A 72,089-nucleotide genomic window follows, 5' to 3' on the forward strand; every position below is an offset into this window, starting at 1 on the left:
GATCTATGGAATGACGTTTTTAGGTTGGACTGCAGTACCAAATGTTACACTGAAAACAAACCCAGCCCTTTCCTGTTGTGTTATTCTGCTGTGTGTTTGTGTACTCTTGTATATTTGTGTTTTTCCTGTCTTTATGTGTTTAGTTGATTTGAGTTATGTTGTGGAATTTTTCTAATAATATGTTATTTTCTTTGTAAAGATGTTTAGACATGATTTATTCTGTTTTGTTTTAATGCTCATGTGTGAAGTTGATCTTTTAAAAGTTATTCTGATATTTTATGTATTTACTTATGTCTTAATTCCTGTAACACTAATGTATATGTTTATTTCTATTCTTTTGTAAAGTCTGTGTTACTACAAATGTTATCTGTATTGTTATTTTCTTTAATGATGTATTTTGTACCATTGTTATTGTATTCTTATGTTATAAAATTGCAATTAACACCAGTTCATCAAATTAAGTAACTTGTAAGTTACATTTCACTGCACACGTTTCTGTTGGTCATAGTATATGGCAAAATGTGAGAAGTAGGGGACTGATAGTGTTTGCACGAGTGTTAATAATTCAGCAAGGGACTGGATAACAGCATTGCTGGTTCTAAGGACATTTCAAACAAATTTTTTTTGTGAGTGGACATGTGGTGGTTTATGGACTTGCTATATTCTTCGCAAGACTCTTCGATGGTGATTGTGCACCTGCACAGTCGCAACAGATGGCTGCTGGCCGTCTCTACAAGGACTACAGTGGGTCTGCATCTTTGATGGCCCACCAGTACCATTATCTCTACAAGGACTACAGTGGGTCTGCATCTTTGATGACCCACCGATACCATTATTTCTACAAGGACTGCACTGGGTCTGCACGTTTGATGGCCCACCAATCCCATACTCTCTACCAAGACTATAGTGGGTCTGCTCTGTGATGACCTACCTACCACTATTCTTATAACTTCGACTGACTCTGCGGTGAGTTTGCTCTGTTGTGGCCCATTACCTGTCAGCATGTCAAGAGTCAGCTCTGTCTTTCCGTTGGAGGGACAACACTACTTCTTCAAGACTGCATGGAAATCCACTACTCCCGTGTGCATTGTCTTTTACTGCTCAGACTTTGAGAAAAGAAACGGCAGTTTTACTGTGATGAATGATCAGAACTGTCTTTATGGACTGTGAGAAAATTTTAGCTTTTGACCAACATTGTATTAATAAGTGTGTGCATTTGATTTCTTTGTTATTGTAATTGTGAAAAATTTTATCAAATTATTATTGGCCAGTGCCCAAAACAATTTGTAAAATTTTTTGTGGGCAGCATGGGGGCTATGTAAGTAGGCTGTTTATGTTTTCTTATTGGTAACGCCACGTAGCGCTCTGTCTGAAAATCACTGGCTGTGCTGTGTGCAGTCTGTGGCTGGTTTGCATTGTTGTAATATTCGCCATTGTAGTGTTGGGCAGTTGGCCGTGAACAGCGCGTAGCGTTGCGCAGTTGGAGGTGAGCCGCCAGCAGTGGTGGATGTGGGGAGAGAGATGGCGGAGTTTTGAAATTTGTAAGACTGGATGTCATGAACTGCTATACATATTATGACTATTAAGGTAAATACATTGTTTGTTCTCTATTAAAATCTTTCATTTGCTAACTATGCCTATCAGTAGTTAGTGCCTTCCGTAGTTTGAATCTTTTATTTAGCTGGCAGCAGTGGCGCTCGCTGTATTGCAGTAGTTCGAGTAACCAAGATTTTTGTGAGGTAAGCGATTTGTGAAACGTATAGGTTAATGTTAGTCAGGGCCATTTTTTGTAGGGATTTTTGAAAGTCAGATTGCGTTGCGCTAAAAATATTGTGTGTCAGTTTAAGCACAGTCATGTATAATTTTTCTAAGGGGAAGTTTCAACGCCTTGCTGGCTTGGCGTGGGAAGTGTCTCGGACAGTCCGGCTCTACAGTTCTGACCGTTCCAGTAGACAGACATGTTGTCTGTTATAGCAGTATTTGTTTCATGCAGTTTTATTTACTTCAGTTCCGACCGTCGCTTGGTACAGACATGTTGTCAGTAATAGTAGTATGTGATTCATGTAATTTTATTCTCCAGTTCTGATGGTTCCAGTAGACAGACATGTTGTTTGCGGTAGGATGTATTTCATGTTATTTTAGTCAGATATAATGCCTGTGGAACGATATGTTCAATACGTTGTGATCACGAATAGTTTCCCGTGTCTATATCAATAAAAACGCGAGTGGCATCCCAAATGAGTTATAGTATATTCGTAGCAGCAGTTCCTTGCGAAGTTAATTTCAGCCTCAAGAAAAAGAATCCACGACCTGCGTGCTGTTTTCTGCGCTGGGGACATCATCATCATGAAGACAGCAGGTTAGTGAAGTGTACAAGAAATTATGTATTCCACACAGGACAGTGGAAACAACTAGGCACCTCACGTGTACTGCATGCACAGTACAAATGTGCTCAGTGACACGTCATCTGCAGTAATGCACAGGAAGTAAAGAAGGATGAAAGTTAACACTATCTTACTTTTATTCCTTTTTTCTTGCCGTACAGTATCGTTCTTGGTCCAACACTACAACACTTTTCGTAAAATATTTGTATTTCCACATATTAAACAACAAAAGACAACTGCCACAGGCGCTTAATTTTTCTTCACCAGCTATAGTTGCTATTTGTTTGTAAATCTTTGTGATTAAGAAATGATAATTATAATTGCTCAGATTGTGTTATGACCGGGTCGGTAGAGCGTAGACGTTCACGTTGCAGTTGGGATGTGTTACACCTTAGTTAGTACTGGGAAATGGAATTCGTCTCTGGTTAATTTGGGTTTCCTTAAACGATTCTGACAAATATGGCAGACCTCTGATGAATGAAACACTAATTCTTCTTCGGGGTTTATTTCCATCTTCTACTTTGTAGTGAAAAGTTATTCGCACTGACAGCAATTGCATATAACTGTTCAGAGAAGCATTCCGTGCAATCATTGCCCCTTTACTCTTCCTCAGAACATCCCTCGTCATAGCCGAAGTGTAAGTGTGGTTGATGCAGAGGTAGCTGTACCTGCTATGATGAGCATGCATTCCGCATCAACATAAATTACGAGGGCTATTCCGAAAGTAAGGTCCGATAGGTCGCGAAATGGAAACCACGGTAAAAATCAAAAATGTTTTATTTGCAACAGTTAGATACACCTTGCAGCTACTTATCTCCATAGTCGCCGACCCGACTTAGACGTGTATCGTAGCGTTGTACCAACTTTCCCATACCCTCGCTATAGAAGGCAGCCGCCAGTGCTCTCCGCCAATTCTCTACGCTGGCCTACGGCTCGTTGTCTTGTGCCGAAATGTTGTCTTCATAACCAGCGGTTCATGTGACCTGAGCTGAAACTCAGAGGGAGACAATTACGGGCTGTATTGTGGGTAATCTCACATTTCCATTTGAAAACGATGCAGGAGCATCTTCATTGCCCCTGCAGAATGCGGCTGAGAATTGTCTTGAAGACGAAACAGCACGACAGTTATGTAATGTTAGCTGCATAGCTTCAGGGGAAATTTCTCACCAGGCCCCCGTACTTGGCGGCAGACACTATTTTCTAGACATCTTTACGCACTCACTGCGAGCTCAGAAATGAGAAGAGCGACGTGATGCTAACTGGGGTTATACTAGAGACACTACCCAACACATCTGTGCATAGCTTTATCGGATTTTCATAGTCGTTTCCATTTCGTGACCGATCGGACCTTACTTTCGGAATAGCCCTCGTACAAAAAAATTACAGATACTATGCGAAATAAAAGCAGCTGTCAAAAGGTCAATGAGAGATTCTTTTAAAACAATATTTTATCTGCAGGTTCCAAAAATAACCCCAAAAAATTTTGGTCGTACGTAAAACCTATGAACGCTACAAATAATTCAATACCTTCTCTTGTTGACAGTACAGATAATGTAACGGATAATGATAAACAGAACGCCGAAATTCTCAATCTAGCTTTCAAAAACTCGTTTTTGGTAGAGGACTACAGCACCATTCCCCCTTTCAATTATCGAGCAAACGCAAGGATGGCTGACATAGCGTTCAGTGTAACTGGGATTGTAAAACCGTTAAGATCCTTAGACGCCAGGGAGGCATCTGGCCTAGACAGTATCCCCGTAAGATTTTATGTTGACTTTGTTACAAATACAGCACCATTATTTTCCATCATCTATCAGAGATCATTGGAACAGCGAAAAGTTCCACGGAACTGGAGGAAGTTACAGGTCATTGCAATCTATAAAAAGGGTAGAAAATCGGATGCACATAATTACCGGCCAATTTCACTGACATCCATTTGTTGTAGAATCATGGAACATATTTTGCGTTCAGACGTAATGACCTTTCTAGACTCTGAGAAGCTCATCTGCAGAAACCAGCACGGTTTTAGGACACAGCGGTCATGCGAGACACGGGTGGCCCTCTTTGTGCATGATATACAACAGTCTCTAGATACCGGCTCCCAGGCTGATGCCATATTTCTCGACGTTCGGAAGGCGTTCAACTCAGTTCCGCACTGTCGCATGTTCCAAAGAGTGCGTGCTTACGGTCTATTCGCTGACATATGCGACTGGATAGAAAGTTTTCTAACAGACAGGGAGCAGTATGTCGTCCTGAATGGGGAGATTTCAACAAAAACAGGTGTAGCGTCAGGTGGTCGCCAGGGCAGCGTAATAGGTCCGCTGCTTCTTACGATTTATATAAACGATCTGATTGATGGTGTTGACAGTGGCATTAGACTGTTTACCGATGATGCTGTAGTCTACAGGAAGGTAGTATCACACGAAACTTGTGAACAAATCAATGAGGATATGCAGGAAATAAATGCGTGGTGTAATGACTGACCGTTATCTCTCAATATTAGTAAGTGTTACCTACTGCTTAAAACAAAGCGAAAATTCCAATTAATGTACGAGTACAAAATAAATGGCCAGTCTTGGGATGCGGTAACATCCGTCAAGTATCTGGGTGTGACTATTCAAAATGATCTCAAATGGAACGATCAGATTACACAAGTAACGGGTAAGGCGAACTGTAGATTGCAGTTTATTGGTAGAATCCTGAAGTGATGCAGTCCTTCAACAAAGGAAATTGCTTACAATACTTTAGTTCGTCCAATCTTATAGAATTGTTCGTCTGTATGGGACCCTTACTAGTTGGGTCTAAGTCAAGAGATTGAAAAGGTCCAAAGAAGAGCGGCAATATTCGTGACTGGTACATCCAGCCATCGCGAGAGTGTTAGAAATCTCATAGACAGTTTGAAGTGGTACACACTTGCAGATACACGACGCGATAAACGGAAGGGGCTGCTCACTGCTCACTAAATTCCAAAATCCGATCTTCGCTGAGGATGTAGAGCATATATTATTACCACCAAGTTTCATATCTCTCAATGATCACGATTCAAAGATAAGGGTAATTAGAGTTCTTACTGAGGCGTTCAGGCAGTCGTTTTTCCCTCGTGTGATCCGCCAGTGGAACAGAAAGGGGGGGGGGGGGGGGGAATATGACTTCGGCGCGAATAGTACCCTGCGCCACACTCCTTTAAGTCGCTAGCGGTGTATATATGTAGATATAGATGTAGGCAGCTTCGGTTTGTTGCTGAACTTTTAAATTTTACACTCACTCTGGCTACTAAGCATTGAACAGTGTAAGCAGTAATACCATTATTTACTATCTTCGAATGGTTTTACTGTACAATACAAATAACATATATCTTACTAACAAACTGCAATATCAATTGAGTTACATGCTTCCCGTGACGGTGATTTGTGATATATGTCCATAGAACTCGAAATTCTTTATTATCTCTCTTGTATTCCACACTCGTCCATTCATAATTTGAATAGTAGATATTTACAGAGATACTTTCGTTCTGTCTTTTGAATATGTGAATAGATTCCAGTTCACTAAGTTAGAGTATATTGGCAAAATTTTTTTCGTTTGCTTGTGGTATATATTAGGACAGACGTTCAGCGTGCGTATTTACAGGATATAGCTTTGACAGAACTTACAATCTGAAGCAGGCATTGTCCTTTTACTGGAGTTTACTGGCACATGTTTATCTGCTAAAACTTTCGGCAGTTTTGTGTGTAGTTCTGCATACACCCTCTGTTTTCATTGAAAATAACATGAAATTGAACTCCAGAATGAGATTTTCACCCTGCAGCGGAGTGTGCGCTGATAAGAAACTGCCTGGCAGATTAAAACTTTGTACCTGACCGAGACTCGAACTCGGGACCTTTGCCTTTCGCAGGCAAGTGATCTACCATCTGATCTACCCAAGCACGACTCACGCCCCGCGCTCAAATATTTACTTCTGCCAGTATCTCGTCTCGTACCTTCCAAATAACACAGAAGCTCTGCTGTGGGCCTTGTAGAACTAACACTCCTGGAAGAAAGGATATTGCGGAGACACGGCTTAGCCACAGCCTGGGAGATGTTTCCAGAATGAGATTTTCATCCTGCAGCCGAGTGTGCGCTGATATGAGACTTCCAAGGAGATAAAAACTTTGCGCTTGACCGAGACTCGAACTCGGGACCTTTGCTTTTTTGTGAGCTAGTGCTCTATGATCTGAGCTACCCAAGCACGACTCACGACCCGCACTCACAGATTTACTTCTGCCAGTATCTCGTCTCCTACCTTCCAAACTTCACAGAAGCTCTCCTCCGGACCTTGCAGAACTAGCACTCCTGGAAGAAAGGATATTGCGGAGACACTGCTTAGCCACAGGCTGGGGGATGTTTCCAGAATGAGATTTTCACTCTGCAGAGTGGGTAGTTCAGATGTTAGAGCATTTGGCCGCGAAAGGCAAAGGTCCCGAGTTCGATTCTCGCTCCGGCACAAAGTTTTAACCTGCCAGGAAGTTTCATATCAACGCACACTCCTCTGCAGAGTGAAAATCTCAGTCTGGAAACATCCCCCAGGCTGTGGCTAAGGCGTGTCTCCGCAATATCCTTTCTTCCAGGAGTGCTAGTTCTGCAAGATCCGGAGCAGAGCTTCTATGAAGTTTGGAAGGTAGGAGACGAGATACTGGCAGGAGTAAATCTGTGAGTGCACGGCGTGAGTCGTGCTTGGGTAGCTCAGATGGTAGAGCACTTGATCACTAAAGGCAAAGCTCCTGCGTTCGAGTCTGTGTCTGGCACACAGTTTTAATCTGCCAGGAAGTTTCATGAAATTGAACTATTTCTTTCACTGTCCAGCCAGAATCACTCTCTTTAAAAGTGTTAAGTTTCCTTCAAAATTATCAGAGGCGCTAGTAATTTTGGACGGCGATTAGTTCTAATTCGTTGTATTGGGACATGACCTGACTTCAGCAAGAAAAATCTTGCAGACCGTGAAAACTTGATGTTCTGATGGTTGTTAACTAGACAGATTATGTTCTCACAAACATGGCAATAGGTATCCGAGAAATGTTTCAGCTTATTAAGCCCAATGCTACTGTGTGTTATACCCGTATGGACTCCACTTCTAAGTGTAGAGTCAAGAGCAGCCCACTGAAGGTAATTGGTTGCATCTCACTTTTTTGGTGCCCATTCGTCCATTATTGCTGATATATTAATGTTATTAAGGTAGTCTCAAAGTCAAAGACAACGATAAAGATCAGCCAACCGAAACACTTTGGCTTTCTTCTTCCATCATTCTTCGACTACTGTTCTTCTATCACTGCAGATTCTCCATTGCTCGAACAGAGTGCATTATATCACAACTGCACTGCTAAAGAGAGTACTGCACTACCGACAGATTTTGTAGAATTTAATGAATTACATCTTAGCTATAGCAACTAAGCGATGAATTTTGCATTTATAGATATGACAAGAAATACGAGTAAGGAACACGTTTAAGTAATGCCTCAACGATAGACTGCATAAACGCAAACGTTTGAGGAAGGAAAAGAAAACTTTTACTTTTCGTAGAGAAATGACGCATGTGTCGAACTTTATCGTGATTCGATGTGTTTTTCTAGGAGACAACCGACAGGCACAGGTCTCACCAGTTACTTGTAGAGTCCGCAGCACTGAATGGGGGAAAAGCAAGCATGTGCTACAGCAAGTAATCAACATGTGAAAGATTTAAGATGGTTAATAATAAAATATATATTTGTCAAAACTTAATTTTTTTGCTACACACGTACTTGAGGGGAGAGGATTTCCAGAATTTCTTATCTCATGTGAAACGACTACTCATCAAGTTTCCACCAGTTTCCAGCCATGTTCCTGACAGGCAAACAAGCTATAAGTTCTCTTGTCAATATACACATCATTTTTCTCTTCCTCGTGATCTTGAAAGCATGTGTGCCCACAAGCTGTCTCTGCTCAAGCAATCTCTCAGAGGAGACGTCTCGTTTTAACTTTCTTCAAAAATGGTTCAAATGGCTCTGAGCACTATGGGACTCAACTGCTGTGGTCATAAGTCCCCTAGGACTTAGAACTACTTAAACCTAACTAACCTAAGGACAGCACACAACACCCAGCCATCACGAGGCAGAGAAAATCCCTGACCCCGCCGGGAATCGAACCCGGGAACCCGGGCGTGGGAAGCGAGAACGCTACCGCACGACCACGAGATGCGGGCTTAACTTTCTTACAAGAAAAATATTGCAGAGGAAATAGTAGCGAACCAGATCAAACTAGTTTCAAAACAGGAACCATTTGTGAGTTCCAAAGTACTACCAGCAGTCTAAACTGCATGATGACTGCGCATAGGTAGTTAGAAGGAATGTGGTGACAAAGTTGGGCAGCTCCAAACATTGCTGTTGTCAATGTCTAGCGATGCTGCAGGTGGTGTAAGGAATAATGTCACTGGGCAGTAGATGACTTCGTACTAGTGATTTGGATTGGTGAACGTTACCTGTCATCAGTGAAGTTTGAGAATGGTGGTGTTACAGCATTGCGGAGCTTTTGTGGTTCTGGCAGTGTCCCCTTATTGTGCTTAAGAAAACGCTAAACTCCGAAGGTTATGAACACAACATTTTGTATTATGTACAGCAGTTCTGAGAAGATGTTTGTGTCAGCATAACAGTCACCCTTTCGTAAAGCAGCATCTTTAAGGCAGTGGTTGTGGGCTATAACATCAATGAAATGTACTGGCCTGCCTGGAGTTAGAACGTTGACTTTGCTCCAGACGTCAGTATCCAACTTCACTACCACATTGCGTTTTCGCTCTTGCGGAAGAATGGGTTGCCATTCTTCAGACTTTCAGATGCATCACTGAAAGTCTTGCTAGCAGACTTCCAGCCGTCCTGAAGGGGAATAGTGGACTCACTGCACATTAATTTTACAATAATGCATTTTTTGCTGAGACAGTTTGTTGCTGTTTCTGCTGTAACCTGACGAAAATGGCAACATATGGGGCAATGCTCGTCTGTAACCCTTAGGGAGATAGAGAACAAAAATGCAGTTAATTTCATTGGAATATTCTAGGCTATAATTTACATGATGATGAATTAATATCCATTGAAGAGGAGCTTGAACTATTACTTGAAGTTGACGATGATTACTGAATTGCAGTTTCATATGGAAATATCCCATCAGTTGAAATAGATGAATGCAAAATGTGTGTGTTTTGGAAACAGTTCACCTAACTGCAGCGCCTGGGTGTACAACAGGGCGTAGCGTGCAAGATGCAGTCCAGCTGCGCGTTATCATCTCGCAGAGGAGTCTGATGTCTGTTGACAATTGTTGTGACATCCGAGTTGCACCCAGCTTGAATGATTTCACAAGCCTTGAAGAGAAGTAATTCAATAGTTTTGTACTGCAAAATCGCGCTTTTCCATAGTAAAGACATGCAGAATTCCTAGAATACACATGTCTGTCCCCTGTTGCAAGGATACAACACGAACATCCACGATTGAATTTCCTTCATTATGTTTCTATGGAAGGTCGCATTAGTTCAAGAACATGTTCCTTGTGATGAAAGGATAGGGTTCGTTGACTAATGCTTACTAAACACATCTTTTGTGCACTGGAACTTGCTGACTCGACGTGGTCGTATGTTGCAGAATTTCGAAGACCCATTTCGACTAGCCTGTCATTGTTGCAGCATCGTCATAGAAGCCATCGTCATTGAAGTCACCATCAAGATTCAACGTTTTCTTCTAAAGAGAAGAACGTAAGTATGACTTGTTCTACATACTGCTACTGGAACCTATTCGTATGTATTTTGCTTGTCGGTTACATGTTGTAATACAAGAAAGCATGCTCACTACTATGTTTCTTTTATTTTAGAACTATATACAAAGTCTTCTTTGATCATCAAGGATTTCACACCACAGGCAGTAGACTTTTTCCGAAGTAACTTACATTTTCAGTGTTGGGTCATGCCTGATTTAGTGTGTTTACATTCTACAGTGGACAACGCCCTACTATGAGTTGGATATAACTTCTCCAAAATGGTTAATGAATTATCGACACCAACACAGTATTGGCACGACTGAAGTACCATTGGAGACAGCACTGAATTGTGTACCCATAGTTATTCCACTTGAATCACATGTGCTCATGGAAAGTTTGGAGAATGTGAAGATTAAAGATTTGTCTTCACAATATGCTGTGCATAATATTGAGGACAAGCGCTACCACTCACCTCCCGTGCTGTAGTCGCAAAAGGGTGTTGACAAATACGGAGTTAAGACTCAAGAGTTAAATGTGCAGTTGTTGTAACTGCTATGATTGTCACTTGCAAGATTTCCCATATGATACCAGTGAGTGGAGTGGAGTTTGTTGTTGAACAATGAAAAAAAGAGATGCCACCACTATCATTACAGTACCGATATATTATTCATATTTTTTACAGTCTGCCTGCAAGATGCAATTCACTGTCATTTCAAAACTTGGCTGTCTAATGGAGATATATCAAACATTTAATCTAATTGTGACAACCTATTGATTGAAATATATTCTAAAAAGTGTGGACGATGAATATTAATTTCGTATGCTTCCTGCGTATAGGACAGCAAGTCAGACTCATTGTGATTTACTGATTTAATGTATGGAAATTTATTTATAATAAAAATTACATTTATAGTAAATTCGCCAGTAGTGGGCCAGCAACCAACATGTCTGCTTGTTAGACACACCTGGAGTTACTGTCTGAGGTGCGATTTTGCACGACAGCGGGACCATTCTCTTAGTTAACCCACACATCCTGACTACAGCTTTGGACGTCAATCGGTGATTCGATCTGCTGTGCTGCCATTCATGAACAGCATTGCAAGCGGCGTTTTCTGACGAGATAACGCTCGTCTACGTACCGCTGTTGTTACCCAACATAGTCTACAGAGTGTCGACATGTTGCCTTGTCCTCCTCGATCACCGGATCTGTCTCCAACTGAGCAATTAAGTGGCATCATCAGAAGACAACCCCAGCGTCGTCCACAAGCAGCATTAACCAGCCCCGTATTGACCGAACAAGTGCAACAGCCATGAACTCCAGCCACGAACTGACATCCGGCACGTGAACAACACAATGCGTGCACATTTGCACGCTTGCATTCAACGTTCTGGCGGTTACACTGGTTATCAATGTATCACATTACGCTTACATTATTCTTGCAATGTTAATCACATAAATATGTTACTTAGACAAATGTATTGCCGAAATTTCATTACTCTACATTAATTATTTCTTGGTGTTGTGAATTCTTTCCGTTAGTGTATTTTTATTTTGTGCTTTTTCCCCTTTCATTCCCTCGGTTGTATAAGCGGTGATGAAAAAGTTTCTGTTCGAAGGCCGCATAGACCAGAATCGATACGCCACCAGACAGAATTACCGTGAGTACTGAGTCAATCATTCCACCGCTGCACCTGGTTAAGATAAGCGTTTGACAAACCACCGACGCCTGCTGCGTGGAGAAGTCCGAAATTGCCTACTGCATATTCTCAACAGACGGGAATAATCGACTCTTCAAGGCTGAGACGCCCTGCTAAACGCGCAGTACAGGACAGATAGTTTAAATTGTGGAAAGGGGACAGAATAAGCGGCTGTCAGTTACACTCGAACATAAAACTTTATTTATTTGACCAAGCATTACAAGAGCCAAGAAAATTAAAAAAAAAACACACACAGCATTAATTTTTGGAACTTAAACACTGGCTGAATGTGCCATATAATCTCATGCCTTAAGGGCAACACCACTTTAATTTAAAATCGGCTGAAAGCAAATAACTTAAAACGCAAACCAAAATCTGAGATTTAAAAATCAGAAGGCATTATCTTTAATCAGTTCTTTCAATTAGGATGAAGGCCCAAACGATCTCACACCTTACGAGCAAAACAACTTTAATTTTTAAAAAATCGGCTGAAGGCCAATCTCTTAAGACTCAAACCAATTAAATTTTTAAACGGCAAAAGGCGTTATTTTAAAACAGCTTTTTAACAGGCTGAAGACCCAAACAATTGGACACCTTAAGAGCAAAACAACTTAAATTTAAAAATCGGCTGAAGGCCCATCACTAAAGACTCAAACCAAAATAAGTTTTTAGATGGCCAAAGGCCTTACCTTAAAACAGTTCTTTAAATTAGGCGGAAGGCTCAAACAATCTTACTCCTTAAGGGAAAAACAACCTTACTTTAAAAATCGGCTAGAAATACAAATACAAACAACAAGAACAAATAAGAAAAGGGAGTACACCCAGCGGCGCTCAGAAGTTTCCGAAGGTTGGCCTGGAATTCAAACACTAACGCTCGCTTACGTGAGACAGACAGTCAGCCCAACCATTCTCTATCCGACGACAACCCAACCTACAGACAACGGACCCACCGACAAGGTAACTTCCGCTCCACCCGACCAGTACACAACAGAGAGTTCAATGGAACAACATAGAACGTATTGGCGCCCACAACCAATTATACATTAAGCTGTCAAACTACGCATCGTGCTGGACAGCGACAACACGATGAGGAAAATACACTGCCTGACTTTACGTCAACGGCCAGGGCAGGTAACTGGAACGTTAACGGCCACTGGGCAGAAGATTCCGCTGGCACACTTCAATTCAGAATAACCAATACAGTTAAACTCCATCGGAGGGTGGCTAAAATTTGCCAACTTGAAAACACACGTTGTTACTCGCGGGAATGTCCCAACAGCCAACAACGAAATCCGAACGACGCAATATGAACAGTCGTCACTTGCTGGTAGATTAAGTGAAAACTCAACTTTAGTGTCCAGGATCGGTGAACCACGGACCTCGTAGCAATGGGAACAGCACCACACGCTCCGACCGCGCATGGACGCCGCCAGAGGCTCGGCCAAACTACGCGCCGCAGAGATTTCCTCGCTGCTCCACGCCAACCGACCAGCTGCCCAGGACCGGAAATGGTGAAAGCACCAAATATACGTCGGCCGATGAGAAGAGCAACCGAACGATCAACCGACGGTCGTCCCGCTCCAATCTTCGTCCATTGGACAGTTCATATGTGTCGCCAGCGGTCGGCGAGCGCTGGATGCCGGCGCCTAATCGGCGCTCCGTCCCCGACTTCACTGCTGCTGCGTCCCGACTGCACTGCTAGTCCTCCAACTGACTGCCAGACACACGACGACCCGGAAATACTATCGTTCGCTCTAGAGATGGTATGATAGTGCACTTATCGGTACGCGCTGCTGCTGCCACTCACGGGTAAGTAAGGCAGGAAGTTAGTGACGCCAGTAAATGGAATAAGAAAACGAGGCGGCAGTACCCTAACAGAAGATGACAAACAATAAATGGCATCAACGCGAGCCGTGCACGGCTAAAAGGCCTTATTTAAGAGACTGAAGGCATGATAACTGCTTGGGCAGATGGGATTAGAGGGCGCGTGCTCGAATGTTTCTCACATGAGTTGGCGTAACTTCTGCGTTACGACATTTGTGACATAGGGACGTTTGTTACCATGAATCAGCAGAACTCCTCATCGTAGTTTTCCCGGATGTTTGGTCTTGATTGCTTCATAAAATTTCTTGATTCTCCGATGGATGTCTACCGATATTCGTCCTTCGGCACCCAGGGAAAGAGTAACAGCACGTTGGTGCTGTTTAGACGCATTTGGTCATAATGTCGACATATCATGTTTCCGCATTTACTGCAGGCAGGTCGGAAATACAAAAGTGCCACCCTAGTCCCTTGCTTACATGTTGGTGCTTATAAAGCCGCATCGGAGTAGCGCTGCGTTGCGTATACCAATGAACCAAAGCATCATGACCACTTGTTTAATAGCATGTTTTTCCACTTTTCAAGCACAGTACAACAGAGATTATACTTGGTAAGGATTTTAAAAGTGCTTGACAAGATTCCGGAAGTATGTGGAACAGATGTCTGCATTGGTCAAGCAGCTCGCGCAAATTATTTGTTTGTGGCTTATGGGCAGGCAGCTGCACCCGACATGTGTTCCAATGGGTACAGATCAGACAAAGACATCAGTGTGAGTTCACTACAATGCCCCTCAGACTACTGCAGCACGCTTATAACTTCGCAACAAGGACATTTATCCTGGTGGAGGATTTCTTCGCTGTAGGGGGAGACTTCTTTCTAGCATGAAGCTATGTGAGTGGTGTGCAATAGTGTTCACGTAGATCACTGCTGTCATGCCTTCGAGTACCATCACAGATCCCATGGAAGCCCAATTCTGTGTGCCCCACAGCACAATTCTGCCCTGACCAACCTGGATCTTAGGCGCGGTGCATGTTTCGTGCAGCCCTTCTGATGGTTGGTAGTGGCCGGCCAGAGTGGCCGAGCGGTTCTAGGCGCTTTAGTGTGGAACCGCGCGACCGTTACGGTCGAAGGTTCGAATCCTGCCTCCGGCATGGATGTGAGTGATGTCCTTAGGTTACTTAGGCTTAAGTAGTTCTAAGTTCTAGGAAACTGATGACCTCAGATGTTAAGTCCCATAGTGCTCAGAGCCATTTTTGGTAGTGGCCTTTTCGTGAGATAGGTGAGAACAAGTAATATGCCCGACCGTTCTTCGATCGTACGCTCTCTGAATGTCAAAAGCAACCCTCGCCATCATATTCAGCGTAATCTGTCAGTAATGGATCTCTTAGCCTTGTTATGCGCAGTATGTTACATTTACGTACCTTCAGGATAACCTGCCAATCTCTGAACCAGTCATCTATCTTCCGCATGTCTTCTGGCATTACCACCTTCCTGGAAATAACAGTATCGCTTGCAAAAAGGGCCACAGAGTCTATGACATTATCCACCACGTCATTCATACACACAGTGTTACAAAACGATACCGACTAACGTCGGATGGTTGTAGAGGGTGTCTTAAGGAGCAAATTTACGATACGAACTCGTGTTGCGAAACGACGTTTGACGACGCTATAGAGAGTCAACTGTCACTAAGCCTCACCTTCGGCAACAAACGTGTCTTGGAACGCTGAAGCACCGTAGGCAGAATGTCTTGCAATATTGTTTGTTATTCAGTGATCGCGACTGATTGCCATGATCGCCAGTAGAGAAGATAGCTATCTCCTGCGTAGACAGACCTTGTCTCCTGTGAAAGCGATGCTCAGTCATCTCTATGGATGAGGGTTTCGATAACGGGTTTCCATGTACAGTTTCTTTTTCTGCTGGAACACCCTTAAAATCTCCAACATTTCTCGTTATACAGGAGGAAAATAAATTGCAGATGGAAACCGTTCTACGAATCCTTCTGGACGATCAGGGCAAGCTGAGTTCGCTTGGTCTCTGTTTATGAGTCCTATGTCGGGTTTTACAGAGGAGATTTTCGTTTACCAGAAACATCATAATGGGTGAGCGTAGAACATGTTCCATGCTTTTACAATAGATTGAGGTCAGCGATATACGCCTATAATTATGTGTATCACTTCGACGACCCTTCTTGAATCCAGGAATTACCTGTACCTCTCGCATAATGCTTGGTACCCCTCATTGTTCCAGCGACCCAAGATGAACTAGTGCTAGAAATGATGCAAGTTCTTTCAGATGATCTCTGTACATTCTTATAGGTATCCTATCCGGTTCTGCTGCCTTTCCTCTATTTTAATGCATTTTCTATCCCGCTTCAAGGCATTGTTAATACTGGCTCAATTACATGTCAGAACATCAAGTCGTTAGCTCCCATACATATCCAATAATCCGTTCCAGATGCGCAAATACTGCGTCATCGGAAAATAGTAATCTAAAGCTGCATCTGCATCAATGTTCTGCAAGCCGCCTTGCTGTGTGTGGCGGAGAATACTTTGTGCAGCATTGCCACCCCCCTTTCCCGTTCCAGTCGCGAATAGTTTGCGGGAAGAACGATTATCGGTAAGCCCACAGTGTGGGCTTCGGTCCCTCTCGTTTTATTCTAACCATCTTTTTGCGAGATGTACGAGGGCAGAAGCAATATATTTGCTGGCTCTGGCAGGAACGTACACTCTCGGAACTTTAACCATAAACCACACCGTGATGCCTCTCCTGCAGCATCTGCCACTGGACTTGGTTGGTCGTCTCTCTGTCGCTTTTGTGCTAACTGAATGAAGTTGTAACGAAACGCGCCGCTGTTCGTTGGATTTCCTCTATTTTCTCTGTCAGTCTTGTCTGGCTTTGATCCCACACTGACGACCAATATTCAAGTATTGGTCGAACGAGTGCTTTGCAAGCTACTTCTTTTGTTGATGAACTAATTTCTAGGGGATTCTTCCAATGATTCTCAGTCTGCCATTTGCCTTACTCGCGATTAGTTTCATGTGGTCGTTCACTTCAAATCGCACTGTGTGCATACTCCAAGGTATTTTTATGCAAGTAATTACTTCCAGTGATTGTTCTGTAGTTGTGTTATCATACAATATAGGGTCGCTCCGCCCTTGTATTCGCAAACGTTACATTTGTTTATTTTGAGGGTCAAAGGGCATTCCCTGTACCAAGCGTCGATCCTCTGCAGGTCTTGCTGCATTTCGCCACAGTTTTCTGGTATCGTAACTTCTCTGCATACAACAGCATCATCCACAGATAGCCTCACTGTAACTAGTAGGTGGCGTATGTATATTTCTCAGAGTAATGGTCCTATAACACTTCCCCGTGGCACGCCCGAAGTTACTTTTACGTCTGAAGACTTTCCCCCTTCATATTAACATACTGTGTTCTGTATGCTAGAAATCCAATCACACAGTTTGTCTGATGTTCCGTACTCTCGTATTTTGTTTATTAGGCGACAATCTGGGACTGTATAGAATATCTTCTGCAAGTCAAGGAACACTGCATCTACCTGGACTCCTGTATCTACTTACTACCTTTTGGGTCTCGTGGACGAAGCTGGGTTTCACACGATCGTTGTTTTTGGAACCCAAGTTGTTCGAAAAAAAAATCTACGTATAGCAGTCACTGAATATTGAAGCTTTTTTTTTTTTTTTTTTTTTTTTTTACTGGAGCGGAGATGGAATCATTCTTGCGCGTGAGTCAGGCGACTGAAGATGGTGTAATGTAGCGCTGAAACTGGTCGCTCAAAAGACTAACAACTAGATATTTAGACGGCTCAAAGTGTTCTGATTCGACATATTATACTGAACAGCCGAGGTCCCACAAGCATCTGTATAGAGATGGAGTTACAAAGAGTCCACGTTGCTTGTGTCGACGAGTACATGTAGACTACTCCTACCGCACAGGGTATGTGGTTTCCCTGTCCATTCCCATGCTTCTCGGGCAATTTCATAGCGAATCTGCCACTAGTATAATACGTCAGATTAACAACAACAGGTCTGTAGCACTGCTCTTCGTTTTCGAACTAACAGTTCTAACATCACTGCCTTTAGCCAGTGGAAACGTTTATTTTGCACATCACAAGTATTTATATGGGTATGTAGATATTTGCAACTAAAACAGTCACGAATGCTAATTGCGGTACCAATTACAGTGAATTTCTCTTAATTAGTCAAGTTAAAATAAAGAAGCAAAGTGTTGGGAAATTCCTATGACCAAACCATCCACTTCCATCTAGTTTATGCTTTATGTCTTACCATCTACGTACATCTAGTTTCAATTTTGTAGCTTATCAAACAGCTGGAATATGGTGAAGAACTTCATAGCGTGAACGAACGCAGCTACGTCAATGAAATACGGCCTGTAGTTATATCTGGAGGATCTTGCAGGTAGTATAGCCACGCTGCCACACTCCACCACCTGCACAGCTGCTGCAAGGACAATGACTTTCAACCACCTCGACAGGCCATACCTCTCACAGGAACTACCCATTTTTTGCGGAGCACCGACATTCCCCCACCGCGCTTGGCAGCGTCCGCTGACAGGGTAATCTGTGGCTTCCCAGAAGAACAAAAGAGTAACGCGACGGTGGAAGAGCGGCGGCAGCGCCCCGCCGGCGGCAGCGCCCCGCCGTTACTTTCCGGGAACTAATTTAGGCAGAAGGGAAGCCACGCACACGTGCACATAGTGCGACGCTAGTTTGTCTCATTTTACGTATTGTCTCGTATGCTAGAACTCCTGTATGGGTTGCAAAGCGGGCTTCTGTAAGATAAAATATCACAGGAAAACATCAGAAAACGACATCATCGATTCAAAAACTATAGATACTGACTTCATCACCGATTAACTGTAGCTGGAGAATCCCATGTGTGGGTGCAGCAGTTACCGGAAACATATTTTGTGGCATAACAAGGCAAAAACAACGTAACGCGATACCAAGAGTTTAATTTGACGACGATTGTGAATGGACCTCGAATAAGTTCCATATATTCTTCAAATTGGAAATTAAGAAGAAAGACCTCACTAAATGTCTTGAGAGGCAGTTTTTTATTCAATGATGCGAGTGATTCGAGGAAACTCTACCTGTGGGAATAGAAAAATGTTCTCTTAGGGAAAAAGACTGGAAGAATCAGGATCAAAACACCGACTGTTGTACTTTGATGAGATACACAGTAGTTAACAGACACAAATTTGCATCAAGAAAATCAATCCCACAGCAACAATCCTGTAAAGCACTGATGCGAAAGAAATTGAACATATCAGTTCGCATTAGTATCAATCTTAAGAGGGCATAAAAAGAACTAAACTTCATCAGAAGAGACATCGGATGAGCGAAAGGCACCGACTGACAGCCACGTCCTCCTCAGCCGACAGGCGTCACTGGATACTGATATGGAGGGGTATGTGGTCAGCACACCATTCTCTCGATCATTTGTCAGTTTCCTCAGTGAAGTAGCTCTCCAGTTGACCTTACAAGGGCTGAATGCACACCGCTTGCAAACAGCGCTTGGCAGACACGGACATTTTAAGAGGGTATATTACTTGAAAAATACGCTAAAATGACTGTCAGGTTTTCTAGAACTATTCGTTGAAGTGACAAAAATGTTCCTGCTAATAGAATTCCCTAAACTGTCTAAAGGTAGTTATTGAATTCGGGAACTTCTGATTTCATGAAAATTCTGTAGAAAATTGGAAATGAAAACTTTTTCTAGTGATGGACCCAGGTTTCACTCTAGACGTTTTACTTTTTTCTTCCATAAGAGGCATATGTGTATGATGCATTTTATAATATTCCATGAAACTCAGTCCCCACGCTAAGACAATGTGCTGTACTAGAGTCGATGATGGTGTATTCAACATTACTCAAACCTCCCGTTGTTAGGTATAAAATTATCTGCAGAAAATTATGTTGTTAGTCAGACAATAGACACTGAGGTGACGAAAGTCATTGACTAGCGGTATCATCGCGAACACAAGGTATAAAAGGGCAATGCATAGGCGGAGCTGTCATTTGTATTCACGTGATTCTAGTGAAAAGGCTTCTGACATGATGACGTTCGCACGACGAGAATTAACAGACTTTGAACGTGGAGTGGTAGTTGGAGCTAAAAGAAAGGGACTTTCTATTTCGGAAGTCGTTGGGGACCACAGTGTCAAGAGTGTGCTTGGCATACAACATCTCACTACGGACAAAGCAGAAAAGCCGACAGACTTCACTTAACGACTGAGCGCAGCGGCGTTTCCGTTTAGTTGTAAGTGCTAACAGACATGCAACATTGCGTGAAATAACAGCATAAATATGTTAGGACAGTGCGACAAAATCTGGTGTTAATGGGCTATGGCAGCAGACGACTGACGTGAGGACCTTTCCTAACAGCACAATATCACCTGCAGCACCTCTCCTGGGCTCGTGACCATATTGGTTGGGCCCTAGACGACTATAAAACGGTGACCTCGTCAGGTGAGTCCAGATTTTTGTTGGTAAGAGCTGATGGTAGCGTTCGAATATGACGCAGACCTCACGAAACCATCGATCCTAGTTGTCAACAAGGCACTGTGCAAGGCAGTGGTGGCTCCATAAGGGTGTTGGCAGTGTTTAGATGAAATGGACTGGGTCCTCTGGTCCAACTGAACGGATCATTGACTGGAAATGGTTATGTTCCGCCACTTGATTTTCAGCCATTCATGGACTTCATGTTTCCAAACAACGGTGGAATTTTTATGGATGACAGTGTGCCATGTCATCGGGCCACAGTTGTTCCAGATTGGTTTGAAGAACATTTTGGACAGCTCGAGCGAATTATTTGGCAACCCAGATCACCCGACGTGAATCCCGTCGAACATGTTGGGACATAATCGAGAGGTCAGGTCGTGCAAATACTGCACCAGCAATACTCTCGCAATTATCGACGGCTATAGATATAGTATGGCTCAATATTTCTGCAGGGGACTTCTGACGGTTTGTTGAATCAATGCGACGTCAAGCTGCTGCACTATGCCGAGCGTAACGACGTCTGACACGATATTAGGAGATAGCCCATCACTTTTGTCGCCTCAGTGTATGATAGCTCTGGGTTCCTCTTAAAAATAATGCTGATAATAACATATTAACGAGGTACGGTTTCGTCAGTCTACAAGAATGTTGATAATTATCAAAAATTAATTATTTAGACTACGCACCACCAGCAGCAGAAACACAGACAGTTTCTTACGATTTACGGAATCCAGTTGTAGCCGTTTGCAGCTGATGTAAAGAGAGCTGATTCTTCATCTAGAGTTGAGCCGACAGCTAATGAAGCTCCGTGATGAATAGACGAGTACTGTACCACAAAACTAATCAGATACTGCCAGCTGAGTCACTATCATTGGCACAAGGAGTCCAAGGCACTTAGTTCATAGGTTGATAGGTAAGAGCAGTTGTAACTTAACAAGTAGAGCGGCTTTACTGAAGAGAACAACTTACCTCACCTTCTTGAAGTCTCTGATGGTGAACATACCGTTGACGTAGAATTCTCTGTCACAAATGGCCCATTTCAAATGACCTCATCCCAACAAAACTTTGAAATCTAAACTTCTTATTTTCGAGGAGAGTACCAGAATTATTGTCTCTCATGAAAAAGGTGCACGCGTTATTTAAGATTCTCAACGAAAGTTGAGAGAGCGATATTGTATACGGGGTGCGAAATTACTTACAGAGAACCGTCGCCTTTGGCGTTAACAACGGCCTTATCCCGTCTGAACATGGAGTTGAACTGTTTTTTGGTGGCCGGCCGAGGTGGCCGAGCGGTTCTAGGCCTACAGTCTGGAACCGCGCTTCTGCTACGGTCGCAGGTTCGAATCCTGCCTCGGGTATGGATGTATGTGATGTCCTTAGGTTAGTTAGGTTTAAGTAGTTGTAAGTTCTAGGGGATTGATGACCTCAGAAGTTAAGTCCCATAGTGCTCAGAGCCATTTGTTTTTGGTGACTGATATAGGTACGTCATTCAGTTTTGCTTCATCTGTGCGCCAGAGTTCGTCTAACCTAGTGACAGGCTAGTGGTCATGCGGCATTTTCTCAGGAACCCATGTTTTCAGTCGTGAGAGATTTTAAGAATGTCATGGCCAGGGCAACAGTAGAACATCTTCTCTAGAGATGGCAGCATGAGGCATCGCGTTATCTTGTTGAAAGATAGGCTCAGTGAGTGGTTTTAACACGTCGAACATATAAACCTATTGTCCATATTACCGGCTATGAGACACAGAAGTGATCGTATTGTTTTCGCAGTGACATCTCAAACCATTACGCCATGTGCTGTTTCATACAACAATAACAAAAGCGCTCTGATGGCTTTCTCATTTGAATCTCCACATGTGGATGCGTCCATCGTGATACTGTGCACAGAGTCACTTACCTAGCTTTAAAGAAGCCAGCTTCCTGACTGAACGGATTTGATGTGCTGTATGGCCCCACACCAACGCATGCATAGTATGTTTCTCCTCTCTGGTGCTAGTTGCTTGGGTGTTGAGCAAACCTTCTGAACCATATTCGCTTCCTGTTGGAAGCACAGGGTACCCACCACATAAGTGATAGATGGTCATGCGGTATAGACCACGAATGTGAGAAAGTGATGCGAGTAGGCTAAGTAGTCCTAGGTAAGTTGGTGCCATGATGCAAACGTCCAGTATTAATATTCAACATTTAACTGATAAATAAAGCAATCTGACAATGCTGAACATTTTACTCCTGCTGATGTTACGTAATTATAATTTCCATTTCTAAAAACTTACCTGCAGATGTTAACAATAGAACTAATCTAATATTACAAACGTAGGCAGTCAATGTCATTTTCTAACGAAAGTTCATCCCATGCAAACAACTGGGAAAGAGTAAAAAAAAATGGCTCTGTGCACTACGGGACATAACATCTAAGGTCATCAGTCCCCTAGAACTTAGAACTACTTAAACCTAAGGACACGACACACATCCATGCCCGAGGCAAGATTCGAACCTGCGATCGTAGCTGTCACGCGGTTCAGGACTGAAGCATCTAGAACAACTCGGCCACCGCGGCCGGCGGGAAAGAGTAAGGCACTGTCTAAAGCAGTCAAGCTATCCAGCCCATGTTGTAAACATGTGTTAATCATGAGTGCTTCTTTTCAGATAAGAAAATGATTTAAAGTTTAATTATGACTAGTGAATTGGTAGTTTAAACAGATGAAATACTGAAACTCATACTGTGCTTTATTTCGTGAATACTGAGGTGCTCATTGTGTTATAATCAGTTCCCAAGAGCGTTACTGTGATGTCACCGCCAGACACCACACTTGCTAGGTGGTAGCCTTTAAATCGGCCGCGGTCCGTTAGTATACGTCGGACCCGCGTGTCGCCAATGTCAGTGATTGCAGACCGAGCGCCACCACACGGCAGGTCTAGTGAGACGTCCTAGCACTCGCCCCAGTTGAACAGCCGACGTTGATAGGAATGGTTCACTGACAAATACGCTCTCATTTGCCGAGACGATAGTTAGCATAGCCTTCAGCTACGTCATTTGCTACGACCTAGCAAGGCGCCATTACCAGTTTATATTGAGATTGTAATTATGTATCATCAAGAGCGATGTTCTCCAATTATGGATTAAAGTTAAGTATTCCAGCAACTAAGTTCTTTTCTTACTAGACTCAACTACTTTACCTTGTTCCAGACCTCACGCCAGTCTGCGTGAGCTTAAACGCGTGCATTTCGGCCTCCTCTAGCAACACGATGTTGGCGCTTCTGCCAACACATCAGTTACTATGGTTAATTAGCTTAGATTGGTCTCACACAGGACTGACTGTGATAAAGAAGATTTTTCCTCATTTTGATTCTGACTGATGAATGAGGCGGCATCCAATGTATTGAGACATTATTAAAGCATCAGAGCAGCAATCCCGGAAGACGCTCTCTAGGGCGCTGCAGTCATGGACTGTGCGGCTGGTCCCGGCGGAGGTTCGAGTCCTCCCTCGGGCATGGGCGTGTGTGTTTGTCCTTAGGATAATTTAGGTTAAGTAGTTTGTAAGCTTAGGGACTGATGACCTTAGCAGTTAAGTCCCATAAGGATTTCACACACACATTTCCGGAAGTCGCTCCAAATTAAAGTGTTTCAAATCGCATGTTGGAAGCCACAGAGTGCGGAGAAGAAATTTACTAGACACATCGAATCAGTGTTAGAAGCAGAGTTGTGAAACTGCTGTAGACTATCATAAGTAAGTATAGACTGCGGTAGTTTTTCAAGTAGCTTTGGTCAGTTAAGGTCGTAGCTGTGTTACCTGTAGGTTAGGTGTGTTGCATACCTGCCGGGCGTTGCCTCATAACGATCGTTTTCCTTAGGTGTGTACTCAGTTCTTACTATGTTCCCCTGAAATCCGGAAGTCTAGGAACTGAGTGAATATATACAAATAGGTGGGAAACCTGTGGAATATTTTTGTTCTACATATATATCCTCCTGCCTGATACTTAAAAGTAACCAATACATACAGCAAAATTGAAACTGTTAATGTTTAATTTACACTACGCAGATGTACAGAAGGATGTAGATTGCAGTAAGTACTGGAAGATGAAGAAGCTTGCACAGGATAGGGTAGCATGGAGAGCTGCATCATACCAGTCTCAGGACTGAAGACCACAACAACAACAACAACAATGTTTAATTCAGGTTTTATTCGAAAATTGTTGATCTGTAAGGTGAAGGATGGGGAAATTATAGAAAAAATAAAGAAAACAACACAGATTCGTCATATACCGCTAGAAAACGCAATTGATTCAATGTAAAGGTGAAACAAAAAAATTGAAAAACAAAAATATATCAAATGTCGCCCCAATACTTTGGCGAACCTGTATAAAACAAGTTTCTGTTACGCATAAACAACTTTCATGCTGATCAATAATATCCCTTTGCTCGTGATGAAGAATGCTCTATTGAGTACAAAATAACAACAATAATTATATATATATCTGCACTAAAAGTAATTACTTTGGTTACATAGAAGTGTAGAAGTTATGCGATCAACTAATTTTTATTAGTTATAAAATGCAATTAATTTTCTGCATAGATATGTAAAGTGAATGACGTGTGATTCTAATTACTGCAAAACAAGCAACCGAACAAACGAAAACTTATGTGTTCAAATGCGATATCGGAATGACCTTTTCTTATGTATTGAATGTAGCTGGCATTATCGCTACCCACTTTTTGATATTTTGCTGAAGCCATAATCGTTTGCATATCGATGCATGTACTCGTACTATGAATCACGCCAATTTGAAGGTTTCTTTCATGTCAGCTTCATGGTATTACAGTATCAAAGGCCACATGCCTAGACAGAGTAGATGAGTGAATAAGGGTATGGAAAATTCTAATCAGAGCAAGGGATATGCTGATATGAGGAGAGTTATGGCATCTTGAAATAAATGTAACTGGATTGGGAAATAGTGAGGAAACGCTGTAGTGGCTAATAAAGTTTAGGAAAAGTCAACTGCTAACGGGTAATGTTCAATTAAATAGATATATGAAAATGATATCAGGAAAGAGAGAGAGAGAGCTGGGGGATTGACTCAATTCAGACGAAAGACGGAGGACCATTTAAAGAAGATAATTGCTGTTTAACGTTCCATTGCCGATGAGAAAGAACAAGATTTATATTTAATTTAATAACGTGGTCATTATTGAGTTACCGCAAGCTGAGACAGGTCACTGCCGGCCGCGGTGGTCTAGCGGTTCTAGGCGCTCAGTCCGGAACCGCGCGACTGCTACGGTCGCAGGTTCGAATCCTGCCTCGGGCATGGATGTGTGTGATGTCCTTAGGTTAGTTAGGTTTAAGTAATTCTAAGTTCTAGGGGACTGATGACCACAGATGTTAAGTCCCATAGTGCTCAGAGCCATTTGAACCATTTTTTGAGACAGACCACTGATATACAAGGGAAGAGCTCTGCTTTCCTCAAAAGAAAAGTCGCAACATTGGCGTTAATTGATTCGTTTGTACCCCACCTTGCTTGCCTGATCACCTTGAACAAAAAGAAAAGTGGATAGTATCATCGGAAGGAAAACTTTAACATTTCACCATTTCCATATGAATGGTTTTACTATCGTGTAGGTTTCCCACGTCTCTATTTCTTGGTAAAAAAAAAACTCATGATATCTACAAGGCGTTCAAAGTTAAGTGTGAGCATCAATGGTTATAGCATTTCAAACATTCCTTCCTTGCTGGTGTAATAAATGAAGAGATGTTGAGCTTGAAAAATACAGCCTTCGCAAACTCCAAAGCAGTTCGCAGAAATATCAGACTGAAAATACCTCGACTAATTAGAAGAAATGTGAAAAAAGCTGCGCCTTTCATCATTTTATTGAAATACTGCCACAACTCCAGCACTCTTAAATTTCCGCTGGCAACCACATGTAATGAACGACGTCATAATTCTGACTCAGCGCGCTGAGTACCCCAAGCACGCGATGAGACAAACATCACGTTCTATTTACTGCCTTATGAAGCCTAAATGCAAGTAACGGATCTGTACTTCTCGTAATACTCGTAATTTCCGTCAGTGACGTGTAGCAGTGGCCCTATTATGAACGACGCACATAAATTACTTATTCTTACCTAACTGTGCCGCAAATCTTCTAAAATCTTTTTCGAAAAGTATTGTTCTCAGTGCAGTAATTTGCTTATAGGTGGACTCGTTGCTGACTTGAGGCTAAAGCAAACGCAACGGAATACGGACAGGTAGATGAGAGTCAGCCGTATCGTTTCAGTGTAGCGTCAGTCGTAAACCACTGCTCTGTGACGTCGCCTAAATTTCCAGTCGTGACCATTTGGAATAATGAAAACCGGCGGCGGGAATATTATATGGGTGAAAGTTAAGCATCAGACTGTGGTTAGTTAGTAACATATACAAACATTAATAAAAACTTTTGTATACGTTTGTTAGCATACTTACTCACAAAGGTTGCCATTAGGTGTTGGAAGTACATTTTGTGTTTATATTACTCACAATAATTAGCTTAGAAGCTGGCGTTTTACCTAAGCACTCTAAATTACACGCTTAACATGTATAATAGTAGCACCATTCCCTTATCCAGGAAGCAGCCCAAATACCACTAGAAATAAAGATGTGGCTGATGTTAAGGGGAAGTAGTTTGCAACCAAAGTTCGAGAACTGGTCACTCACCTGGAAGAAGTTCGACTACTGGTCACTTACCTGGAGGCTAAATGTGTCAAAGGAATGAAACAGTACAGAAATTCCAAGCAGATCTGCACTATCCGAGGCAGACATATTTGACAGAAACGCTGGCGTTTTAGAGCTGGCAGACAAGTAACTGAATTTATTGAAGAAAAGCGTCGTACAGTAAATGAAAGGGTTTTAAAACAGCGACAAATAGTCTTCACCGACAAATTTAAGTATGCGCCAATCTCCTCTGTGTAATCGCATCACAGAAAATGTGATATTAATAAATAGAGTTTAAGATATGTTCAGAAGCTTATGTATGAGTAACTAATCCTCTCGTGCAGCTTACAGAATGGAGTGGGTGAGTCTGTTGTTGTTGTGCTCTCCCGTCGGACTTCCGCTTTCCACAATAGAATCTCTTCACCGTCGCATACCTAACTATTGCGAACTACATCCCCTTGAACCTGCTTACTTAACCAAACGGAAGTGGATAATTATTTGTATAACCTCCACGTAAATCATGCAAAGTCTTTGGAACATGTGGATATTTCTCCAGATTGAAGTTTATGACTGTATCGGAATATGGGCTATTATTTCTTCTTTTAGTTCAACGGACAAAATACGAGCTTCCCGAAAATTATAACAGTTATCGTTGTTCATCTTCGAGGCATTATTTATCTCGGATGAATATTTTACGTTTCCTTCGACTTGCAAGAGAGTTAGCTACCTTCACTAAACGAGACAGCATAAACATACAACGTGACAAGGTTACCACTGCAGTTACACTGTTGGAGGGAACTGACATCACATAACCATCCATCAATGGATTAGGAATTCCCATTCATATTATTTTACGTAAAAAAGTGGCTTCCTATTATACGTTTAGGATATAACAGAGACCACTTTGATCCCGTAATCATTATGAATTTAGACATAAAGAAATTTGAGACACCGACCGCGGGAAGGAACTGGTTTAAATCAATCACTACGTAGGAAGTGTGTGGATAAGATAATAATTTGGGTCTGTCGGGAGGCGTGATGGAGTACTCAGTGCAGTTGAGTTGATCGATGTGTCATAATGGCTCAGTGATCAGAGCATCTGCCTAGTAAGCAGAAGACCCGTGTTCGAATACCAGTCCGGCACAAATTCCTAACTTTCCTCATTGATTTAAATCAGTGTCCGCTCGCAGCCAATGCCTGTAATTTCTTTGTGTCTCAACTTAACAGTGATCCAGTAAACGAATATGCAGTCTGTAATTATTCATCGCATACTGTATTAGTGTGTTATTACTTGATCGGTCTTCCATATGTCGGCTGTTGATATGATTTTATCACGCGTTGTCTGGTGGATTAATCTACAACATATAAAATGGTGGCAAAACCAGGGAACCTCTGAAGTGGTGGAACAGGAGTGCAGCTTCAAGAAGAGAAACGATTTTCGCGTGTTTCAGAGCAGCAAATGGGATACTGAAGAGGAGTTAGGTCGGGATGCAGTGCCAAAGAAGGCTTTAAATAATGTGTAGCAAGTGGGAAGTGGGGACCCTTAGAATTTCTACCCTGATTCCTTAGTTACCCTCACGCAGTTCCGTACTATGCATCACTTACAGTTTGTATGTAGTAGCTGTCGGAGTTCTACAAGTAGTCTACGAAATTTTCGATTCATCGGCCGTCCGCCTAAGGTAGAATCCCTGTGATTGTGGCACTCCCTCTCGGAACAATACTATACCCTACTCATTTCGCTGCAAAACCCTGCTTTTGAGATCAACGTCAGATCGACGTCTTGCTGCATCAATGACCTCCCCATCACCCAAGTACTGCTTCCCGCAGAGTGCATTCAAACAGATGAAGGGTGCGAGATCCGAGCTGTAGGGGGGATGACGAGAAACAGTCTAATGAAGTTTTGTGAACTCCCCTCAGGTGTGCAGACTTATGTGACGTCTTTTGTTATCATGGAGAAGGAAAAGTTCGTTTGCATTTTTGTACTAACGAACACGATGAGGCCTTTTGTTCAATTTACTGAAGGTAGCGCAATACACTTCAGAATTGACCGTTGCACAGTGACGGAGAACATCAAACAGATTAACCTCTTCAAAGTCCCATAAGACAGCTGCTATGAATTTACCGGCTGAAGGTGAGGCTTTGAATTTCTTCTTTGGAGGAGAGGTGGTGTGGCGCCACTCAAGAGATTGCCGTTTTTTCGGTTCTAAGTGATAAGCCCATGTTTCATCTCCTGTGACTATGTTCGATAAAAAAAAGTACCACCACCAGCCTCGTAAAGCGCGAACAATTCCTCACAGATAGTCCTCGTTGTTCTTCATGGTCATCTGTTAGAAGGCAACAAACCCAGCGAGCACACACCTATGACTACCCCAGCTGATGGAGGACTGTGTCACCACTACCAACGGAGACGTCCAGTTGTGCAGCGAGGTGTTTAAATGTGATCTATCTATTATTTCGAATGAGAGTGTCCGCACGTTCCAACATTTGAAGGTGTCACTGCTGTGTGTAGCCTCCCAGCCCGCGAGGGATCAGACAGGTTTGCACGACCTTCTTGAGACGATGACAGACGCCTCGTCCGAGAATTCAGCGTGCTTTTGTTTACTGCCAGGTCTCCGTAGAGATTCTGCTAGCACGTATGAATATCTGAGATGCTCCGGTTTTCCGGGAAAACAAACTCAGTGGCAGCTCTCTGCTTGAAACGTACCTCTGTTACAAAAACCATTTTGAATGGTATGTATAACGCCTCCACCTGTCGGGACGTCAGGAAACTATAGGTAATATTCCACGATGTGCCACAACAATGTCCGCAATTTTTCAACGAAAACTGGCCGAGGGAAAAAATAATTACTTGTCGAACGCCTCTCGTAGATTAGGGAAGCCAGTACCAGTTGCAGGTTGCCTGTGTAAAGTCTTCCAGGGGCAATAAAAGTTTCATTTTCAATATTTCGCGATCTACTGACCTACTTTAAGAATTTAAACTGCTGTCGTAATCTACGCGTTAAAAGGTGTAATCTTTCGTTAAAAGACTGACACAAATGACAAGTATTACAGTCAGAAACTGTGTGTTTGTCTAGAGACAGAGTAACCGACAGCGTGCAGATACCCCGACTTTCGCGACTTACAACAAACTTCACATAAATTCAAACGTTCACTAAACGTCTTCTGGCTGACAACTCCCAAAAAGTAACGAAAGGATTAAAGTTTATTGCTTACTACATTTTTCACTGTCAAAGCACTACACTTGAGCCTCTGACATTACGTTTCATTTATTACTTATTTACTACAAAGTTTATTCGCAACACAGTTTGTAGACTGTATCCACATACATCACTGAATGTGCCAGAGAATTTAAGCTCTTGCGGCAGAGTCCGATATTTATGGAAGAAGTCCTAAATGTAATGCTGTCCTGGTCGTTGACGGGGATTAATCTGAACGGTTTCCGCTCCCACTGACTCAAATTTCCTACTAATAACTGTGCGTAACGGAAACTGAAATAATATAGTTAATGGCCCTAACAAATGAGTCGTCGTGTGCCCCTATGCAGGTTATTATTAAGCAAATGTGGAACAGAATCATTGAACTAATGTTACTTTAAAGAAGAAGTTATGCTTCAGAATATATAACAGGTAAACAGACAAGGAAATAACATAAAATAAGAAACACAAGATTAATCAAATTAACATCTGCGGTGTTGGGATGGTGGTGTGGACAGGTGACCACTACACGAAAAATATCAGTCAGATTGAATCCGCGATTTCTTAATAAGACTGATCGTTGCAACAAGCTTTATTGCAATGCAACTCATATGGAAATGAAATGGATAACTGTATTGAGCCAAATTCAATGACTACTGAACTGAGCCTCTGTTTCACTCTCTGAAATCAGAAGTGAAACGAGCCTAATGAATGAAGCAAGCACTCCAAGTGTTGCAGACGGTGCAAGGTTCTCTTACTACTAAAGATCTAAGTCTACAAAACTTACCACTGAAGGCAGAAACCCGAAAGCTCACATACGGGTCCTCTGTCGGTCAGGATCTAACCCTAAATCAGTGTCTGCACCAGGATGCACTCCTCTCTACAACTGCCCATACAGACTCGCTATTCTCTCCTAAGAGCTGAGTTGCCCTTCCTCCAATCGGGGCTTTTGTTCTAATTGAACAACATGAAGAAAATCTTGTTAAACTCCCACTCTTCTAAGGCAAGGCCGGCCAATGAAAGGAAAGCCGCTGGCTTCCTTCCCCACCAGTCAACATTTTAATATTGCCGGCCAATTACTAGACTTGTTAACAACCAGGTCCATCAGGAAACATCAAATACCTAACTGGCAGCTGTAAAGTTCATTTCCACAAGCTGGCTGAAATGATTGCCAGCAGTTAGTGCATCTTAACTGCGTCTGACTTGGTCTTCGTCCGGTTGGTTTTCGCACTGCGCCCGGGGTAGTCGGCCAAACTGTGGATTGCGGTCGTAAGGGGAACATTCAGGGCTCATGCTGCGACATTCAACAGCGTCATCAGGTAGCAAGAATACCGCATCATTGGGACGCTTCAGCGACCTCACTCCAAGTTCCAAGAGGCGGACACTGTGAACAGACAGTCCTGGGATACTCAAAGGTGAGCAGGTACGTCAGATGGCTACAGTCGGTCTCAAAATGCGGGAATCATGACACTAGCCCATGCCAGACCCGTACACAACGATTAAACGTGCAGTAAGAACCCCTCCATCCTCTCCTGTGCCAACCTCTTCATCTCAGAGTAGCACTTGCAACCTATGTCCTCAGTTATCTGCTGGATGTATCACAATCTCTGTCTTCGTCTCCTGTTTTTGTGCTCTACAACTGCCTCTAGTAACATGGCAGTCAGTCCTTGATGTCTGAACAGATTTTCTATCATCCTATCCCTCCTCCTTGTCAGTGTTTTTCACGTATTCCTTTCCTCTCCAATTCTGCGCAGAACCTCCTCATTCCTTGCCTTATCAGCCCACCGAATTTTCAACATTCGTCTGTAGCACCACACTCAAATGCTTCGATTCTCTTCTGTTACGGTTTTCCCACAGTCCATGTTTCACTACCATCAATGCTGTGCTCCAAACGCACATTCTAAAAAATTTCTTCCTCAAATTAAGGCCTACGTTTGATACTAGTAGACTTCTCTTGACCAGCAATGCCCTTTTTGCCAGTGCTAGTCTGCTTTTGATGTTCTTGCTCCGTCCGTCATTGGTTATTTTGCTGCCTAGGTAGCAGAAATCCTTAACTTCATCTACTTTGTGACCATCAATACTGATGTTCTCATTTCTACTACTTCGCTGTTCTAATTTCTGCTACTTCTCAATCCACATTTTGTACTCAATGGAGGCCGAGCCGTTCTAGGCGCTACAGTCTGGAACCGCGCGACCGCTACGGGCGCAGGTTCGAATCCTGCCTCGGGCATGGATGTGTGTGATGTCCTTAACTTAGTTAGGTTTAAGTAGTTCTAAGTTCTAGGGGACTGATGACCTCAGAAGTTAAGTCCCTTAGTGCTCAGAGCCATTTGAACCATTGTACTCAATGGGCTGTCCATTTCATTCAGCAGATCATGTAATTTTTCTTCACTTTCACTCAGGATAGCAATGTCATCAGCGAATCATATCATTGGCACCCTTTCACCTTGATTTTTAATTCCACACCTGAACCTTTCTTTTATTGCCATCATTGCCTCTTCGATATACAGATTGAACAGTAGGAGGCAAAATATTACATCCCTTACAACCTTCTTAATCCGACCGTTTCGTTCTTGGTCGTCCACTTTTATTATTCCCTCTAGGTTCCGGTACGTATTGTATGTTACCCATCCCTCCCTATAGCTTACCTCTATTTTTCTCCGAATTTCGAGCATCTTGCACCATTTTACATTGTCGAACGCTTTTTCTAGATTGACAAATCCTATGAACGTGTCTTATGTAATTTCCGGAATTGTGTGGATGATATGTTTCCGAAAGTCAGACAGTACAGAGACTCATACATCATACGCACCAACGTGAATAGTTGTTTTGTTGCCATTTATTCCAATGGTTTCAGAAATTCTGATGGATGTTATCGATCCCTTCTACCTTATTTGATCTTAAGTCCCCCGAAGGGCTCTTAAATTCTGATTTTAATACTGGATCCCCTGTCTCTTCTATATCGACTCCTGTTTCTCCTTTTATCATATCAGACAAATCTTTCCCCTTCGTACAGGCCTTCAGTGTGTTCTTTCCACCTATCCGCTCCCTCTTCTCCATTTAACAATGGAATTGCGGTTGCACTCTTAATGTTACCACCTTCGCTTTTAATTTCACCGAATGTTGTTTTGACTTTCCTATATGCTGAGTAAGTCCGTCTCACAATCATTTCTTTTTCGATTTCTTCACATTTTTCATGCAGCCATTTCGTCTTTGCTTCACTGCACTTTCTGTTTATTCCATTCCTCAGCGACTTTTTTTTATGTATTACTGAATTTCCCCGAACATTTTTGTACTTCCTTCTTTCATCGATAAGCTGAAGTATTTCTTATGTTACCTAAGGTTTTTTGCAGTTACCTTCTCTGTACCTATGTTTTTCATTTCAGCTTCTGTGACTGCCCTTTTTAGAGATGTCCAATCAAATGGTTCAAATGGCTCTGAGCACTATGGGACTTAACATCTATGGTCATCAGTCCCCTAGAACTTAGAACTACTTAAACCTAACTAAGCTAAGGACAGCACAGAACACCCAGTCATCACGAGGCAGAGAAAATCCCTGACCCCGCCGGGAATCGAACCCGGGAACCCGGGCGTGGGAAGCGAGAACGCTACCGCACGATGTCCAATCCTCTTCAACTTTACTGCGTACTGGACTATTCTTTATTGCTGTATCTATAGCCTTAAATAACTTCAAGCGTATCTCGTCATACCTTGGTACTTCCGTATCTACTTCTTTGCCTATTGATGCTTCCTGACTAATCTCTTAAACTTCGGCCCGCTCTTCATCACTTCTACATTGTGATCTGAGTCTATATCTGCTCCTGGATACGCCTTACAATCCAGAATCTCATTTAGGAACCTCTATCTGACCATGATGTAATCTAACTGAAATTTTCCCTGGCCTTTTGCTTGTATATCTACTCCTCTTGTGGTTCTTGAACAGTGTATTTGCTGTTATTACCCGAAATTTACTACAGAACTGAGTTAATCTTTCTCCTCTCTCATTGCTTGTCCGAAGACCACTTTCTCATATAACTTTTCTTCTACTCCTTCCCCTACAACTGCATTCCAGTCCCCCATAACTATTAGATTTTCTTCTCCCATTGCGTATTGTATTACCTTTTCAATATCCTCGTATACTTTCTCTACCTCTTCATTTTCAGCTTGCGACGTCGGCATGTATACCTGAACTATCGTTCTCGGTGTTCGTTTGCTGCCGACTCTGATAAGCATAGCCCTATCACTGAACTGTTCACAGTAACACACCCCCCGCCCTACCATCCTATTCATAATGAATCCTGTTGATATTACCCTATATTCATCTGACCAGAAATACTTCTCTTCTTTCCATTTCATTTTACTGACCCCTACTGTATCTAGATTGAGTCTTTGCATTTGCTTCTTCAGATTTTCTAGCTTCCCTACCACATTCAAGCTTCTGACATTCCACGCCCCGGTCTTAGAACTTTACCTTTTCGTTGATTATTCAATCTTCTTCTCATGATCACCTCCCTCTTGGCATTCCCCTCCCGTAGATCCGAATGGTGGGCTATTCCGGAATCTTTTACCAATGATAGATCATCATGACACTTTCAATTACATGAGACATGTCCTGTGGATACACGTTATGTGTCTTTAATGCAGTGGTTTCCATTGCCTTCTGCAACCTCATGGCGTTGATCATTGCTGATTCGTTGACCTTTAGGGGCAGTTTCCCACCCTAAGAGGAAGAGAGTGCCTTGAAACTCTATCCGCTCCGCCTCCCTCTTTGACAAGGCCGTTGTCAGAGTGAGGGTGACTTATGCCGAAAGCTTCGGCCACCAATGCTGATTATTAATCAGTTGGCAGAATGAGGATGACTTCTTATGCCGGAAGCCCTCGGCCGCCAATGTCGATTATTAAACAAAATTTAAGCGATGGCTGGTTTCGAACCCGGGGCCGAAGACATTTTGTTTACGAATCAATGATGATACCCATTTTTTTAAATCTCATTTTGTTCGCTTTCGTTCGTTGCATCTGCTCGGGGTGGACGTCGTAAGACACCCGTTTAAGTTTGTTGTTGATCGATAAACTCAGTTTTTGTTTTTGTTACAGAGGGCAGGTAACCTTCTGACCGAACACGCGGAGCTACTGTGCCTGCAGCCATAGACCACTGGGTCAACGACCCATTACAGGATTAAATCGAATAGAAGACGACACCAAGCAACATGATAGTACTGCGGCAAGCATCTACCCCGTATGCATTAATAAAAATCAAATACACAATATAGCAAGTATTATTCAGGAATGACTTGATCACACCCTTCGTTAAGTCAAATCACTCAATAAAAGATAAACAGCGGTCAGGGACTACTCAGTGACGTTTCTAATGTATTTGCAAAATTATATAGTGATATGACATATACTTTATTAGATGCGAAGTCATAGACATTTAGATCCGAGAGAAACTAGCTTCTCTTTAAAACGGCGCATAGAAAACATCAGCATCAGACATGACGTTTCAGATGATTACTGCTGTTGCGGCACAGAATAGGAAGGGGTAGAAAATATTTTTTTTAAAATTGAAACTCACTCACTTTGCCTCAGGCAAATTCAAATAATGCCAGAGGCAGAGGTGGAAGCACGAAGCGAGCCGTTATGTCAGGAGTGGGCCAGGTCGACGACAGTGTCTGTCGAGTAAGGAATTAGCAGTCAGTAGAAAACAGGAAGGGAAACCAAACGAAGCGAGACCAGCATATTCGTTAGCTCGAAAGGCATGTTGCAAGAAACTATATCTATGTCGTAACAAGACACAGCGAGGGACCGATACTAGCAGTTAACAGCCTGTTAAGTGCTTATTGCAGAAAAAGGAAGACACATTCCATCAGTAAGAACCGAATTTTGCTTCATACTCTCACGCTAGCCCACTTTAAACACTCCAGCTCTCCAGTCTTGTCATGAATTAATCATTGGGATCGATGGGATTTCTTCCATGATTACGATATTGTACTGAATCTATGTCCTAAATGCTCCAGCACAGTCTATGAAATAGCCGAAGATATACTCAGGATAATGGTCTGCACATAATGAGCTTCATGCTGCTCGACAACAATACGTCACGAAGTGCTGCCAATACTGGGCTTCAACGCGGAAGCCAGCAATAGGGCCTCTTGCGGCCCATGTCCGTGTTCAACACTCAAGTCCCGCGAGTGCTGAAATCTACCAGGAGCAGGGAGGAGATAAACCGACCATTCGACTATCCGTACCAAGTACATCGCGGACGCGTCATTAAGGATCACCGTAGAATTCGGAGTGGACCGAGAACACTCCACAGCCGAAGCGAGAACCACTTCGCGCTGGGCAGCTGCAATCCTGTTCGCCAGCAGCCGCTAGGGTCGCCAACATCACGTGCTGGGCGCGCACACTCTGAACTTACTCGACGGACGTCAGCTAGAATACAACGCGCAGTTGAATTAGCATCAACTGAGGCTGCTGCAGAAGAATGACGACTTGTAAACATTGTGAATTAATGACTGAATTCTAGTAATCTACTGGCGTCGTTGACGCTTCATAGGTTCCCAACTCACGCAGAAGTGTCTCCGCTCCGTCCTCTGTGCTTCTTTACTACTAATTCCATTCGCAAGACACCTTGCAGCCAGTTTGTTCTGATTGTACCTCGAAAATTATAGCGTTTTACGACGTATAGTTCAGGAGATAAGACATCATAAACATTGAGATGCATGAAAAACATCATTTTGCTTAAAACTGAGCTCGTATCACCCAGACTGTACTTGTCCAGTGTTTCATACTCACAATATTTACTGACCTCCAACATATATTGAGCAAAATTTCAGACTTTTCTATATTTCTTAATGTCAAATATTTATCACATGAACACTTTCTTAATCAGACGTTTGAAGCTGTTTCATACATGGAAATTCGTTTCTTTAATGAATAGGGGTTTACCGGTCCTATAGTGTTGCTGAAAAGCTTTGACTATTTCATATACAATATGGATGGATGGTTGTCGGCCCAAATCTGTGAAGCACTTGTCCGGAAACCAGATATATGTTTAAGGACAGCCACTTTGAGCAAGACTGACTCGGATCTAAACCATGAACCATTCAATTCTATTAATGGAAGCTACTTGTTTTTGTCACCTTCTGTAGTTATTTCCATGTTCCGTTTACATATTGGTTTTCTTCTGTTAAGCTATTTTATTAAAAGCCCGTGTTTTTCTACAGGTTTTCCAGTCTTTGTGTTCCTTTCACACTCTCGAGAGGTTCGAGGAATTGTTTGTGAGCCTTCTTTTCTTTTAGTGCTTTAAAGCATAGTTACTGGAGCTGAAACGATATGTTTACCAAGTTGCGTTGTTACTTGAGTAAATGTGCACATTTGCAATCAATCGGTCGTAGCCGTCTTTTCTTTTCCACAACAATAGCGCTCGATTGTTGTGTAGCGTTATTAATTAAATCAGCTTCGGTGGCCATAATGGCTTTATGTTTTCAGCAGCCTAGTGATGTGAAGGCTCTGGCTTATTAACGTAACGGAGAAATTATTTATGACATAAAAAGGAGGAAGACAGAATCGAAGGGAAATGTTCGGTATTTAGTTGAGCAGTTACGCCAAAACAGATTACCGAGCAAAGCAAGTGAAGATCCACCGCTGTCAGAGTGTGTACTGCCTTTGAGGAAATTTTGGATGTTACTCACTCTGAAGGGAGATGCAATCCAAATTTATTCATTACACTTCTAGAATGGGTGACCTGATGGGCGTGCATGTAGACCAGGAAAAATGTATAGAAGCTTACAGTAAATCTCTTAATGCATGGTTTCAGGCTTGTAATAGGACATTAAATGACTCAATAAATGATACCAGTTAAGATCATTTAGCCAGCAATAGTATTTTGGGGGTGGATTTTGTTGGATTGATCTCTTTCCGGACTGGACTGTGCAAATATTTTATTTAGTCCACAATTTCAGCTTCAAACTTTGTCAGCTTGGGCAAAGGGGTATGGCAACATTTACCTACGATAAACCTAGAACTGGAAAAACCAATATGGAGGACACAGATTCCTACATCTACGTATTTACATATATACTCCGCTAGCCACCAAGCGGCGTGTGGCGGAGGGCACTATTCGCGCCAAAGTCATATTTCTCCCTCTCCGTTCCACTAGCGGATCGCGCAAGCGAAAAACGACAGTCTGAACGCTCCAGTACGAGCTCTAGTTTCCCTTATCTTTGAATGGTGATCATTGCGCGATTTGAAAGTTGGTGGTAATAATATATGCTCTACATCCTAGGCGAAGATCAGATTTTGGAATTTAGTGAGCAGCCCCTTCCGTTTGGCGCATCGTCTATCTGTGTGTCCCTCTTTAAACTTTCTATGAGATTTGCAACGCTATAGCAATGGCTTAATGTACCAGTCACGAATCTTGCCGCTCTTCTTTGGACCTTCTCAATCTCCTGAATGCCCGCATCTCGTGGTCGTGCGGTAGCGTTCTCGCTTCCCACGCCCGGGTTCCCGGGTTCGATTCCCGGCGGGGTCAGGGATTTTCTCTGCCTCGTGATGGCTGGGTGTTGTGTGCTGTCCTTAGGTTAGTTAGGTTTAAGTAGTTCTAAGTTCTAGGGGACTTATGACCACAGCAGTTGAGTCCCATAGTGCTCAGAGCCATTTGAACCAATCTCCTGAATCAGACTCAACTGGTAACGGTCCCATACAGACGAACAATACTGTAACACTGGACGAATTAAAGTACAGGATGTTTATAAATGAATATCGGGGTTTTAACGGTTTATAACAAATGGTTCAAATGGCTCTGGGCACTGTGGGACTTAACATCTGAGGTCATCAGTCCCCTAGAACTTAGAACTACTTAAACCTAACTAACCTATGGACATCACACACATCCATGCCCGAGGCAGGATTCGAACCTGCGACCGTAGCAGTCGCACGGTTCCACACTGTAGCGCCTAGAACCGCTCGGCCACACCGGCCGGCAAATTTGGTTTCATGACGGTGAAGATGTTCTGGATCATGTTGTCTTCGGTGATGAATCGACCTTTCACCGTAATGGACATGTTAACACTCACAATGCGCGCATCTCGGGCTCAGGAAATCCTCACAGGGTGGAACAAATGCAACGAGATTCCCCTAAAGTGACTTTTTTGTGCTGCATCCCTGCGGAAAGTTTATGGGCCTTTCTTTTTTGGTGAAGCTAGTGTAACTGGCACTTCTTACCTTGATACACTAGAGCAATTGCTCTTCCCTCAGTTGGAAGAAGATGAGCCAGAGGACTTCATTTTCCAGTAAGATGGTGCGCCACCTCAATGGCATAGCGAAGCACACGATTGGTTGAACTTCACTGTACCCAAGCGCTGGATAGGCTGCAAGGGGCACAATGACAGGACCTAACGCCATGATTTTTTTTTCCTTTGGGGCTTCATCAAGGATCGTGTGTATGTGCCTCCGCTACCAGCAGACCTCCATGAATTAAGAAACCGGATTGAAGCAGCTGTTGGTACAGTCACTGAAGACACATCAACATTTGGGAAGAACTCGACTATAGACTTGATGTGTGCCATCTGACAAATGGTGCTCGCATTGAACATTTGTAAGGTTCTTGGTAAAATTGTTTGAGTTGATCTTTGATTTGATATATCATTTATAACTGTAAGTTTAATATAATAAACATTATAAAGCGTTAAAACCCCGATATTCGTTTATAAACAGCCTGTATTGTAAACAATTTCCTTTGTTGAAGGACTGCATCGCTTCAGGATTCTATCAATAACCCACAGTCGAGAATTCGCCTTACCCGTTACTTGTGTAATCTGATCGTTCCATTTGAGATCATTTCGAATAGTCACATCCAGATACTTGACGGATGTTACCGCTTCCAAAGACTGCATTTATTTTTTACTGGTACATTAATGAGGATTTTCGCTTTGTTATACACAGTAGGTTACACTTACTAATATTGAGAAATAGCTGCTAGTCATTACACCACACACTTATTTTCTGCAAATCCTCATTGCTTTGTTCACAAATTTCGTGTGATACTACTTCCCTGTAGACTACAGCATCATCGGCAAACAGTCTAATGCCGCTGTCAATACCATCAACCAGATCGTTTATGTAAATCGCAAAAAGCAGCGGACCTATTACGCTGCCCTTGGGCACACCTGATGTTACCCTTGTTCCTGCTGAAGTCTTCCCAGTCAGGACGACATACTGCTATTTCTATCCAACCGTATATGTCATCGGATAGATCGTAAGCGCGCACTTTATGGAGCAAGCGACAGTGCGGAACTGAGTCGAAAGCCTTCCGAAAGTCGAGAAATATGGCATCAACCTGGGAGCCGGTAACTAGAGCTTGTTGTATATCATGCACAAAGAGGACCAGCTGTGTCTCGCATGACCGCTTCCTAAAACCGTGCTGGTTTCTGCAGATGAGCTTATCGGAGTCTAGAAAATATGTTCCATGATTCTACAACAAATCGATGTCAGAGTAATTGGCCTGTAATTATGTGCATCCGATTTTCTGCCCTTTTCATAGATTGCTATGACCTGGGCCTTCTTCCAGTACCGTGGAAATTTCCGCTGTTCAGATGACCTGATAGATGATGCATAAGAATGGTGCTATGTTTGTAGCATAGTCAAGATAAAATCTTACGGTGATACCGTCAAGGCCAGATGCCTTCCTGGCGTCTAAGGATCTTAACTATTTTACAATCCCAGATACACTAAACACTATGTCAGCCATCCTTGCGTTTGTTCGCTAATTGAAAGGGGGAATGGTGCTGCAGTCCTCTACCGTGAACGAGTTTTTGAAAGCTAGGTTTAGAATTTCGGTCTTCTGTTTATCATCATCTGTTACATTACCCGTACTGTTAGCAAGAAAAGGTATTGAATTATTTGTAGCGTTCATAGATTTTACGTACGACCAAAATTTTTTGGCGTTATTTTTTGGATCTGCAGATAAAACTGCTGCTTTCAAATTCGTTAAAAGAATCTTTCATTGACCTTTTGACAGCTGCTTTCATTTCGCATAAATTATGTTTGTCAGCGGGGCAGTGACTACGTTTATAACGACTGTGTAAAATTCTCTGTTTTCTCAGCAACTTCCTAATACGTTTGTTTTACCTTGGTGGATCCTTTCCCTCCTCTTTATTTTTGCCAGACACATGTTTCTCCAGCACGTGGCGGACAATACCTTTAAATTCCGACCAAAGATGCTCAGTATCTTTGTGTGCCACGGTAAATGCTTGGAGCTGACTATGAAGATATTCATTAATGATACTTTTATTTGATTCTCCAAACAAGAAAACTCTACGCCGTTCTTTGGTTTTTTTGCAACTTCCACTGACATAGAAATCACAACGACATTATGGTCGCCCAATACCTTCTTTTAGATTAACTTTCTCCAAAGGATCAGGTCTGTTTGTCGCCAAGATATGTAATATGTTCCCATCTCGAGTTAGTTATCTAACCAATTGCTCACGGTTGTATGTTCAGAGCGCTCCTAGAATAACTTCGCACGAGTCTTTGCTTCTGCGCCCTGTGATAAACGTGTAATTTTCCCGGTCAATGGACGCCAGATAAAATCTCCACCTATAATGGATAATTTGGATATTTATTTCCTATGTACTCAAGACATTCCCTGAAACGTTCTGCCACGTTTGTTGTGGATGCTGGTGGTCTATAAAAACATCCTAATACAATGATCACTCCTTGTCTGATTGACAGATTCATCCGGACTATTTCACAGTCCGACCCAGTATCGATCTCAACTGCGATTAAACAGCTTTTAACTGCAATGAACACACCACCTCTCATAGCATCAGTCCCATCCATCCTAAACATTGTCCAATCCGAGTTCAAAAGTTCACTGCTATTTATGCCTGATTTCAACCAGCTTTCGGTACCTGACACAATATTGGCATTACTACTGTTTATTTCGGAGAGTAACTCAGGGATCTTGCTACAGATACTTCGACAGTTTACTAACATATAAAAATCCTTTGGAATGATCTGTTTAGGCGTACTAACAATTTTTGCTGGTGTCACACCCACATCAGTGTCATGAACTGGTAATTTTTCAGGCTAACGGTTTGTTTCCTGTGGGGAGGAACCTAATCTAAAAAAAAAAAAAAAAAAAAAAAAAACTATGTGCAGGCCGCAAGTACTGTGCTACCCATATAGCTGCTTCCTGTGTGTAGTGTGCCCCTGACCTATCGAGGGGCGATCCACCTCATAGCGTTGGTCGAGTAATCTACAACCATTTTCGTCACAGAGTCGACGTAGCCTCTGGTTTAGATTCTACACTCGACTCCAAACCAGAGGACCCCGGTTCATTCTGGGTACAATGCTGCAAATCATCAGCTCCTCGAGAGGTGGAGACCGCTTTCTCCAGTTTAGTCAGCCGTCGAAAGGACCCAAGGATTTCCTCGGAACCCCGACGACTGGCTTCGTTGGTGCCGACATGTGCAACAATCTGCAGCTGGCTGCATCCCCCACGGTCGATAGCCGCCGGAAGAGTCTCTTCCTCATCCCGACAAGCACACCGAGCGAATACCCTAGCCGCTATGTTCCTGAAGGGCTCCATGACCCGTCTAATATTGGGACTCCCAATAACTAACAAACCCCTATCCCCATATGCCTGTCCGGACCTTACTGAAGGAGCGGCCACTACCCTGGCAGAAGGTACATTCTGATCTGGCTCAGCCTCCCCCCCCCCCCTCAGCATCAGATAGCACACTGAATATATTGACAAAGTGCATGGGATTTGGCAGGAGCCTGCGTCCCCCATGCAGCCTTCGCTTTGAGGCTCGAGACCTCGAGACAATCCGCCACCCACACTGAGGTGAGAGTGGGCCGGCCGGCTCTGTCGCACCTGAGGTCGGCTCAGTGACAGAGAGCTGTGACATCCCCCCCCCCCCCCTTCACATCTAGTACAGCAGAGGCTGCCCCAGGCACCACATCCCTACTGCACCTGAAGGTCGCACTCTGGAGCCTGTTGACTATGGCCAACAAAGCTTCCATCCGCACACAACAGACACAATTCCTATCCAATATGCTACTTACTGTAAGAAATTTAAGGAAACCTACTGCCACACAAGGTTAACAGCTACACTCTAGTTGGCAGAAAGGACACTCAACAATGAAAAACAGTAAAAATGATTGGTAGAAGCCAGATCTGGTGCTTATTTTCCTGCTAGAGGTTATCTAGTGAACACTAAAGAAAAAAAAACCTACAGTAAACGGCTAGGGGCTATCTAGTGAATATTATTAAAGAATTAAAGAGTAACCTACGGCAAGCAAAATCTACGGATAATCCCTCGTATTTATAATGTAAATAAACGTTTGCGTACACGCGAAAATTACCTTAAAAACTATAAAAACTGCTACCTTGAAAGTATCGAGTCTAAATGATACTAATAAAAGTAAATTATGAGTATTGAACACTGACAAATTCAGGTACAAAACAAAACCTTTAGCTAACAATAAGAGTTTAGAATGTAAAGCACAAATACGAACTCTACTTTACAGGAACCGATGGGCTTCTAGTACACGATGACTAAAGCCCACAACAAGCTTAGGAATTTTAGCAGACTGCGAGGATGGTTTTAGCTTTCTGCTAACTAGACCGTATGTAAGAAGGGCTCAGAAGCTGTATTGTAGCACTGATTTACTCAGATATTTTAGCGTAATACTAATTTACCACGTATTTTGCGTTTGCTTAAATGATAATGCTCACAGGTTGCGCTAGTCAAACGTATTCAAGTAAGGTTAAAATTAACTGCGAGTAACACTTTTCCTAATAAAACGAATAAAAACTGATACCTTCAATGTATCGAGTCTAAATGACACTAATAAATGTAAATACTGAGTATTGCACACTGGCTTAATTGATAATCCGCGTATTTAACGTCGGTGAAGACTGTAAACGAACATTTGCGTACACGTGAAACTTCCCTAAACAGAAACTTCGCTTTTCCTATTCAGACACAAATAAGAACTGAAACCTTCAATTTATCAAGTTATCTGACACTAATGGACGTATATACTATAGAATATACAGCAAAAGCAATTAATTACTAGCTAAATTACTTATCTCGTAACACCGCAAGCGAAAAGCGCTTGTAGCCGGCGTCAGGACTGCCAGCCAACTAGAGTACGTGTGCTCCAATACGTGTAGACAATAATTAGCAGATATAGACGAGATCGCTAAAATGCTAATCAAGACCATTTGTGAAGAATTCTCGGAAGTTTGTAAGCAATAATTTGGAGTCACTGATCAGTTGGAATATCGGAGTGTGTTTGCTCACGATGTCCCAGCTGAGAAAGCTCCATACAGATTATCACCTATAGTACATGGTGACGATTAATGAACTACATGGAAAATAAACGTAAATTAATTACAAACACACTTTATGCAATATGTAAACGTCACTACAGATATTCGGATTTTGGTTATGACATGTCCGATAAGTCTGCCGTCATTGGCGATGATGTGGCTCAGACGAACAGCGAAATTCTGCATGACCCGCTGAACTGGCGGAATATCGATGCTGTCGATGACCTCCTGAATGGCTGTTTTCAGCCCCACAGAAAGGAGTCACATGTGTTCGGATTCTGAGAATATGGTGGCCAATCGAGGCCCATGCCTGTGGCCTCTGGTACCCCAAAGCCAGAATGCGGTCTCCAAAGTGCTCCTCCAGGACATCAAACACTCTCCTGCTTCGATGGGGTCGAGGTCCGTCTTCCATGAACCACATTTTGTCCCAATCAGGGTCACTTTGGGTAATGGGGATGAAATCATCTGCACGCACCTTTCGGTACCTACCCGGGCCGTCAAGGAACATGTCACCGATTATTCTGTGACTGGACACTGCACACCACAAAGCCACCCATTATGGGTGAAGAGATTCCTCGATAAGGAAATGGGGATTCTCAATCCCCTAAATGCGCTAATTTTGCTTATTGAAGAACCCATCCAAATAAAATTGGGCTTCATCGCTAAACCAAACCATACTAACCAAACTAATTTCCATCATGCCTCGCGGCCACCTGTGCAGTTTAAACGTCCAAACTCAAACCGCCCAGAAGTTATGACGATTTAATTCAATAATTGTCACCCTGTATGAAGATATTAAGGGATCTGGTGGATAATGTGTTACAACAAGGAGAAATTCGGCCTTCGACATCTCCTCAAGGTGCATCTGCATCGGTTCCGAAGTCTAATGGCGAGTATCGGCCGGCGGTGGACCACCAGTAATTGAAAAGAAAGATAGTGTTAGGGTCTGTCCTGCTGTCCCATTTGTCCTCCTGACTCTAAGTGCATTATCAGATAGAAGTGGAGTAAGGTTCCGGGCCTGTTACGGCATTTGTACAAGATTAGAATATTTTTTATTCAACCCACTTCTCTTTGGACTGGCCCCAGATATGGCTGTTCTCTTTCAGTTTATGGACAGTGTGTTTTCTGACATTAAATATCTGTGCATCATTATCTTGACGACTAGAAGGTCGATTCAAAAACGCATACAATATGACTGGAAGATTTGTGAATGGTTAAGGACGGCAGTTCGGCAGTTAACGCATAAAAGTTGTTTCTGCCTGTTTACCCATTGTGTTTTTAGGTCGTACCTGACAAGGGTATTCTAATTGATCTGGCAAGATTCGAAGCCGTTAGTCAATTTTGTACATCACGAAATGTTAAGCAAGTCGCCAAATTCGTGATTCGGCTAATTCTTTTTAGAAATTTCATTGGCGGCTTTGCAGCGGTTAACGAATCACATCAGAAAGGTTGCAAATTTTTTGGGGGCACCGCATAATGCGGTACATTTACGTGGATACCTTTGAGTAATGGCTAGTTTGATACATTTCATGAATGAGTGATTTTTGAGCCGAAATTATGAAGAATTTGTATTAAAATTGGGTGGATGTTTAAGAGCAACCGACTTGACCAAGCTCATCTGCAATCTAAACCTGGAGCCACTGAACTCTTAAGGGGAGCTATCTGTTTCTTGTCAGTTTCTGTAATTATTTTCATGTTCAGTTTATATATTAATTTTATTTCTAATAAGCTATTTTTTTAAAAACTCGAGTTTTCGCACAGGCTTTCAAGTTGTTAAACACCTTTTCCACTCTCCAAAGATTTGAGTGAATTATTTGTATGATTCGTTCTTTTCCAGTGGTTTAAGGTATAATTATTGGAGCTGAAATTATATGTTTATCAAGTTGTGTTTTTATTTGAATGAATGTGCAGGATTTGTAACTGGCTGTCTCGGTCAGTCGTCCTACCAGTTTTTGCTTCCGCCCAGTTTAGCGATGCTTCATGTCATTACAGTGTTTGACTTCGTAACGATGATCTGATTGGATACCATATTGTGACAAACCTTAGAACTACATTTGTTGTTGTTCGTGTATGACGGCAGTTCAAGCCACCATGACTGAGACAGATACATAAATATGTCTACGAAATTTGAAATGGAAAAGGAAGAATGAAAGGACACTAATAGTAGACAGAAGGAGAGACATTCATAGATATAGGTACGAGTACCATCGGACGAGAGTGCAAGAGATATCAGATCGTTTAAGAGTGCTCGGTGATGCAATACAGAATCCAATTTCCGACGTGGACTGTGAGACCGACGCTATGAAGGACGAAAACTACGTTGACATCATGAGGAAGGCACTTCTGAATCCAATAAGAAATACTGCAAATACTGTGGAGACTCGACTATCCGTCCTGACTGTTGTCGTAGTTTCTATCGGATGATCGAAAATCCGGGTAATGAATGATGAAGGAAAAAGATTTATGTATTATTAACTCTATAAAGATAACCTACGTCGGTAGCATATGGTTATCTTTTGATTACGTTGCCATACGGATATCTTTCTAGGATTAGTACATAATGTTAGGTGCTTATTTAAAACAACAAGAACAAATTAAGCTTATTTAAGTCAACACAAATCAATGTTTATTAAGAGACATATTTTTGTAGGTACGTATATGTTTTCTTAAAATACTAAAACCTGGAACCTTAATCATGAAATGCTTAACAAAAGTCATAAACGACAGTTGCTGTAGTTCAATTATTGAAATATTTGCTATCACACTATATTTGGTTTTCGAACGATTTGAAAAGTGTTTCCAGAGCTTGAAATGCTTCCTCATGACGTGGTCTGCATCATTTTCTGCATTTACGTTTTCTTCTGTTAAAACACTTCTTCCTGTTCGTTTGCCAGCAATCTGTTTTAATGTCGCCATCCAACATGATCCAGAAACCTTTATCACTACTGCGACAAGTGACCCACTCTTTCATATCATCGGCATTACATTTCTGGTGTATTATTACGGTTGTCAGTAGCCGATTTATATCCTCAAAAACAGAATCACCCGTACCGGTTATTGAATTTTCGTGCTCCTATTTTAACACTCTCTTCCAAGCTTTCTTTAAAGTCTTTCTATCAATCAAATCCCAAGTCTTTACAAACGTGTAAAACTCTCCTTCTAATTCATTTGCTTGAGAAATGACAAAAGGACTTCTGCATTATCTTCATCAATAGATGTTTTCACTTTTAAGTCGTTTTAATGTTTCAGTACCACTTTGATCTATTGTTTGTGGAAAGGAAACACATTAGGAGGAAAAATGTTATTGGAAACATTGGATTTTCTGTCTCCAACAGTTCAGCAGTTGGCGCATTACCCAGTAAGAGTACGACATTCCCTGTTTACCAACTTCATTCTGAATGTTTTTTATTTCAGGGATAAAAGTGTTGTCATACCAGGCAAATAATATTTCGGTGTTCATTCATGTGCTTTTTTGGTTTTTATAAAGTGAGGAACTATGAGAGTTTTGAAGCATCTGAGGTTTTCCACTGAGGAGCAACGGCATCTCATGGATCTCAGTAGCGTTTATGCAAACTGATATTGTTACTCTCTCTTCGCTAGTTTTACATCATGGAGTTGAACTCTGTCAACCACAAGCTAAGGATTTTAACGGTAATGATTTTCGATTTAATCCACTTTCATTAAAACAATGTCCACGTCATAGTCATTTTAGTCCAATTGTTTTTTAAAACCACCTTTAAAAGAATTTGCTGCATTTACATCAGCTGACCTTTTTTCACCTTCAACTTCCGATTCGCGAGTTCCATGACGAGATATCAGTGTGTACATCAATCCGTTATTTTCCACCTATTTTTTATTTGACTAGTACGTATTTTCACAGAACAAAGGATCAGATATCGGGTGCCTAGTTAATGGTTTTTGTAAGGACCAACAATATACAGCATCTTCCAAAAGTTCTCTTATCGTAGAAGTACCTACACCATGCTTGTCGGCTAACTTAAGACCAGTTTCTCCTTTTTGTTAATGAATCAATAATGTTTATTTAATCTTTGAGCGATAGCGCCTTTCTCTTACGCTTTGACCTTCCGTAAGTGTAGATACGACACGGCGCAGCGGTGTAGCGGCTGGCAATTGTCTTAACTCGAACAATAATGAAACTCTCGCTGTCTAACTCAAACAATAACGGAACGGGCGGGGGTAGTCCAGCACGATATGTCCGTACACGCACGGATTGGACTACAGGGATACTTTCTCCCAGTTGACAGTCCGGATAATCGCAAACCCATTATAAGTGAGGTCGAGATAATCAAGTCTCCGCTGTTGGTTGTCTTCATGAGACGCAAACCTGATACGCGTGCTGTAGCTGCGACAGCAGCACCTGACGCATACATAAGCTTCCAGCCATCTGATTAGAGCAATTTCCAAGAGAAACAAAAGTGCTCTCGATTTTGGGAGCACTTCCAGTATCCTACAAACTGCCAGTCTTCAGTCTCTGCAGATGACAAGCGCGTTTTCATCCCAAAGTAATTGGAGGGCAAGCAAACAACCTGCCTGAAGGCATTTCAGTCACTGCTGATTCGTATAATGAAATGAAACGAATTTTGGTTTCTCGCTATGGAAACTTTATTCTTTAAGCTCATCATGAGTATCTTGAGGCTATGAAACAGATGGCACGTACTTCAGCAGACATTTTGAATGGTACATATATCGACTGTGAAAAACGGGTATCAGTCTTGGGAGCTTCGAGGGTAAACGTGAGCAATTGTGGCCGTATGTTGAAACCCAAAATTCTTCGTATATGTCATTTAAATGAGAGAAGAGGACAGAAGAGGAAAGATCACTGAAAACCACGGACCCACTTGTATGTTTGAATAATGAAGTGGACAGAGCCTTGAGCACCCACAGAATTAGGGATAGTAATATTTCAGACATTCAAATCCACACCTGTAAAACTAAAAGTTAATGCAAAAAGAAGAAATCCCACTAGAAAGACGAAAGGAAACAATTAAAACACTGTTTGTTTTGTGACTCATGCCTCCAGTGGGCACAAGACTGTTCGAAGATATCGAAAATGACAGGATCGACAAGTTGACAGCCTGACGGCGATGTCTCTTGTGTGTAAAATAGATCCACAACATCAATAAAAGCAGCAATAAATAACACAGCCTGTTCTAGATTCAATGCGTCTCAGCATGCATTTATCTGCATTGAAGAACAGCAAGTTTTACAGAACGAAATTGATGTTCAGCTGCCCCTCTTCACGTATCGTCACAGTGCCTCTGTTTAGAATGTGGTCAACAGGACTGAAGAAACGCACACGGTCTTTACTCGACTCTGGAATCTAGTGCAGCTTCATTTGTGTGAAAAAATGGTTCAAATGGCTCTGAGCACTATGGGACTCAACTGCTGTGGTCATAAGTCCCCTAGAACTTAGAACTACTTAAACCTAACTAACCTAAGGACAGCACACAACACCCAGCCATCACGAGGCAGAGAAAATCCCTGACCCCGCCGGGAATCGAACCCGGGAACCCGGGCGTGGGAAGCGAGAACGCTACCGCACGACCACGAGATGCGGGCATTTGTGTGAAAGTAAACAGTTTTCTGCTGCCTAGGCAGCAAAACAACCAATGACGGACGGAGCAAGGAGGACATCAAAAGCAGAACAGCATTAGGAAAAAGGACATTCCTGGCCAAGAGAAGTCTACTTACTAGTAGTAAACATTGGCGTTAATATCAAAAAGAAATTTCTAAGAATGTACGTTTGGAGCACAGAATTGTATGGTAGTGAAACATGAACTGTGGGTAAACGGGAATAGAAGAGAATCGAAAAATTTGAGATGTGGTGCTACAGACAACAGTTGAAAATTACACTGACTGGTAACGTAAGAAATGAGAAGGTTCTGCGCAGAATCGGAGAAGAAATGATAATAGACATCTTTTAAGACATCAGGGAACGACTTCCACGGTACTGATGTGGCTATAAAGGGAACTATAGAGGAAGACAGAGACTGGAATACATCCAGCAAACAATTGACGACGTAGGTTGCAAGTTCTACTATGGGATGAAGAGATTGTCACAGGAGAGGAATTTACGCTGGGCCGCATCGTAGCAGTCAGAAGACTGTTGATCAGTAAATGGGAAGGTGGCGACCGGCGACACACCAATACGCCTTACTAATTCGGCAGTTCTGCTTCCATAGAAATTTGTATAGGTCCTGAGTGGGCAGATGTCTGATATTATTGTCAACCAGGTACACCTCACGAGAGTCTGCATCATTACATAAGCACATGCGTCGTTCTCGATAGATATGATGAGAATAAAAGATCAACAAGAACGAACGTTACGTCAAACATGCCCTCATTTTGCAACAATTTCGTAACAAACTAATGCTCAGTAAAAACAGAACACCTGTAACGATACGTGATAGGACGTTCATATTCACAGCACTTGTACGACAGTACGTTCTGCAGAAATGATTAGCATTTCAGTCACCTTGGTTCGGCATGTGTCCTGTTGCCCAGTAGGCACAGGGTGTGCCACGGGCCTGATAACGTGTTCCATGCGTGATAGTATCGATGTGCATAAGGCGCGAATGGCGTCCTGTGGTAAAGCCATCCACGCCGCATTCATCTGTTTCCAAAATTCATCTGTTGTGTTTGGCATTGGGTCACAGCGCTGCACCCGTCGGTTCACCAAATACTACACATTTTCGATTGGCGACAATTCTGGTGATGTGGAGGGCCAGGGCAAAAGCCTGACATTCTGTGATACTGAGAAGGCACCTGTTCGTTCAGCAACATGTGATCGTGCATTGTCTTGCTGGAAAATGGAGTCTTGGGTGTTGTGCAGAAAGGGCACGGCTGCGTGTCGCAGGATGTCATCAACATATGTCACACTGGTCGCAGTGCCCTGGACACGCACCAACTATGATTTGTGGCTGTACCCGATAGCACCCCACACCATACGGCCCTGAGCTGGTACTGTATATCTTGTGTAAATGCAGACACTGTGTCTGCAGTGAACTAAAATGCGACCGTCATTTTCAAACAAACAGAATCTAGACTCGTCCGAAAACACTGTCTGATGCCATTCCTGGGCCAGTGAAGTCGTTCCGTACACCGTTGCCGTCTAGCATGTTTCCGCACATTCGTCAAAGGTAGGCCGAGAAGTAGACGACACGCACGTAACTCATGCTTTAATAAACGACGACAGACTATCATCCCTCATAGTGTACGATGCGTTACACTGTTACACTGTTGCGCCACAGCTGAGGAGGTTGTAGATCTGTCCTGCAATATCGTTCGGATGAGGTGTCGATCTTCTCGCGGGGTGGTCTGGTGCAACCTGACTCATCTCGTCGTGTTGTACGGCCTTCCCTGAACCACTGGGCACAGACCCGTTGCTCTGTCGAAGAACTTCATCCGACACGAGCAGAAATTTCCCGGATGGAAACATCACATTCTCTCATGCCAATAATGCGACCTCTTTCAGACTCACTGGTCTGACCGTACGGTTCACGCATATGTCTGCGAGGCATCCTGCACGTCTGCTCAAGTCACACTGATCCATTACTATCGGTTTATAGCCGTAGGCACATTTTAATGGTAGGTGGTGTTGTACCGCGATATTGATGTTGACATTGAACCCGCGGGCCAACGTGATTCAAATGTTAATCGTTTCCGCAGAACACACTGATGCACACATCCTGTAAATATGAATGTCCTCTCACTAGTCGTTCAAGGTGTTCTGTTTTATTCTGTCGGTACCAAATCGTCTGTGCTTGCGATGGGTGAGCTTGTGATAATAATGTTAGTATCGTGCTCAGTACTGAAAATTCGTGGAATTTCCTAAGGGTTCGGTACATGGCTTCATCTACCAGCTGAGACGTTTCACCGTTTCCGTTACGTTCACCATACGCCAAACAAATCTGTGGATACTCATCCATCCTCTCTTTGTAGTCTGTTAGTCCGACATCCCGCGCGCCTCAGCATTATTGCTCTCCGAATCTGTGTAACCAATATCTTTCGTAGACTAACACAGACATGGTGCTTCTATTTACTTCAATGATAGCCAATCCGACACTGAATCTGAAGCTTCCTCAAAATCCTGTCACACCTAACGCACCTCGTCATCTTTATTCCTCATAATAGCCTCATCCACAAACTATACACCAACTCAACCACTGTCACACACCCACGGCAATTCGCTTTAGTTAACTGTATTATCCGTTTTACTCGAGCTCTCCGTGCTCCTGGTGCAGGTATTTTTCATGAAATCAATTCTTCATTTAGCAACATGTTCTTAGTCCTTCACATGATTCTTTAACAAAGTTCATTGTCGTTAAAACTGTAAATATATCGTCTCACTATAGAAATCATGAGGGCATAATTATATTAGTTGAGTTTCAGTGCCAAGTATTTTATAAAGAAATTATTCGTCTGATTTTTGTTGTATTAACAATCGTAACTGAAATACGGATTTATGTCCCGCCGGTTGGTCACCATCTGCCCGTACGTTGACGGGAAACTGCAATAAATGTCAGGCATAAACTCAGTGAACTGTAGCTGGTTGTCCAACTGACGATAGCAAAAGAAACACAAGATTCACCTCATTTGGAATAAAAGTTCGTCAAAGCAGGTGCTCTGGTCAGCGGGTATCAGCGCTTCTCGGAACGGTAAAGGGAGCATGCGCAACACATTTCTATTCGCATTGCATTAGCGACCGTGCAGCCGCAATCTGGAGACGCGAAATGCCATGCCGTGCATTCCATACGTTCTAGGCATGCGTATTCGGGTAGCAGTGCTGCCAACAACTACGCCAAGCATCCGATTGTTCTCACCTATGAACATCTACCTCTGTAGAGAGAAGTCTGTCACCCGATTATATTCACGCCGTGCTAGTAACGGGGTTAGACTGCACGAAACGCAATAGCTGTAGACTACAGTTCAGGACTAGACGGCTCAACCTTCACTTAAGTGCTTCATCTAAAAATTGGCTGTTTACGGTTTTTCACCTACAGAGGGGCAGTGTCAATAACTGTTCTGCGGTAGATTCTTCATTCTCCCAAATTCCTAATTATCTATTACATTAATGATTCCATAATTAATGTTCTTCGTTTCCCGTCATACACGGAAAACCCTACATTTGAGTTTAACTTAGGAGGCAGATGTCATATTGGTCCGATCGGGAAAGAAATACCTGCGAATTTTAGTAATAGATACTGATAAGGTAGGGAGAAGGGCACAAGACTGCTGGACTATAATGCTGAGCCACAATTTGAGGATACAGTAATAAAAGAGATTTATTTGATAAAACCTAGATGCAAATATTAGTAACAACACAGTCACAGAATAATGCTAACATAAGCAACGGATGATATACTGATGGTTGCAGAACTAACTGAAGCAAAATTTTTAAAAAGTTTCCACCCATTTAAGCAAATAATTCTTGAAGGTGTGCAAGATAACAGCCTTAAGGCCCAAAACTTAAAAAAACTGTATTACCGTTACACAGAATTCATTTCAAAATTGAAATAAAAAACCTTAACTTCTGATGTAAGTTGAATGCACGAATTTTCACCCAGGCAAAATGATAGTCCCTTACGAACGTCAATACTGTGACCCAGGTTATAGCAAGCTGAAAGGTTTCAAACTATTCACATGTAAATTGTATTAACAGCAGAAGTCTGTATCACAACTGAGCAACCAGATTAATAACCGAAGGATCTGCAGCTTACAGAGAAAAGCATAACAACAAATATCAGGTCATCGTTACATAGCGCACGGTTTGAAAACTATCCAGCAGACAGATAGCTCACCATTTGAAAATTAATCCAGGGAGCTGAAGTAGACGGACAAGCCAGGCCAGACTCCGGGGAGTCTCGACACAGTGTAAAGGCGGAACGACTCCTCAACAGAACCTATGTTTACTAGTTACTGTAGCCACACTCCAGTTCCGCTCGCCAACGGCCACAGGCGCCGAAATGACAACATCAATGCGTCGCAGAAGAAAACCACTCGCCAACAGGTCCCTTGCGATGTTTCGTACAGATTAACACCATACTCCTTCCTCCTGCAGAGCGCCGAGCCATGCATGTCAAGGGGGCGCTCGCGAACCAGGCGCCGCGAAGCATATCGTTTGGACAGAGAAAATTCCGCGGAAGAAGGAGCATCGCATGAGGTCACGTCCCAAATGCATAGCTCCTCATTATCTAGTGAATGTACCGAAAGACAAAACCTTAGCAACAGCGTCGTCACTTCGGTACTCTCCCATAAACAGGAAGGTATCTTTCAGTATGGATTCATAAGCTTTAAGGCAGAGCATAAAGAAAGCATTCAAAGAATAAAAGTCGGCAAAATATCTGCTCCTACGCTAAAACACTCACGACGACTTCTTCATAACTGATAACGTTGGTTTCGTTGGATATCGTTGACAAATTGGGCTGGAGCTCCATCTCTGATTGTGAAGCAGACGAGACCTTAAACCCTAACTTACTCAAACTATCCACAGAAGGAGCTAGAAATCTAGCCGTGCGAATACATAAGTTCCAAAACTTTATTTCAGCATTCCCTTTCGGGGTACCTTATTTCAGAGCAGCCTGACGGTAGTGATAAACAACAAAGACATCGACAGCGCCGTGTATGTAAGTGTGTGTGTGTGTGTGTGTGTGTGTGTGTGTGTATACGTCACCTACATGCTTGCGAACAAGCAGAGAAAGAGCAACGTTGTAGAAATATTGGTTCGTTGGCATGCATTACGGAGGTATGCAAAATGTTTATGAAATTCATCATTGTTTCAGTCACCCCTGAGACTAGCTTAAGAAAACTTTAGAGGTTCCATCTGAAAATTAAATCTAGCAGATGAATAATAAGAGGCTATAGCGATTACAGATACACAGACGAAAAAAAATCGCTACAGCAAAAAATTAAAAAAAATAGTGTAGGATAATGAAATTTCTGGAATACATTTGTGTAGCTAACATATGTAAGTAATTAAAATTGCAAGATTACATATTAATGTAGCTCGATATAAGCCATTGCAAATATGAAATACAGGTACATTAATAACCAGTGTAACCGCCAGAACGTTAATGCAAACATGCAAATGTGCATGCATTGACATGCGCCGGATGTCAATTTGTTAGGTACAGTTCCATGCCTGTTGCACTTTATCAGTCAATACAGGAACGGTTAATGCTGGTTGTGGATGACTCTGGAGTTTTTAAGTAATGATGTCCCATATGTGCTCGATTTGGGACATATCTGGTGGTCGAGTAGGCCAAAGTAAAATGTCGACACTCTGTAGAGCATGTCGGGTTACAAGAGTGATATACGGGCGAACGTAATGCTGTTGGAAAACACTCTCCAGAATGCAATTCATGAATGGCAGCACAGCAGGTCGAATCACTGCATTGACGTACATACACTCCTGGAAATGGAAAAAAGAACACATTGACACCGGTGTGTCAGACCCACCATACTTGCTCCGGACACTGCGAGAGGGCTGTACAAGCAATGATCACACGCACGGCACAGCGGACACACCAGGAACCGCGGTGTTGGCCGTCGAATGGCGCTAGCTGCGCAGCATTTGTGCACCGCCGCCGTCAGTGTCAGCCAGTTTGCCGTGGCATACGGAGCTCCATCGCAGTCTTTAACACTCGTAGCATGCCGCGACAGCGTGGACGTGAACCGTATGTGCAGTTGACGGACTTTGAGCGAGGGCGTATAGTGGGCATGCGGGAGGCCGGGTGGACGTACCGCCGAATTGCTCAACACGTGGGGCGTGAGGTCTCCACAGTACATCGATGTTGTCGCCAGTGGTCGGCGGAAGGTGCACGTGCCCGTCGACCTGGGACCGGACCGCAGCGACGCACGGATGCACGCCAAGACCGTAGGATCCTACGCAGTGCCGTAGGGGACCGCACCGCCACTTCCCAGCAAATTAGGGACACTGTTGCTCCTGGGGTATCGGCGAGGACAATTCGCAACCGTCTCCATGAAGCTGGGCTACGGTCCCGCACACCGTTAGGCCGTCTTCCGCTCACGCCCCAACATCGTGCAGCCCGCCTCCAGTGGTGTCGCGACAGGCGTGAATGGAGGGACGAATGGAGACGTGTCGTCTTCAGCGATGAGAGTCGCTTCTGCCTTGGTGCCAATGATGGTCGTATGCGTGTTTGGCGCCGTGCAGGTGAGCGCCACAATCAGGACTGCATACGACCGAGGCACACAGGGCCAACACCCGGCATCATGGTGTGGGGAGCGATCTCCTACACTGGCCGTACACCACTGGTGATCGTCGAGGGGACACTGAATAGTGCACGGTACATCCAAACCGTCATCGAACCCATCGTTCTACCATTCCTAGACCGGCAAGGGAACTTGCTGTTCCAACAGGACAATGCACGTCCGCATGTATCCCGTGCCACCCAACGTGCTCTAGAAGGTGTAAGTCAACTACCCTGGCCAGCAAGATCTCCGGATCTGTCCCCCATTGAGCATGTTTGGGACTGGATGAAGCGTCGTCTCACGCGGTCTGCACGTCCAGCACGAACGCTGGTCCAACTGAGGCGCCAGGTGGAAATTGCATGGCAAGCCGTTCCACAGGACTACATCCAGCATCTCTACGATCGTCTCCATGGGAGAATAGCAGCCTGCATTGCTGCGAAAGGTGGATATACACTGTACTAGTGCCGACATTGTGCATGCTCTGTTGCCTGTGTCTATGTGCCTGTGGTTCTGTCAGTGTGATCATGTGATGTATCTGACCCCAGGAATGTGTCAATAAAGTTTCCCCTTCCTGGGACAATGAATTCACGGTGTTCTTATTTCAATTTCCAGGAGTGTATTTTCAGTCTGTGTGCGTCGCATAACCACGAGAGCGCAACTCCTGTTCTGCGAAATCGCATCCCAGACCATAGCTCCAAGTGTAGGTCCAGCGTGTGCAAAATTTTCAACAGACCTACACCCTGTCCTCCAATGAGCTCTCACTTGACATCACTGAAGTCACAAATGGTGGTTGCTTGGGGTCAGTGAAACGTACGCCGTAGGGCGTCTGGCTCGGAGCTATCCTTAAACAATTTGTAAAAGTTTCTTGTGCCACTGTGGTGCCAAATGCTGCTCAAATTGCTGCTGCAGATTCAGTACGATGCGCCAATGCCATACGCCGAACAGAATGGCCTTCCTTCTCAATAATGCCACGTGACCGTCCGTCGACATATATGGCCGTGACAATCGCTGCCATCAATCTTGTACAGTGGCTACATTCCCGTCAAGTCTTTCTGCAGTATCACAGAAGGAACATCCAGCTTCTCGTAGCTCTACTACACGGCCTTATTCAAACTCAGTCTGACATGAACTCATCACATCCAGTCTCAAAGGTAGCTCAAAAATGGTTAAAATGGCTCTGAGCACTATGGGACTTAACATCTATGGTCATCAGTCCCCTAGAACTTAGAACTGCTTAAACCTACCTAACCTAAGGACATCACACATATCCATGCCCGGGGAAGGATTCGAACCTGCGACCGTAGCTGTCACGCGGTTCCAAACTGAAGCGCCTAGAACCGCATGGCCAACTTGCCGGCTCAAAGGTAGCTAATGCTCACGACCGTTACATTGTGTATTTGAAGCAAATTTGATTTGCATTCTCATAGTGGTCCTACTAGTGCCACTCTTACGCGACTGGCGCGAAATCTGAACAGACATCATCATTCAGATGTAGAAACACGCCTACCAGCGTTCATTTTGGTCTTCTTGGTGTTGCGATTTACTTTTTTTTCATCAGTGTACAAGGGATAGTCAGTTAAAACCGAGAGATGAATGGGAAAAACTAAGTAAACTGCTTATTGTTTCAAAAGCGATCATCATAACTGTTAATACATTCACCCCATTGCGAGACAAGACAGCAATGTCTTCATAGAGAAATGTTTGCTGTTGCCCATGGAATTCAGGAGAAGGGATCGGGAATCTATGGAGTATGTGTAAGGGCTTCCCAGCGAAACTTCTGCAACTTGGCAACATGTGGGTAGGTACTCATTATTATTAGTTAATACTAATATTTATTAATTATGCCTCACATAAAACTACAATCGATGAAAATACTTGTAGCAACGTGTTAATTTGTGCTTCTCCGACACGTATAATAGTTGCACAAAACAATCGATATTGCGGTTACGAGCTACAATAAACGTGTTAATTTTTGGGCGACAAGAGTTCGGTAGTTATCGTGTCATAAAATCATTTCGATAACCAAAAGAAAACTGTGTTTTCACGTCCCTGGAGCTTTTAGACGTGGTAATACTTGAGATAATCGCCGAAATGGATGGAATAGCAAGTTATTTAGAGAAAACATCACAACGCTTACCAGCCTCAAGCGAGAAGGGTTGACAGTCACGTTCCAGCATTTGGAGCTTTATATTGAATGAGCAACGGACGTGATGGTTGGGTCGTCGTGAGATATGATCGACAATTACGGCAACAGTGAATTAATAACACTCTGAGCAATAACTGCTACTTCATGTAAGTGTTACCATTGATGCCAACATGAGGTTATCAGCATTTATGATCTAACACTAATTCGTGTAGTGGATCACAGTCAAGACTTTCACTTATTCCCCGTGCCGTGCGGGATTAGCCGAGCGGTCTGGGTGCTGCAGTCATGGACTGTGCGGCTAGTCCCGGCGGAGGTTCGAGTCCTCCCACAGGGATGGGTGTGTGGATTTGTCCTTAGGATAATTTAGGTTAAGTAGTGTGTAAGCTTAGGGACTGATGACTGTAGCAGTTAAGTCCCATAAGATTTCACACACATTTGAACATTTATTCCCCGTTGAAAATATTAAATGTTAACGTTAGGTTGTGCACGTCATAGACTGGAACGTCAAATACAGTGTCAGGTGCGAAAACCTATTCGGTCGGTCAGCAGCATAATTCTAAATCATTTCTTCCTTCGCTAATTGTTTTCTGGGATTGTAGTGAAGCTGTCAAGCGTAGATGACTGTAATAAATCGGTATAGAGTGTTGAGTTACGCATATTTTATCGATGCGGAAGAGATGGAGTGAAACCAGATGCCGGAAAGTAAACTAATCGTCTCTAACAGAATATAAGGAACAGCCAACCTTAACGCAAAGGGGCGACGGGCGGACCAACGACATGAGACACTGCAAAGCTTGGGATTTAATTTAGAATCCAGGCCGCAGACTGATGATCAGTTGTTGTCAGGACCAACTCAGCCCCTCAGGCCAAACACACAGATAGTGGATTTCTTTTCTACTGGCTTCATTCTAACCACCAAGTTCACTAAGAGAACCTGGTCGTCAACGAAAATGTGGCCTGACAGACATTTCATTTACCCCCCCCCCCTCTCTCTCTCTCTCCCTCTCTGTGTGTGTGTGTGTGTGTGTGTGTTGTGTGTGTATGGGGGAGCTCGCACGTCTTCTGCCAGGGCTGAAGCGGCACGTCTGTGCTGATATCCTCATCTCAGAGTAGAACTTGCACCCAGCGTCCTGGATTGTGTTGTAATTATTCCACTTTGTGTCTCCCTTTACAATTTTTACGCATTATAGTTCCCTCTAATACCAGAGAAGTTATGCCCCGAAGTCTTAAACATGCTCCGTTAGCTGTCCCTCTTTCTTGTCAGTGTTTTCAACATATTCTTTTCCTAATTTCTCACCTTATCAGTCCACCAAAAATACAAGTAAATTATATCTCAGACCTTAAATAGGTGTCCTACAATTATTTAATGTAGATTAATTTACTTAAAAAGGTAAACGTACTTGAGCACACTGCGCAAAGTACATCGCATTTACATGAACATGGTGGTCATGTTTTTGAATTAAAGAAACTAAATTGTGATTACATGATTAAAGTCACCGTATCCAACGAGGTAGCACGTATAAAATATTCTCAAAAGCTATTTCATTCATATTCTGATAATGTTAGGCTGACACTGAAAATGAAACATCGAAAACAGAAAATAATATAATCCGCGAAATCCTGTTGGATATCTACAAAAATAACCAAAAAATTCCACTATTTATATTCATCAATGTGAAGATACAGGTACCTTTAAAAACCTTGTGGTCTGCTTATGGTACATATTTCTTCTTGCAAACTTAACTTTTTACTATGTTAACAGATTGACGCATTATTTTCACGTTTTCTGTTTCTTAATGCTACAGCAAAGTTAATCCACATATTTATGAAAATTTATGTCTTTTTAAATAGTTGGGCCAACATTCAGTGACATGACTGTGGGAAAACTTCCTAATAAAGTCGATGATTTCTCGGTAGACTCGACTGTTAATAGCCTAGGAGTAAACCAAGATGACGCTCACGTCCGTTGTTTGATACGTTATTGTAATGTCATGCTAACAGGGACTGAAGAATTCGCAACTACATTGCTGCGTGCGCCCTGTTTTCGCCTGATATAGTATGAGAAGGTTCCAACTCGTTGATATGTCATCTCTTCAAACTTGAAGCGTCACGCCTTTTTTCTCTCGTCTAGCGCAGAAAATTGCATCTCTTCTTTTCTATTGACTCGCTTGGGTCCACAGATGAAATATCGACGAACGCACCTACAGTATGGCGCGGCGGTGTCCTTCACAGTCTAGCACACACTACCGCGAATGTAGTCTCAACTTGCCTTGACGAGTCGTCTCCCACCGTAGACAAATGTTAACTACAGTTTCATTAGGTTATAAAGTTATTAAGTAACTGAGTGATAAAGCCTGTACATAAATTGCAGAATACCTATGCTTCCACTCTTAGTTTTCCTAATAGATTCTTGTGTATATATCATATTACACGATATTCTCTATAGCTTATACATATATTCAAAGAATTTCAAACATCTTGAACAATATTATGTTGACGAACGCTTTTTAGAGGTCCACAACTCCAAGGAAGGTGTCTTCGTTTTTCTTATATCTTGCCCCCATAATATTACAACTAAGTTGATCCTCTAAGAATTCCTTCCTTTTATTTCAGGTTCTGTTGCACATAATTCGTCTCAGAAAATTTTTTACAGCAACTATTAAACTAACTGTGCGGTATTTCTGGCATCTATTTGCCCTTGCTATCTTCGGGATTGTGTGGATCATATTTTTCCGAAAGTCTATAATTTTGTAGATTCTACAAACCAAAGATTTTAGAAATTAAGGTTATCTATGCTTTTTGTCATGTTTGTCCAACTCTGACTCTAACAGTGGATCTCCTACGTCTTCTAAATTTACACCCATTTCTCCTTCTCGCACCACAGTAGACAGCTCCTACCTCTCGTAGAGGCATTCATTGTCCATCTGATCTGTCCTCTACGTTTAACAATGGAATTACTATTGATTTCTAATGCTAACACGTTCACTTTTAATTTCACAAAAAGTTGTTTCAAGTTTTCAATGTTCTGAATCGGCTCTTCTAAATACCATTTCGCTTTCAATGTTTTCAATTATTTCCGGGAGTCATCTCCCTGCATATTCTATTAATTTCATTCCTAAATGATTTGTGTTACTGTATTCCAGTCTTTTTCTGAACATTTCTGTAATTCAATCCTTCTTCAAGCAATTAATGTATTTTTTTCGTTACCCGATGATTTGCTGTTACCTTCTTTTTACCCATATTTGCCTGTGCAATGTCTGTGACTGACTTTTTTAGGAATCTCAACCATCAACTGAATGCCTACTGCGTTATTTATTATCACATTATTTAGAGACTCCGAGAAACTAGAACGAACATCATCATTCTACAGTCTTTCAGTGAGCCACTTGTTTATACTTTGATTCTTCTTGATGATTCTCTTAAACTTCAGCTTACTCATTACCAGACAGGTGATTTTATTCTGTATCTGCTGCTACTCCTCAAAATTCAGTATCTGAATTTGGGCTCCCTTTCTGTCACAGATGTAAACGAACTGAAATCTTTCCGTGCCTCCAGGCGTTTTCCCGGTATGTCTCAGAATATTTTGAATCCTGACCTGTTCTTCGCTGTTACAAGCCAAAATTCATTTGCAGAGTTCAAAGAGTCTTTCTTCATTTCATTCCTGCCACCGTGCCCGTACTCTCCTGTAATGCTACCTGACTATTACATCTCCATTTACCTTTACCCACTTCATTCTGTGTTCCATTGCTTTTCCTACTAGTACATTCCAATTCCCCATTGTTATTAGACTGACATCTCTCTTTAGTCAGTGAGTTGCCCGCCAAATATTCACAAATATTCTCTATGTCTCCTTAGTTTTGCTTGTCGGAGTGTACACCTCGGTTCTTGTAGTTGAAGTTAGTTTGCTGCAGATGTTGCTTAGAATAATCCTAGCACCGAAATATTAATCGTAGCTCAGATTCTTCTCTACCTTGCTATTTAAAATTTATATTACTCCCGTTAAATAATTTTCTGTTGCCATTCATCTGGCCGGAAATACTTACCTTCTTTCAATTTCAGTTCACAAATCATTGTATCTATATTGCGCCTTTGCATTTCCCTTTCCAGATATATTGTTGATTATTCAATCTTTTTCTCGTGTTTACCTCATCCTTCGCAGTTCTTTTCATGAGATTCGAACTGAACGAATTAAGAGTCTTTGTTGAATGGATAGCTCATGAAGACACTTATTCAAATAATTACCGCCTATCCTGAGATGCTTATTGTGTGCCTCTTCTGCAGTGGTTTCCATTGCCTTCTGCATGTTCATGCCGTTGATATTGCTGGCTTTTCTTACTTTAGGAGCAGTTTATTACCAACGGGCAGGAGGGTGCACCACACCTCTTTCTGTGCCTCCGTCCCCGTTCTCGAGGCCATTTGTAGAATGAGGTTCACTGCTTTTATCTTAAGTCTTCAGATACCATTGTTGATGATTTTTATCGAGAATTTAAGCACTTTCCCGATTACAATCCGGCATTGTGACGTTTTTAGTACTCGTATCAGTTGCAAAATCACTACATCTAGACCTCGGGAGCGCCTTACTTGGACGAAAAGATAAATGAGGCAGCCTCATCGTTGGAAGCAAAACGATGTAGGTATTCATTAAGACACTGTTGTCTTGGTTTAATTGAAGGGAAACGTGAATAGCATATTGAAGAGGCAGACAAGCATTTCTATATGATGAACTTACACCTACTTAGCCGGCAACACACATTACTCGTACATCCAAGTTAAGCGGGCAGTCGGCTCGCTGACAGACGACACCCGAGGACTGCCACGCTATACGTGCCACCAGTCAGCGACCGAAGCACCAGCGAGGTCGCCGGTCACACGGACCTCTCTTCTCTACTCTGGACGCGTGACAGGAAGCAAGACCGAGTGCATCCCGTCGCCGACGGCTGTACTTAAGACCAGCACACGGCTCCTGAGAGGCGAGTTCACTCCGAGGGGCTTCCTGGGCCAGACGCTGAATCCTTATGCATTTCTTCAATCAGGAGCTCACTCTGGAGCCGTCTCTATGCTTTCACCACCGACCGAGCAAGCCTTTGTGTCGAGAAGACGTGGTCCTGACGTAGTGACCGCCAATGGACTTGTAATACTTCAGTGTTCGTCTTTAACTCATATTCTTCGGCATTAGAGAATTTATCGTTGTGAACTTTGACTCTAACTAGTCCCTTCAGGAGTACATTCTCAAGTGTCAGTAAAGGATCTTGATGAAACTTGGTGGGCGTGTAGAGGGGCAAAATAGTGCAATAAACATTTCCTTATTTATGCTCATTTGCTCTTCTAAGGGGTAAAACACACACGTAAAGGTAATTTGCCATTATAGGTTTAGAGGAAATACCTTCGAAACAATGATATACTAAAAACTTTTTCATAATACAGTTGACACATAATTAATGTTATTGGAGCGATAGAATAAACGTTTATAATAATTTGAAGTTTTGGAAGATACTCCACCAACATTAATTAAGTCTGAAAAATTAAAACTTTTGTCATAACATACATTAAAGAATCTTTCAAGCTACATACACTTCTATGTAATACCGTGTAATTCAGCTAGTTTCACATATACCATTTTTCGAAAATAAGCGGTACACAATGTGCCGTTCGAGTATTTTCAACATACCTAATTCAGCAACCTAAACATTCATTGTTATTAAAATTATCTATTTTACTTTATGTTTTAAATTGTTATTTTGCATTTTAGGTTCATGGTTTTTATTATTTTTTAGTTTACCTTATCACATAATTACAAATAAATAACAAGTAAACGATCATTATGACATAAAATAATTACAATTATGATAATCTGTAAGGGCTTAAAACATAACGATTTTCTATCCCCATGCAAATAGAATTAACGAAATTTCATCACGTAATATACACAACGGAGAAGCCAATATAAATCAAAATTTGGCAGAATTTCAAATTGTCAAATAATGTAATTTGCTTCAGGCATTTTTCAGTGCATCGGTAAGCCTTGACGTAGAGAATTGATTATATACTAATGACTCCAGCTTGATTGCATTTTTTCCTCAAGTGGAGTCTGGGATCATAGTCATTCAACAGAAGTAGATCTGAAAATCTTCTCACAAATTTCTTGCAACATCGAAAGCCGTATATGTTCCACAGCCGTACCTGTGCCACTGAGCTCTTTGGGATCACCAGATGTTTCTCGTTCTCAGCTACGACGCTCAAAATAGTTGGAAGGGCTTTGTAGGAAGATTTTCAGAGGATCGCCAGTGACAATTTGAAATATTTCTGAATTTTGTCGTGTACATCGCGTGATGAAATTTCGTTCCTTTTATATGCATGGTATAAAAAGAAATCGTTATGTTTCCATCATTTCCTTAGAGATTCTTATTACCGCCACTATTTTCTATCATAATACTGACTTTCGTATTATTTTCGATTAACAAAATGCGTATGTCAAACAGCAAAATAAAAAAAAAACAAAGCCATTAATGTAAAACGTAAAATAACAATTTAAAACATAAAAGAGATATAAGTAAAATAGATAATTAGAATAGTAACGAATGTTTAGACGTTTTAATTGGGTATGTTGAAAATACTCCGACAGTAAAATGTGTACAGCTTATTTTCCAAAAATGTTATTTCAGAAATCAGTTTTATTACACAGGGATTTATATGACTTGAAAGTTTATTTAATGTGTGTTGCTGCAAAAGTTTTCATTTTTCAAAGGTAGTTAATAGTGGAGGGTTATTTTGCAATATTTGAAATTATTACAAAATTTTATTATACAGTTTTCAAGAACATTAATTACATATCAAATTTCACATGAAAAACGCGTTTTGTATAACTTCGTTTCGAATATAATTCCTCTAAGCCTAAAATGCCAAAATAACTTGTGGGTTGTGTTTTACCCCATAAAAATGAAACTGGGGACAAACAAAAATAAAAATGTGTAGCCTATTTAGACCTCTCTACGCACCCGCCAAGTTTCATCATGATCGTTTAATGACGCTTGGGAATGCTCCCTTGTAAGTGTGAAAAGAACTTTAATTCAGAACTCTCTGATTTCTCCAAAACTAGGCCTTCTACCTGAAGTACTACTTTGAGTTCAAACCAGAAGGGTTTATTTTGTTCAATTCTTTTTAAAGACTTGTTTACAAGACGCAAAATTATGTTCTCCTAATTTAAATAAACTTGGTGTTCACTGTATACCTGGGCCTTTGCTTTTAGACCATGTGCCGCGGATACTTTATGAATACTGATTAAAATATATAGTCATATTTCACAAAAGATGACTGCAAGAGGACTAACAGGGCAAATTAGTACACGTCTTCTATTGGGAGTAGAGATGTTGCTTGTCACACAAAGTCTAATGTTGAGAAAGGGACACCTGCCAAGTAAAAAAGTTGAAGCTATCAACAGAGCGGAAAGTAATAGGTAAGATGCGCGGTATAGAAATGTAATCGCGTAATACATTCCAGGATGAATGTAAATTCAGAAGGTACACCGATCGGGTGGGTTACATGGGAGACGTCATGAATGGGCAGTTTTGGCATTGCATGGCGAATGACGAGACTGATGAGAATGTAGGTATACATGTCCCAAATACTAAAAGAACTGAAGATGTCCCAGTATCGTCGCCCACCAACGTTCCTTTCTCGACAGCTGCTGCGTTCCACTAGTTTCTGAAGTCAAATATGGTCTAAGCTGACTGCTTTCATCGTTCCTTCCGGAGCTCTGTTTGGTATGAACAGATATCACCGCAGTAAATGCTGTGGGGTGCAGTTTAAGCTCAGCGCTAGATACAGCCCATGATTGTGTGCAAGAAGAAATATGACGAGTGAGAACCGCTGGAAACCGGACATTCCAGATGCTCAGGTGAACTCTAATGAACTGGGCAAAGAAGAGAATCACCAGTTAATTGAGAGGAAGTTAGAAATCTGAACGAGCTTCCAGCTTTGGGTCAGTAGCTCAAAATGGGGGCTAATGAAGCCATACAAAGTGCAGAGAGGGAAGGCAGTAGAATTAAGTTCACTCATTGGTCACAAAAGAAACGTGACTGTTGTCTGTGTGACCCCTTTTTGTGGTTAAAATGAAGATTCTTCCGTCACCTGGTCGTAGGAACTCTTGCAATCTATCCTAGCTGACGGACTCCTGAGAGCCCAAGAAACTTTCTCTCTTTAGCAGAGGAGACTATTTTTTTAAACTTAATCTTTTATTATGCTGAAACCCAATGAACTGTAATATTGTACAAATGGTGAGGCAAAGTTTGGACATTATCAACAAATCCTTCAAAATATTGACAAGAAGCAAGAACTTAAAAAAGCAATAATACCAATGTACATTTTTATCCACAAGAATATATTTTTTTAAATACTATAAGTTGTTTTAAATAGTTCTTGCAGAAAATTTTCGCCATGTGATGTTGCTGTATTATTTGAATTGTTTTAGTTGTAAATTAGAGAAATTAAAAAGTATAATTGTAACAATTTCCTCAGACCAAGTGATGCCCAGAATTAAGTGTGTCACATGAATTACAAGTTAGCCTGTGACATTTACGTGAATTAACAGCTGTCAGACGAACATTTTTAATGCATCACACAACTGCATTTAGAAGCCCGCATTGTATAATTCACACCCATTTGTTTTAGAAATAGAAGTTTTATTGTTTTTTTGTTACTTATTTATATTTCAATTATTTGCAAAGAAATCAAATATAAATAAATGGAATATAAACGATAACGTCTAGGTATTTAACGGCTATTTCCAAAACAAATATAGATTCGCAAACAGTTTTTCTTAAAAAATAATGGAGTGTATATAAAAAAAATTAACGTGCAACTGATTTTTCTCCCAGGCCCAACAAATCTTAAATGTATCGCACAAAATGTTAACAAAAGTCTTGTATCTGCGTTCTACGAGTCTCTGAAGCTGGGTATGATAATAAAAATTTGCGCTGCCAACTTTATAGGTCAAATATCAGTGATAAAATTCTTTCTGGTCACAACGTATAGAAGTGGCAACCTCCGCATACAATGCAGTCAAATAACAGTTCGTTAGCATTTCCTGCTGACAAATTTAATACCGACAAAGAGATATGAAACTCAGAAGGTTTCAGGTTTACATTACCCTCTTTATATGTAGACTTGATGAATTTAGAGAATACATTTTTTGGGTCAAGTTGGCCTTTTTTCCGCTTCTGATTTTTTATCCAAGCATTGGCAGGGAGTTTTCGCTCTGCTTTTGTGAAATATATGTCGGCGGTTCAGACTGTCAGTTACAGGCACAAAACTTTGTGGGAGAGTAAAATGGTCTACCGCCCACTGTTGGCAAAAAAATTTTAATCTGTAACGATTATTCATTTTGACGTTCTGTCCGCTGTGAACAATTCATTCTTGAGCTGTGCATATGCTTCGCAGAAGGCTTACTTACTAGAAGAGTTCTGCGTTCCTTAGCGGCCGCGAAATAAAAGAAGGCGAAAAAAAGCAAGGAATCCGTCGTATGGTAGACGACGATATCATTTTGAACCACCTGCCAACCATGTCCATTCCATATCAAAAGATTTCATTGTTGGGTAAGTGATTAATTTTAGACTTGGTGTCTGCTTCCTTATTTTGTTTAGAAGTAGCATAATGGACACAGAAGTGTTGCGAAATGCAATATACAAGATCTGGGAAATATCCCAGTGTTCACACGAAGTGATTATTGAAGCCGTGGGAAATCCAGATAGAGATTTGAGTGAAACCACTCACAAAAAATAAACGCAAAATATTTCTATTTAAAAAAAAGCAGATAAAAACTCGCTTGACCCTTCCTAACAAATAGCCTCCACTTTTTCCCAAATGGTTTCGTGAGTGTAGACGAGATGTGGATTAAATTCAAAGAAATAGTATCTGAGGCAATTGAGAGATTTATACCGAATAAAGTAATAAAATATCGTGCTGGTCCACCCTTGTTACACAAAACAGAACACTGTCGCAGAAGCAACGAAAAAAGCACTCAAAATTTAAAATAATTTAAAATCTCCAAGTTTGGCGACGTTTCACTGGAGCTCGAAACTTAGGGCAGACTTCAGTCCGAGATGCTTTTAATAGCTTCCACAATGAACCTGTCTCGAGATCTGACAGAAAATCTAAAGAGATTCTGGTCGTACGTAAAGTACACCAATGGCAGAATACAATCAATACTTTCATTTCGCGATACCACTGCCAATATTACTGATGGCGGCGCCAGTAAATAAAATTCCTTCACTAAAGAAGACGAACTAAATATTCTAGAATTCTAATCGAGAACAACTGCCAACATGAGTGACTCAGGAGTAAATATCCTCAGTGTAGCGAAGCAGCAGAAGGCACTTAATAAAGGGAAGTCTTCCAGTCCAGTTACTCGTAGTATATCAATAAGATTCCTTTCAGAGTATTCTGATAGAATGTCCCCATATATAGCAATCAAACACAACTCGCTCGACGAAAGATCCCTATCAAAAGACTGGAAAGTTTCACAGGTCATATCAATATTCAAGAAAGGAAAAATAGAAGTAATCCGCTGAATTACAGACCCATATCACTAACGTCAATTTGCAACAGGTTTTTCGAACGTATACGTACTGTGTTCGAAAATTGCGAATTACCTCGAAGGTAACGGTGTATTGGCAGACAGTCAGCAAGGATACAGATAATATCGTTCTTGTGAAATGCACGAAATACTGAGTACTATCACAGGGGTCTTAAATTGATTCCATATTTCTAGATTTTCAGATGGCTTTGGACACCATGCCTCACAAGATACTTCTAATCAAATTGCATACCTATGGAGTTCTGCGATTGTATCCCTGATTTCCTCTCAGAAATGTAGTGATTGATGGAAAATCATCGAGTAAAACTGAAGTGATATCCGGCCTCCTCCCAGGAAATGTTACGGGCCGTCTTCTGTTTCTAACAAACATAAACGATTTAGGTGATAATCTGAGCAGCCTTCTTAAATTGTTTGCAGGTGATGCTGTCATTTACCATCTAGTAAAGTCGTCAGGAGAACAAAACCAAACGCAAAATGACTTAGACACGTTATCCGAACTGTGCGAATAGTGACAGTTGTTCTCCACAAGGAAAAGCGTGAGGTCATACACATGAGTACAAAATAAATTCGTTAATTTTCGATTATAGATAAGTCACTCGAGTGTAAAGGCTATCACTTCGACTAAGTACCTGAGAATTACAATTAAGAACAAGCTAAGTCGGAACGGTCACGTAGATAATGTTGTGGGAAAGGAAATCACAGACTACGTTTTACTGGCAGAACATGCAACGGACCTACTAAAGAGAATGCCTACACCATGGTTGTCCGTCCTACGTTAGAGCACTGCTGTGCAGTATTGGATCTTAACCAGATAGCATTGATGGAGGACATCGAAAAAAATACAGAAAAATACAGAAAGAGCAGCTCGTTTTCTGTTGTCGTGGAATAGAGAAGAGAGTGTCACTGATATGATAAGCGAGTTGCGATGTCAATCATTAAAACAAAGGCTTTTTTCATTGCGGTGAGATCTTTTCACGAAATTTCAGTGACCAGCACTTTCCCCTGAATGTGAAAATATTTTACTGTCGCCAGCTTACATAGGGAGAAATGATGATCATAATAAAATAAGAGAAATAAGAGTTCACATAGGAAGATTTAAGTGATCACTTTTTCCATGCGCTGTTTGGGAATGGAACGGTAAAAGAAAGTCTGGAGGGGGTTCGAAGAACCTTGTGCCAGGTACTTAAGTGTGAATTGCAGAGTAGTTATGTACATGTAGATGAAACAACTCCCGAATATGATTTCAGTGTCTAAATTACAACATGAAATGCCATCTCGCTCGATGGACTGTTTCGTGTCGCTTAATGAACTCACTAAATCACAGCACATTAATTCCATAACAGCTGCAGTTACGAGCGAATAGTGGGCGTTGCTTCGCAGAATTATGATTCATTTATCAAATTAATGTATGGCTGTAGAGTGGTGACCATTATTGGATAATTAGTGACAGTTATGTACTATAATTTGTGATTTCAGAAGAGTTCCTGGAAACTTATGCATGCATAACTGTCATCAGCTTTTTGATATATCAGATTATTCTTGGAAACAATTTCAATACGTGAAGCAAGAATTATATACCGTACTCTCCTCTTGCCTCTGTCTTACATGGCTCTATCCCAAAAGCCGTTTAATTCCACGTAATCCCCCCGTCAATACGTCATCGTAAGTGCCTTATGCACAAACAAGTACGTATATGCTGTGAACAAAAGGGGGTTGTGGAGACAAGATGCTAAGAAAGAAAGGGTCAGAAATTTTTACCGTGTTATATTTTTATCTGTGAAGTAAGCTACTAAATAAAACATTTGTCTACAAAAATTATAAAAAGCACAATCCACAGTAAAAACACTCAACAGACTTTTTTATGTCGCCTTAAGAGTAACTTAAATAACGAATAGAATATAAGTTTTGTCGCCATTATATACCCTTCTTTACATAGTATGTGTTGAATGCAGACGTTGTAACCGTTATTTAATTTGGAGGACTTAAGGTCTTACAGGACACAAAGTGTGATATGGAGAAATGTTAGTCATTTGGTTTCGTAATGGTGTACGTCCGATACCACTAAATGTGCAATAACACTTTAATATCCAGAAGAGTAACAACTGTACAGCCATCTAAAGGAAGGAAACATACCCTGTGTTCATATGGACATCACATGTACCTAAAGCAAATACACATAATGTGAAAATTAAGTATTGCAGTTTCGTGGCAGAATTTTGGATCACTTATTAGCCATACAATGGACAGATTAAGTGAACATTGAAAGTTTCCTGTTAAACGCTCACTTTCAATTTTTCGTTGATATACTTTCATAACATGCAAACTTTTCTTTGCTGATATTTTGCAAAGATGCTTCTGTAACCAGTATCGATATATGCAGGGTAGACCTTTGAGTCGTCTCTCTGAGATGATGGGTGGAAACTTGACGGTCGCGAGTTTCCGAGTCAATCAGCGAACAGGCAGGTGGGAGACCACGCTTGCGATTTGCGAGCAGCTTTGAAACACACACTGGTTCGCAACCCCTTGGTATGAGTGCACGGCCTGACCGGATTTAGAGGCGGGTTCTCAGTATTGGCGAGAAAGTTCCATTTATTGCGGTTATTCAAAGTCGTTGTTCAAATGCGAGGTTTTTTTACTGACCACCGAGTGGGCGAGTCGATTTTCATAACACGAGCGGGAGTTTGGTGTACCTTATACACTTGT

The sequence above is a fragment of the Schistocerca nitens genome, chromosome 2 (genome assembly GCF_023898315.1).
Source record: "Schistocerca nitens isolate TAMUIC-IGC-003100 chromosome 2, iqSchNite1.1, whole genome shotgun sequence".
Lineage (NCBI taxonomy): Eukaryota > Metazoa > Arthropoda > Insecta > Orthoptera > Acrididae > Schistocerca > Schistocerca nitens.